This window comes from Asterias rubens, chromosome 1 (genome assembly GCF_902459465.1).
Source record: "Asterias rubens chromosome 1, eAstRub1.3, whole genome shotgun sequence".
NCBI classification, from domain to species: domain Eukaryota; kingdom Metazoa; phylum Echinodermata; class Asteroidea; order Forcipulatida; family Asteriidae; genus Asterias; species Asterias rubens.
In genome coordinates this window covers 17,879,230-17,941,935 of record NC_047062.1, presented here as the reverse complement: position 1 = coordinate 17,941,935, position 62,706 = coordinate 17,879,230, and the positions used below count along the sequence as shown (strand labels likewise).

Genomic DNA, 62,706 nt, shown 5'->3' with positions numbered 1-62,706 from the left:
TTTGACATTGGTTGACAATATCTTGGATTGGGTTTTTTGCTACACGGAGGGGGGCTATACTCTATACTCTGAATAAATTAGGAGAAATGTTCAGTTTGTTCAGTTTTGTTTGTAGGTCTATGTTTGAGCATGGATTTGAGGGACAACTTGCATCTAGTTTCGCTCCATTTGGAAAACCACCTTAGGCCTATAACCGCATATAGGCCTACTCTAATACAAAAATGTGATACATGTATACAATATACTATACAAGTCCCGAGTGAAATATGGTTAAACGATCCACCTTTGAACTTTGCACTTTGTCTACTTTTCGACTACTACTACACTGAGCTCGCGAAGGGTAAAGTTGGGTTCACCTCGCAAAAAGTCAGAACGAATTGTACGGTACACATGTACAGACAGACACCCCATTACTGAGCACACGGGTCACGCGTTGGCGCGTGGCATTGTTAGACGCTGAAACTGCCAGTGACAAATTATGTGCACGTGGCGTGGTGTGGGTGACTCTATATTTTCGGTGATTATTAAACAAGGTTGCGGGGAGAACATGATTAGAGCAGGAAAAACAAAATAACAACAACAACAACAAGACGAGACAGAAATAGTTAAAAGTCGGTTAGACACTACAGTGCTTTTAAAGTTAAATTTACGTGGGGTCGAACTTGTTTTAGAAACCAATAAGCTGCCCGCAACGAAAGTTAATGTCTGACTATTTTATGCGGCTGCTAGAGGTCAACTCGACCCTTAACAAACAGTAGTATTTTAGCCTTGATACCTGGTGAGTGTGTGACGTAGACCAGACAGGGTCAACGGGGCTACACTGTATCTCAGTGTTGTGATAAGGATATAGGTCCGTTAAGTGCAGTAGATATCCATTACATGTGGTATTATGGGTGCAGGGGTCCTCTTAAAATGTATGAATTAATTCTCCTATAGAAACTTATCAAGGGCTTGGTATCAGTTGACAAATTACATTCAGCCATCTTAGATGTCCTCCTTGTGAAAACGAGTACACATTGGATGTTGGCCATTGACGCAAAGTAAAAACAACTGACCGCTGCGCACTTTTCCTGATTAGTTATAACAAAAGACATATCTAGTATCAGTGAAAACTGGAATAGGTTTGGGTTAACCACCCTTAATTATTAATAGCCATTTCTGTGTACGTTAATTGGCCATATGATTTTAAGATAAAAGATGTACCAGGCGAGAATGGATTCATGCTGATTCAGACTCGGATGTATACAGTTGATGAAGTACGGTAACAAAGAAACATTTTAAAGTTAAACAAGCGTCATGCTTTATCTAATATATTTTTTTAAAGTTGAAAAGTTCTTAGCAACGTCACACGGGCATATCCCAATTCATATTTGAAAATTTTGACTTACTCAATATTTTTTAGAACGTGTCATCAAAATTCAATACAGTTTTTCATGTGTTTTGACCCAAACCTTGCCCCTAAAAAAAGGCTCTGTATTATGTAGGGTAGAGGGAATAAAAGCACAAGGCCACCCAGTGATGACGATTCAGTTGGGCACGCGTGCGCTTAATGCCAACGTTCAGGTAGGTGATTAGCATAACAAGCAAAAACGAGCCACTGGGTGACCGCTTCCGGGACCAGGCACGCTTAATGGAGGCGTCCCATTGGTTGACAGCAACGGTTGTTGACTGGAGGTCATTCAGAAAAAACGGGTACTGCTAATCGTGTATACAAAGATAAGGAAAAGATTGGACAATAGAAGTAAAGATACAGACAGGTGCAAGCCAGGGCTTTGGATCAGCACTGGGCTCCATGCCAAAAGCAGCAAGGAATAAAGCCACTACACTCGGCGCACGCGTCACTAACAAAGAGAATTGTTAGCAAAGTTTTCTAGTAGGGAACTAACAAAAGAAGTAGTAAAACTTGTGTATGGGCTATGGAGACTGAATGACGACCGGCCGACGCGTGCCAAGTTTTCAGACCCAATCGATCTCCGTGCGGGTATACTGTCTAGCGAGTCTAAAGGAATTTTACCAAGATAATTGATGTACCTTTATAAAAACCGTTGATAGGAAAAGACGAAAATACCAGCAAAAGAATGAATTACCAAGCATTGCAATTAAAAAAGGGAGTCTGCTTGTACAAGAAATGTAATACGAACACAATTTGTAAGCACAATCGCCAGCAGATGGTCCTGTTTGTAAAATTGGAGAGGTGTAAAAAACACAAGTCGATAGAACTGATTAACTTCTAATCCGCACAGTAAATCGACCGGCATCGGTACAGCCATCACAACGAAGCTGTTTGTTCTGTAGAGAAACCCAGGATTTAACTCGCGTGCCGGTGTAAGCTTCGGTAATCGTATGCTAATAAACTTCAGAGGGTGAAATATTTAAAACACATACACCAGCAAACCCGTCACTGCTCAGTTCAAGAAACGCCGTGCTCGAGTTTACAACGCACTACGAGGAATCTCCAGTTCAGACAACGTCGCTAGTTGAAGAAGGAGTGAAGAAAAACCGACTGTACATTCTGGAATCAGTTGGCTTAAAAGTTGCACGTGTGTTCATTTCATCTGAAGTCTGAAACTCTAGTGATTAATTTCTATACAGTTGATGTCAGTATAAGTCCACTCGTGCCTTTTTTTCTCTATTTTAGAAAGACTGCACGCTTCACGTGTTTGGCAGTGTCTTACATAGGCCTATGCTAAGCATCACTGCCCATGAAGTAGGAGCACTCCCTCATTCGGTCGGTGAGCGACAGAAGCTGTCAATCACACACGCGGAGGAGGGGCTACTCACAAAGCCTGCTAGTGGTGGAGCAGTGTGTCCATCTCTGAAACCATAATACTCTTGGCCGTAACACAGAGTACGGCAGAGCCACACATAATCATGGGTCGGTTACGGCTCTCCTGGAGATATATCACGGTTTTAACAGTTTACTTGATCACCATTTTTACCAAGGTACGTAGATTTTTCACTTTTCTAATTCCCTTTTGCCATTTTGTATTCATCGGTGAAATTTCAGTGGAGATGCTCGCCGGGAAAGTCGGGATATAAACCTGAGCAAGAGTATTGTTATGGTTGCAGGCAGCATAGCACCTCGTGGATGCACGTTGGGAGATGTCATGCCGTGGTGTGCGGTGCGCGAGTGTGTATAATATGCATACATACCGTGTGTGTACATGCAAAATAGACCTGCTTGATTATTTACAGATTACGAACTAACAAAATTATTGTGTTTTCTCTACCCGTATAGGTAACAGGAACAGAGAAATTCGAATTGGAATTATCGTCGTTTACGAACGCTCTTGCTTTGGACACGGAAGGAAATTGTTGTCGATCGGGATCCGACGGAGAGTGTACGACATGTGAAACCTTTTTCAGAATTTGTTTGCTTGAATACATGCGGGATATACCATCCGATGTGGAAAATACACAGGCTTGCACTTTTGGAGAAAAAATCACACCCGTGCTTGGAGATAACAGTTTTAATATTCCCAAGGGACTTGCCGAGGAAAATAATTTCGTCAACCCCCTGAAGGTTCCATTGAATTTCGCCTGGCCGGTAAGTGTCACATCAAGTTTTTGTTGTTTTGTTTTGTTTGCCAAATTTAAAATTTGAAACGGAATGCTCAATTGGTTCGGTAGATTGTTCTGGTCGGTAGTAAGCTAACCCTGAACCATTTTTCCTTGTTCAAACCGCTCTTGTTGTCGCTAAAAATTAACACTAAATTTCTCTTTTGATTATTGTTACTTTTAATTGGATTTCTAGTATGCGGAACACGTGCACACCAATAGCTCCAACATGGGGCTTAATTCACATTTTGTGTTGTCACGCTTGGGTGCATTTTGCATGGCGCTCTCTTTTTAGCCCTCCAAGTTGCCGTTTCAGTGAACTTACAAAGAAGGGCACTGTTGGGCTATTTGAGCGGGACATGGGCCTATCTCAGTTTCATTGTTGGGGATTTTGTTAGGGGTGTACACTTTGTAACAATGGCATCTAAAATATGTTGCTCGTTTTTGTGTCTTTTTTTTATAGGGAACGTTCACGCTAATTGTGCAAGCATTCCATGACGTTACCAGTCTTGGGCCGCAAGAAGGTAAGCATTTCGATTTTGTTTTCAACTGTTGCTACAATCATTGTCAAGTTTGTTTTGGGTGCTTTGTATCCAAAGACACACCCCTCTGTGGGGGCAATGTACTCTTTGAATGCTAACTGTTTTTGTCACGTGATCAAATGTTGATACTGAATTCATCTTGTGCATATATACAGTACCTGTAGCCAAATTTGCTTTTCAATGATGCAGCTTCATTCTCACTGAGATAATTTTTTTTAATGTATTCATTCGCCCCTTTTCACCTTTTTTCCAGTGTTTTTTTTTCTCAATGCATTCTGTCAGAAAGATGTAATTTAATGATGGCAGGAGCCTCAAGCAATGGATCGATAAAGGAGGAAAGTGTACGCCGCGCGCCTTAACGTAACATTTTATAGCAATGAGGAATGCACACATGTACTGTTTGATATTGCCATCCAATTATTCTGCACAGCCAGTTTGCTGTGTTGTTTTCGTGTGATTTTGGGAGTGCTTTGTTTTTATTTAATGAAATAATTGTTTAAATTTGCACCGCCAAGTAGAACAAATTACTGCCGCAGCATCGATTGTATCCATGGAGCTATATTTCTCTGCCAACTACACTTTATGGAAACCGGTGTTCAATAACGACGCAGTACTCGTGCTATGCTTATGCTAGATTTCTTTGAATTATCGGCTGGTTCACGTCTCTGTGCATTTTTTGTTGTATCCCCAAATCGAACCATGACAGGAACGACAGCAGTGCGGTACGTCATCAGGTCGACAACCAACATAGACAGCTGCTCGTGCTCTTTTATAATCAGTACCACCACCATCATACCATTCATTATCCGCCGTCGGTGAAAAAACAAACATGGCTGCCGGTTAGGGATGGCATGAGCGATGTTAAGATACCACCAAAACTCGCTCTGTTTTTTGTTTTGTTATGGGTGTTTAATCCCGAGCCGAAAGCCAATCCAATTTTTTGCTATATGCGGAAGTATGGTATCACATCCCAGGGGGCACATAAGTGAAACTTCGAGGGCAGAAGTCATGGGGGGAACAAGGCAAACAGCTTATCAGTTTCGCAACACCTTATAGTCAAATCGACCTTCACTTCGCTATGGTAAATGAACCTTATTTTAATTTTCCCCAAAGTATTTTCCTTGTTCTATAATAAAAATGACGGCTGCCACCCATTTTTGACATTTCCTGGTTTCAAAACGAGAATTTTCACGATAAACACCGCCAACACTTCCGGTTTCAGGGGTGGCACCGTTGGCCAACCATTCTGGACAAGTACGTACCTGTTTCCAATTATAAACATTTTTGATTATTCGGGTGTGATCGCGAAGACAAAAAAAAAACAGTAGTGGAAGTAGCCAGTCTATACCCCGCATTTTGAATTTCCTTGGGGGCCATTGATGACAATAAAGTCCTTATGCACATGGCCATTATGCACTGTTATTCAATGACCAACTGGTTGGGGCTACCACCAGGCTTGTTCAGGCATGTCTCAAGCCTCCAACAGAACCACCTCCTGTTTGGGAGTGCTCTTGGGCGAAACAAAACCAAGATCGGATTACACTAAGGTATCGTTTGAGATAAGAAAGTGTGAGAAAGTGGAATCAGTCGCGACTTCCTTTCTGCCCAGTTGGGCAATATACTTTCATGTCGTAGCTTGAAATAAAAGTTTATTGTGGGTCCATCTATAAATGTTATGTTTTTTGTTTTGAAACGATGTGTCATTGAGACTTCAGGCTGTATTTGATACCCTAAACGACGCGTTCGACCGGACAGTCAGAAAATCCGAACAGGAACGGTTCCTGTGCAATTCTCGCGAAATAATATGCAGTAGTATTGTATTCGTAAGGGGAAACAATGTGGTGGTTTAGAATGTTGTTTTAGCTTGATAGTTGACGCGAAATCAGTCCCAGCATAATGATGCAAATATTAGTCGTAATCAAGATCAGACCGTGTGACGAACTACATCTGTTATAAAGTGTTATATCATTGTATACATGTACACTCAAAGTTTCCCTGAATTTGTTACGAACCGTCATCGACTAATGGTTCTTTTTACAAAGTATTTTATTTTGGAAATAAACAAGTATTGGTACACGTTATATTGTTTATGGTTTTAGTGTACAAATGGAATAACAACACATACAAAAACAGGACACCTTGAAACTCAAACTGTAATCCATAACATGCAGTGTTAAAAAACTGTTTTGTTGCATTTCTATCGACTGGAAACCCAGCAAATACTATAATCAATACGCAATATATAAATATTTGTTCTCGGGGGTGAACCTCGGGGTCAGATGGTGGAGCGAGGCATTAGAAGCAGGTGATGGTTTGAAAGGCACGCGTACGCACGCGAATTCCGCATACACACAATGCTCATCAGGCCCCGCTGGCCTTGAGTGGGACTCGGGGGGGCTTCAACAGTTATTATCCCCACAAAACATTCTTTTATTTAAGTAAGACCTTGGATATGTTCGCCTGCAATAAATAAATACCCACATGAGCTTAGTGAATGTGCCTGAACCTTTCCTACACTAGTTGAAACATCACAGTTAAATGTTTTCAAATAGGCAAAAACAAAAACATAGCCTATAGATAATAAGTATGGACGCCATGGGTTATGAATGTATTCAAATAGAGACACTATTTATTCATATATTTTTCTTTAATTGATTCCCAATTATAGGCAGTGAAAGACAGCTTCTAACCAGGGTGGCTTTCCAACAGTTCCTCAACGTCAGCGAGAGGTGGACGAACAGAACTCATACGGAGGAGAGCCAAGAACTGGCCTTTTCCTATCGCGTCGTCTGTAACGACAACTACCATGGCCCGTCCTGTTCCGCTTACTGCAGACCCAAAGATGATCACTTGGGTCACTGGAGTTGCGACGCCAACGGCCAGAGAGTTTGTCTAGATGGCTGGGTCGGAGAATTCTGCTTCACGGGTAAGCACTTTTTATTACCTATTCCCCCCAAAAAAACTTGAGAATTTTTTTGTTTATCCAAAACTTGAAAGCGGAATATTCCCTTTGAAGCTCTGGCGGTTAAAACCGCCTGGCCATAACACTTGGACTCTGGACTGCATTAGTAAATATATCCGTTATCATAAAATTACTGTTGGCTTTTTCTGAAAGTGTGAGCACGCGCCAGGTGCACGGGCAGTCTTTAGAAGACATAATAATATATGCAGGGACCGTCTTAGAACTGCCAACAAACAAAAACTCATAAAAACCCACATTAAGTTGATTTTAAAAAAATAATCTGTGTGAAAAGCAGAGAATCGTGTATGCAAATTGCTTAACTCAGAATTATGGATACTTTACGGACGGAGAAAATGGGAGTGTGTTTTCATAGAATTTATCTTGTAATGTGTGCGCTCTCGCCTGGGGTTATTATTTGTGGACAGTTTGAGGTGAGAAAGTGAGTTTACAAGAGATTACCAGGGAGATGGCACGTTCAAAAAATTTTGCTAAGAAAACAACTGTTTTCCCGTGGGTCACTTCGTTATTTATACAGTGTTATGATGGTACATTCAAGGGTGGGGTACATCATGGAAAATACTGCAATGCCTTGAGCAACCAATACTATTCATAAAGCATTATGTTATTGACCCAACAAATTGAGTGGAAATAAATTCCAGATGATTTTTTTCCTCTCTGCAAAGTAAGAATACTACAGGTCAAATGGAATGGGTAATAATGTACCAGCATCTCTTTTAAAAGAATGCTGTAGTGTAATATTTGCTGTCAAACAGTATCATTTATTCATTTGTAAATGATGCATTTATTCCGCTATTTATATAAAAATAGACGCATGTGGAATTTTTTTTTGCTCTAATAAAAAAAAGCACGACCCCGTCGGCCCCATATAAGTCATTGGGGTTTTCTATCATGCGCTGTGTGTATTGCAGAAAGACCTGGCCGTCTCCTTTTTTCCCACGCCAGTTGGCCAATTATGCCATCCGCAGCTATTTGGCGAATGCAAGGAGCACATTTTCAACAACCGCTAGCACTGCTCCAAGCTGACAGGCAGGCCAGGTCACTACAAGGCTTCTGAAAAGCAAATAACCTCTGTCCATTTTCAACCATCACATAATCATCCTTCTTCTCATCAAGCACGTCTTGCTCGTTGGTTGGGCCCAGCGGTTCGGACTGCCAAGATTAGACTGTAGCTTTGACCGCGATGGCTGGCACACGACATTCCCGCCTTTATTTCATTACCAAAAAAAAAAAAAAAAAAAAAACACGTTGATAACGTTTAATGACCGTGGACCATCTCGGCATCTAATTAGAGAGACAGCTGCGGTAATATAACCAGCCAGGCCATGATAAAAGTGAAATTAAATTACATGCAGAAAACTTATTGGCGCTGTTTAAATTTCAAAAGATGGGTTTGATGAATCCTTGGTAGTAATATGTCATCATAAATCATTATCCATGTAAGTTACACTCTAACGAGCATTATGTTTCAAACGTGGCGGCATATTCAAATGTGACAGTATAATCCGAACTGTGCTGTTGATTTTGTTGTTTACTTCAAACAGAGCTCAGTGAAATCATTAATACCGCATGGCCCATAACATTTTCAACCATTTTTGCACTTATTTTTTAGCCAGCGCTTTTGTTGCTGTCGATTGTGTTGTTTAATAGCGGCCAGCACGATAGATTATTGTCTGGACTGTTAAAAAAAAATCGAGGACGTCGCGTGTACACACGGGTCGTGCCTGCCGCTTGGCAGCTGCCTGCATAAATTAGAAGAACTTACGATTTGTATAAAAAGCAAGGCCAGAAAACACCGTGGCTTAGCAACGCTCAGTCCTCCATGCAGAGGGATCATAATAATCATATAGTTTATGTTTCGGTGTCTGAAATAATGAACAAGCACGTGACGTCTATAATAGATGACATCACGGTGGCCGATGCCAGCTTGAAATAATGTGACCGTCTATAATTAATAAATAGTATCTCTTTATTAATAAATTATCAAATATAGTTAACAAAAAACATGTATTTTTTGTCTTTCCAGCTGTTTGTGCTGAGGGGTGTGCCCACGGCTCTTGTGACATCCCAGGAACATGCAGGTGAGTTCAATATGATTATAACAATCTAACAACACAACTACTGTCATTTTTGTTCAAATAAGAGTCACGTCTAGAAATATATATATGTTCTTCTAATAATTGTATTTTTGCATTTGTCATTTGTCCCACAGATGTTCTTATGGCTGGGAAGGGGAACTCTGTGATCAATGCATCCCCATCGAAGGATGTGTTCACGGTTTCTGCGAACAGCCCGGGGAGTGCACATGCCACCATGGCTGGGCCGACTCACTGTGCGATCAAGGTAAATACAAAAACTTACAAATTACTTGTGGTGTTAGCAGCGAAACCGTACAAAACAACACAGTAAACGAAAATCTGTGCATATTTTAACGTGTGTATATTATTATTTCCTTCCTTTGCATCACAGATATTTACTACTGCACGAACTGGGAGCCCTGCAAGAATGGAGCCACGTGCCAGAACCGTGGACCTAACGGTTACACGTGCTATTGTGCGCCTGGGTTTACTGGGGCAGACTGTAGCGAGGCAGTCGTTTGCCCATGTGAGAATGGAGGTACTTGCCAGGTAAGAATCATTAAACTTCAACCCTGCTTGAGTTTTTGTTTTGTACATACATGCATGAGTGTTTTGTTGGAGTCCCTTCACAAAAGAACACTCAACGAATGTACTGCCGTTTTAATACACATCAACAACCATGGAGTGAAACTGTTTTTTTTTTGTTATAGAGCAACGACATACTTATCGATCTGGGCTTGTATTTTGATGTATATTTTTTTATTTTGTGGTTGAATTTTCAGAGCACTGCTGAGCAAGGTTACGTGTGTGCATGTCCATCTGGCTTCACTGGTAGGCATTGCGAGCACCTTATTCCTTTGTGTACATGCAGTAATGGAGGTACATGCATCATGAATCAGGACGGGTACCACTACCAGTGCATGTGCCCTGAGGGATTCACTGGTAACCGTTGCGAGACAACAGACTACTGCAGCACTGATCCATGTGTCAACGGTGAGTACATGTGTTTAGTTTTATGTCAGAACTTTATGTCAGATGTTTGATATCTGCAATGCGGTCTTTCCTAGTGCCTTCCTCTTTATGGCGAGTTGGCACTGAATAGTGCTGCTGTGGCCTTCATTATAGACCGCCATTCGCCCTGGTTCCAAGCTGTTCTAAAGAACATGTTCACATTTTGGTTAAACAACTTTTTTTTAACTTCTAATTTCAGGTGGAACTTGTATCAACACCCTGACTGGATTCTCGTGTTCCTGTCCTGATGGATATACTGGAAACACCTGCAGCATGAACGTGTGCCCAGCTGATGTGTGCAAGAACGGTGGAACCTGCGTGGCTGACTTTGATAATATGCGATGTCTCTGCGCTAGGGGTTACACCGGTGTCCAGTGTGAGATCGAGCTCACAGAGTGCCAGCTCACCACGCCCTGTGCCCACGGTTCTACCTGCGTGGACCACGAGATCTATGGGTATGAATGCCTCTGCCATGTTGGATATACCGGCAGGAATTGCACCGTCCCCTCGGCCTGCCTCTCAAACGAGTGTCTGAACGGCGGTACCTGTTCCCCGGATCTTATTAATCCGCTGGAGTTTGTGTGTAGCTGTACTTCTGGGTGGACCGGCAAGACGTGTGGAATATCTGCGGATCTTGAGCCTTCCACGACGACGAAGATGTCATCACCAGCTACCAAAGTAGCTACTGATGCTCGCCCCTCGCCAGGAGGAGGAGGAGTCGGTGGGGGTACTATCTCACCCTTTCTCAACAACCCGCGTGACCTGTCTGACGTGACCCAAATCGCCATCTACGTGTCCTTCGGCATATTTATCATAATCCTCATCATCATTCTCATTATTGTAGTATACAGACGTCAACATGTGGACCACCACCACCACGCCCGTTCCGAACGGGACCTTGAGAAACCAGACTCAACACCTAATAACAGACACATGTACAGAGACAATTTTTCACAGGAGGAGAAAGTCCTCCCGCTGCTCAGCATCAGCAGCAAAGTTTGCAATACAGAAAGTGACAATTTTAGCAAATCTAAGTGCAAAGACTTCTCCATGAAGGAGACTTACCACGAGAGCTTACCCGTGGAAAAAATTAGTACACAGGAGTGTATGAGTTATGTGCCACAGACAAGACACTCACTGCCGAGATTGTGCGACTCGGATGATAGTTATTATTATTACGATGAGAAAGCATCTCAACTGAAAAGAACTGAATCTTTGCACTCGACGACGTGCCAGTCAACTGAAAGTACACCGAGACACAATATTAAGTGTTCCATCGTACAAATTTCGTAAGTACATCATTGTGTGTGTGTAAATTATTTTAATATTGCTGAATATGTTGCCCTGACATATGACCGTTTAATTAATAAATAACTCGGGTGTGGCTGCCCTGGACAGTAAAGTACTGGTACAAAAATCCCTACTTCCATTCTATGCGAGTGCCAAGTCGATGCATACCACTCAGTGCTGTGGCTATATACACAGTGGCATCAGTAAATAATGAGGGCCCTTATAAAATTGATGTGACAGTGGCGTATAGGTCAATGTTGAACTGTCGGTATGCTAAGTTCGGAATTTGTTAGCGAGGCTACTGTTAACTAGCGCATAATTAGGAGCGTTCAGCAGGCAGAGTCGAGCACAAAATGAATGCCATGCAAAGAACACTAACAGTATTCAAAAATGTTTTTAAAATTTTATTATGAAGACTTGCTAGAATTATGTTGTTAGCTTGCCTGCCAATGATCAAAGCCCAATTTCATAAAGCATGTGAGCATAAAACTTTGCTAAGCACAGAAAGATCTTTCTAAACAGAAACTGATTACCACCAGCCACAATTTCATTAAGTTTATATTTTTTAATCTGGTGCCTAATTCAGTTTATGCTATGCATTGAAATTTACTTAGCAGTACTTTTTGCTAAACAGCTTTATGAAATTGGCCACAGGAGGAATGATACAAGGAGGAATGATAAAAGCAGATGCTAATATTAATAGATTGTATTGGTGTATTTTACAATGGAAGGAAGAATGGATTCCACTGTAAGAAAATGCCATCTTCATCAGTTGCCTCATCCGAAACATCGTTCTAAGTGTGAACATTTTCTTTATTTTTGATCTTCCACAGAGCAGTTATCGAAGATAGCAACCCCAAAAGTGTAAATAGAAATTCACAGTGTTATTCAGTACATCTCAACGAAGAGAGGTCGACGCCTGTCAGATTACAGGCTACGGAGGTGAGTTTAATAAGGAAATACTTTGTGATCTCTCGAGTCCTTATATCCTAACCATCAGAGGAACACTGAGTTCACATCTTTAGAGGTCATCCTTTGGCAGTATTGTTCATATTTTCTAGAGGATCATAAAACGATGCTCATTTAAAGCTTTTGAAGTCCAGTCCCCACCATTGATCTAACCAAAATTTGATCTCTTACTAGACATGTCAAACAGTGTTGTGAAATACGATCAGCAAAATTGTCAGTCTCGAATTTACACTTGATGCTGGCTCTGTTACAATTTACCACAAAAGGTTTGGCTTTATGTGTTGACCTTTTTAGGGGGGGGGGTCCATCAGAAGCATTGATATTTAGAGATGATTGGATGGGCTGTTAAGGTTTTTGAACCATTATTTGAACCAGTAAACCTGGCAGAAAGCACCACAAACAACCGACAAACAACTGTTTAAATGCATCACTGGAAAAGAAGTGACTGCTTTTTAAACAATAAATTTCGATTTCATGTTGGACTAAATTCTCACAGATTCCGACAGGCTACAATACATGTAGTACTCAAGTCAGTGATAGTTTATTTTCTGTGCTTCAGATTCAAAACATGCAATGAATGACAATTTTCTTAATTGGTGTCATTTCTCTTTCTTCTCTCTTTTGTATAGGTATGAGCCTTCGGCATTGTCGTCGTGATTGTCGTCGTCGTCGTCTCTAGCCATCACTGCCATGTTGTTCATGTCCTGCTATACATCACTGCCAGTATTGCTGTCGTTATTTGATATCGCCTATTATATCTGTTCTTCTATGCAGTCGCATCCGTTATTGTGTATACGGCCGTGGCCGCCTACGTACGTACGTACGGCTGCTATGGAACCATCGTGCCTTGGACTATTAAATCAGAGTTAATTCGCAGCAATATTCCAAAGCTTGAAAAAAGAGAGAAGAAAAAAGTTTTCAAAACAAAAAAATTGTTAGAAAAGGTAAACTGTGTTTTAGTAAAAAAAAAGTGTCTGCTTTCTGGCGCGCTGTTTTCGTTTATCATTGTAAGGGCCTTATATTATATATATTAACGGCCATGCTTTGCATTGATACCACGTGGTGCATCTAGTTAAGATAAGGCAAGGATAAACCGTGACCCCTTTTTTTACCGAAGTAGTTTTCTTTTTCTATTATGGATGAGGTTTCTATTCCTATTTATTACAAATGAAAACAGATCAAAAAATAGGAACTTAAGATTGATTGTGTTGTTAAATTATTGAGATATAAATTTTCTTGAAATATTTTATATATTTTTGTGAGTTAAGAGTTTCCTTTTGATTTCCATAATTTAATTATTAAACTAACAAAGGCAACAATGATAAGAATGACTTATAATGACTTTATTGATAGCTAGATATTTCATACCATTTAGGACCATTGTCTAGCTACCAGACTTATTTACTATGCATGTGGACCAAAATGTATTTATTGTGCCAGAGATAACAATGTGCGAACTTGGTTGTTTCTCACACACACCATTGCGACAGATAGGTGTTTTTTTGCTGGCGATGTCCAATTTTGTATATGCTGTGTATATTTTATAGGGAAGGAAATGCACATCTGTATATACATAATGTGGATAAGTATTGATAACATATGAGCATTAGTCTTGGTATTTTGTGATTTTTTTTCAATCCGAAATAAACGAACCAAACAGACTGATTTTAGAGAAGAAACAAGAACTTACTAAAATATCATTTTTGTCAGTTCCTCGGCTCGAGGTTTATTCGTAAAATATGAAGGTTTGATATTTCTGACCAGAGGATGTGTATCCAGTGAAGATTTTGGGGTCGAAATTTTGTTAAATCAGCGGCGTGTACTTAAAAAAACCCCGAAAAGTTCATCTTTTTGTCAGAAACCATCAACCATCGCTGTATATCTACAAGAACTCGCCCAAGTCATAATTGTACTAGCATTTTCATTATTCAAACTTTCGCCTGTTGACCGTTAACTTTTTTAGCCATTCTAATCTTATTAGAAGGATTCTGAACAGAGATTATCCTATTCTATATCCGAACTTCCAAACTTGTTCTTCTGGGGGGAATTGTATGCTGTACATGGTGCTTCAAAAACCACCTTTTGGAAAAACTGGAGGAGGGAATTTCGCAATCTCATTTATCTTCGATTTCGAATTCATAAATAGTTCTCAATCATGATTTGTTTGAATAACATTCATAAAGAATTCGATCATTTATTGTCGTGTCTGAGATTTGCAGACTGAGCCCAGAGGCTGTTCCAGACGCTTCATTAACTTTTCTTTTTTTCTCGAGACAGTTCGAAAACATTTCAAAACAACTTCATCAAGAACTTCATAAAGACGTGAAGTACGACTACATACATGTACAATGACAAGCGAAAACAAAGCAATTTTTGGGGAGGGCTGTCATTTCATCGATACAAATTCAAGCACACAAATAGGTACAATTCAGTAAATTGTATTTTCTTTTTTAAAAAGTTGAAAAAAAAATGCCCAGGGGCCAATGGCTTGGTTTACTCGTTAATATTAATAAACCTTCGGAGAAAAAAATATGATGCATGCAGACTTTACACAAAGTACACGGCCCCAAACCAGACGAAACGCGCCCTATACACGGGATCCTAGCTTAGTTCCACATGGGTACCCTCAGTCAACCGCCTGTATCCTGCTTCATTCAACTCCCCTAAATGGGTTTTTGTAAACCAAGAGCAGGTGCAAGACTCCATTTCCATAACCTAGAAACAACTAAATAAAAGAAAGCCCACGATGCTTTTTTTGTGTGTTTGTAAAGACTCTAAAGGCCCATTGTGTGGAGTTCCATGGGGCGGTTGGCGGTGGGATAGGCTTGAGGGTTTTGGGTTGTTTTGGCCCTTGATCTATACTAACCAGCATGGTGGACACCCAGACATGCCTTTCACACCCAAAACACACACCCTTGTTTAAAAACCTAGACGGAGAAAGCTGCAAAACATGAACAGGTCAATTTCAAGAAGGGAAAACAAGAAGTATCCCAACTACAAAATATCCGAGTCCTTTTTTACTAAATGTTTGTACATTTTCAATAGAGAATTTGTCTCCTTTTCATGCCGAGGTCTTCCATTTTTCAATATACAATTTATGAAATTCAAAATGTATGCATTAATACATGCACACTTTTAGGATGGAATCCTAAATAAAGAATAATATTTCCCCGTTTGTATCAGAAAAAAAATTGCAATTGAATGAATCCAAACTATTGGAGGCCTTTTTTATAATTATGCATTTCATATGGAAAATATCTGATTTACAAAAAAAAACAGGTTTATACACCACACTATTCGGACCAATCATTTGTTGTCGACACTATGTACATTTACAGTCTATTGAATACCCTATACTTCACACAACATCTTTACTTTCACTACAATATCTGTTAATTTCTATCGATTGTTTTCCCTTTCCCTGATACCTGTACAATTGCCTTTTAAATAAGAAACAACTGCCAAGTAAGGAAATAGGCCTTTCTAATTTGTATCCAGTAATATAGTATTGAGGATATATTTAAAAACATTTTGTCAGAATGTGAGAATGTCTTTGACTCGGCCGCGTTAGATTCTCTTATTTTATCAACCGCCTTGTACAAACGATTTTGCGTATCCTTTACAGCAACCAGTGACCGTAGTTTGAAATGGTCAGCACAAATCTGTCAATAACGATGACCAAAATGGATGTATTTATAAGTGTGTAACTAAAAAAGTGTCAAGACGTTCTCACAGTCTCACATTTTGTTCGGATTCACATTATCGTGCCTCTCCTGAAAAAATGTATTCACTTAAATCTTTAAAGAATGTTTAACAACTTTTTGTACATGAATGGCCGTTTTCGCTGTTTTTATAGTTTTCCATCACCACGTTTGTTGTTCACTATTCAAGTTCCCCTTTTTAATATTTTTAAAAGTCTGAATCTAATGCCTTTTCTGTAAAAGAACAAAACATGTCAGATGTTCATAATAATAACAATCATGCTCGTTACATGAGAGAAAAAGAAAACTGGAGCGAAACTGATGGGAGTTGAATAGTCTGTCAATTGGTTCATATGTGTCAATTTTACTGACAATATTATGTTTTTACAGAAAAGACATCTTGAATTGTGCAAAATATTTTACGTATGAAAGTGCAAAGTCAAGTGCAAAAATTGCTGAATGTCGGTGTTCTATGGGAGGCTACCAACCCTCGTCATACCGGAGCGTGGAATTGCTTATAATTTATACGCCTGTGAAAGTCTATAAAAGATATAAATAAAGTCATAAAACATGCTAAAACTGTAGAGATTCTGACTAAATTTATTTTGTTTTGTAATATTTGACTGTTTGAGTGTTAGGGGTTGTTTCAATATTGGGAGGGTTTGTCATTTAGGTGTTTTGGAATAAACTGATGGATTGGATAAGAGGGGGGGGGGCCTCAGTGAAGGATGGTGCTGCACATGTCAACTATTAAAACATTATGACATAAGTACACATTCTATTTTGGGGCCATTTGGAAGAAATTGAGTAAGGAAACTTCTTGTTGAGTACAAGGGCTGATCTACATGTAAAAATATGTACATACATTTGGTAAAGGATATAATAAACTTGTCAGACTATTTTACCATAGGCCTAATAAATAGGAAGAAACCACGAATTTTGTAACCACGAATCACATCACAAAATATAGGTCCATTGATTAAGTCGAAACGGGTTATCTGGGCAACACAACCAGTCACATCTCGTTTGCGTCCAACCCCTTCATCCAACAGTACCAGACGATTCTCTGACTATAAAGTACACCGATACTTCCAAGGTATCTTTCTAAATAACAGCATTTAGACCATGTGATGTTTCAAAAACCACACCACACCATAGTTGTCATTTCCGTATATGCAATTTTTTTTTTCGACTAATGAAAATTGTCCGAGGATTCCCTTTTTTGAATCGATTTAGAAGAGAAAAAAAAAAAAACATTAAAAAGCACAAGACATATTCGACAGTGGCAATTTTTGTGTGCAGACAAAAATATGTTCCTGGGCCTATAGGTACATTGTTCCCATAGGGATCATCAACCTTGACCCAAAGAAAAGTAGAGCGGTACTTTATAGAGATCATTTGGAATATCACTACGCCTTCACACGAGTCAAAAGCTCGCCTAGGTGTGAGAGGGCATTTGAATGGTGGAAATAATAAGCTCACATCCCAGGACCAAGAGGCCAAAACAACAAGCCTACCCTCACCATGGACACCTTTGGTAATTGTCGAATACCAGTAATCTCACTTGGTGTATCCTAACATATGCTTACAATACAAAATCTGTGAACATCTTGGCTCAATTGGTCATCAACGTTGCAAGAGAATAATGAAGGAAATAAACATCATTGTTGCACAGGTTTGTGTGTTTTCATATGCATATTGAGTGAGAAATTACCCCTTTCGTAAAAACTACTCTACATCAGAGGGAGCATTTTCTCACAATGTGTTTTACTATAAACAGATCTTCATTGATTATTACCAAGTAAGTTGTTATGCTAAAAAAGAAAATTGGGGTAAATTACCAATAGTGCCAGAAACACTGGAAACAATAAGCAGCAAGATTTCACTTAAGGCTCATTCAAGCTCATTCAAAAACTTTGTTTCGAAGGACTTGGTATAAAAACCATTCATATACTAGTATCTCATGGTCAATTGTTCTTCTGGATTAAAAACCATGTTGTCACAACCCTCCTAATGGACAATGTAATGGACACTGCTACAGTCATTATGGTAATGAAGCACTTAAAAACCAGCCACTCCGGTTAATTACACATTCGCGGTGATTAAAAATACGCCGCACTCCGGAAATTAGCAAAGTCGCTGGCGAGAACGGATCGATAAATACTGGAAAATATCCGGCCATGAGTGGACAACCAGATTCCATCATAACTGGCATAAAGAAGATGTTTTAATGATGCTATCTTTATGTGAAAGTAAAACATAATTAATCTTTTCAATTTGGGAGTGAGAGTAAATCCATCCCTGTTCTTCTCAAACACAGCAGTTTTCAAGAAACTTCTCAAACAACAAAAAACTTGAAAACTCATCAACGACGGTTATTGTCGTTAAATGCACTAACACGTTTTGGCAATTTCCAAAGATCAGTATTCTCTCTTGGTGTATCCCAACATGTGCATACATTAACAAACCTGTGAAAATTTTGACTAAATTGGTCATCGGATTTGCAAGAGAATAACGAAAGACTGAAAAACACCATTGTTGCATTTCCTTGTGTGTTTTCAGATGCATAATAAAAGCAATTACCAATTACCAACGGTGCTTATTTTAATTGTTGCAATCAGTATAAGCAATGGTCATGAAGGTATTCAAATGCTATTTCCTCCTTTTTGATACAGTTCAGATGAATGCATTTTTCAATCTGGAGGATTTTGTACTGGTATGAACTTTGTAATCAGTGTCAGTCATCCTTCGGGTTGAAACATAATCAATTACAGTCGATAATTACAAATCCTGCACGTAGTGTCTTTAATACGTATATATAAAAATGAACTAATTAATTATGCAGTATATACCACCCAGCTATCTCCATATGGTCAGATAATAGACCTACATTGAACAATAATAAATAGGCATTATCGTCAAGGCCTAATACCATATACAAAAAAAAATCAACCTTATTTCTTGGTGTTTTTCAAAACAAAAAGCATGTAATTGTAACGATCCCTTTGTAAATATGGTGTTCATGAAATTACAATCCTGTAGACATGTGAGATGAAGTCAGGGTGCCCAAATCGCGTGCTCTCTTTTACGCTGTAGTTTAATACAGGGACGTTACCAGACTGAAGGGGGCTGGTCTCTAAAACTATGTTAGTCAAAACAACACTAATTAGTCGTACGAGACATGATTTTGACTATAAACTTACATCAAATCATTACTCGTACGACTAATCAGCGTTGTTTTGACTAATATTGTTTTACAGTGTTATACCTATATTAGCCGAGTTGCAGTTCTGCGTGATTATTGTACACGCCTTTCAGGGAGCGCGCATTCCCCCTGGTGTATGTATGTGTGTATACAGTTAATGGTGTACAAATTGCCTTCCAAATTTATGTTAATAGAATTAACATGTTTACCACGACGAGTCGAAGGGAAGAAAGAAGTTGGGAAGATGATTATTCAAAAAGTGTATTAATAATGAACTAATGAAGGGATGAACTGAACTTAATAAATCATTAGATATGAGAAGTGTATCATGTATAATTCATGGTTTAAAGACGAAGCTTCTCTCTATACAGTGATCGATTTGAAACCGCCAATCTGATTATTCCTTAAAGTACACAGTCACTCCGATTCAATTTTGCCCATGAACGGGTTTCAACACAGATCGAATTAAAGAGTGCAGGACCTCGACGTATTAAAGCGCCATATTGTACTTAACATATACGTAGTGTGGGCCGTATGTACATGTATATAGCACACGTGGTATACAGTGTATACATCGGTTAATTTAGTCAATTATCTATTTAATTAACACTTCATTTATTTACTGTAAGAAACAAAGGTTGTTTTCAAGGGGCCATGAGAACATGCACAGTAAAACAAAATGTATAAATACAATTAAACCGACAAATAACACTTACTAAAAACTAAAAAAGAAAAAAAAAACACATCAGAAGGCCTATGACTACGTTAGTAAAGAATAACATAACCTACTAAACATTTCAAAATTTACTTTGAACTTTCGGTTAAAATCAGCCACAAAAACCACAATAACGTTGCATTACTAAGAAACGGCGTTTGCTAATAATATTCCCATCAACAAGGCCCTTTATTACGAAAGAGTCATAATATATACACTGTGTCCTGCAACGAGAATTAAGACTTGATTTTCACTCCGGGAAATATTTGCATCACCCGGTTTTCTCAGTTTGGATATTGGACAAAGCATCGCCCGATCACCAAAGCCAAATTGGCGGTACGATCAGTCGTCTGCATTTCCTTATAAAGAAAGTATCACCTGAAAATTCGGTCGAGTCACTATCGCGGACTCTTCTTTGATCTTTCGCCGTCAATCTTCTCGTTTTTCTTTTTCTCTTTCTTTTTTAGAAAAATGAGGGGAACCCCTGATTGCCGCATTGAGCGATTGTTAGTTCAGTCGGAATAATCAAAAGAACGTTGCCATGGAAACGTTTCTGACCCTCACGCATCTCTGGGAAAAGCAAATTAGCGGAGAGTGACTTGAAAAACAAACGATGGCACAATGTTTACACTTGGGGCATCCTTGGTTGAGATCGTTCTCTCTCATCTCTAAAGTTATGCATCTTAATTGTTCCACCTTTTATAAGATGGCAATGTAGTAACTATGTGGTAAAGTTGCGGATATACCACTACGAGATAAATCTCTTTTGGGAGGAGTGTCAGCTCTGCAGTTGGTATGGTTTCGACGTTTCGAACAGTGTACTCTGCTCGTCTTAAGGAGAATGATATATAACATATGTGGTACTCTTCTTGGCTTATGAACCTCCTTTAAATGGATCGCCAAAGCCTCCCACAATAAGAACATTGTACTAAGCCTATAGTTACTTGAGGCAGGTTTATAGGCCATAACAGAGTATTTTTATGTGAGTTTGTATGCATTATCCCTAGCTTTTCCATCTCTTATAGTTTCAGCTACAGATCCATATGTTCCGGCTACAAGAGATGGTGAGGCTTGTCGACTTTGCTATAGGTTAGCTTACATAAAACAAACATCATCATCTGAAAATGCCCTATGTGTTGGCATGGCCAGCAGGGCTTTCGATTTGGTTCAAATTTTAAAGCGACAAATAATAGCTCTTTTCACTATGCTTAAAAAAAAAACATTTCCTTCCACAGAATGGGCCCAATTTCATAGAGCTGTTTAAACACAAATAGTATAGCTAAGGACAAGAAAATAATATTGCTACCAAAAATGGTTATCAGCCAAAGTACCACGTCGCGTGTAGTATAGTAACTGTATCCTGCTTATTTTGTTCATCAGATTTGTTAAGAGCAATATTGTCTGCTTCAGCAATGGAATTGGGCCCTGTGGAATTTTTGTCAGGCTCTAAATAATTGTTTTTAGTTGCTTTAAGTGCACCACCCCTCTGTTCTCAAGAAAGAAGGAAAGATCACGCTCAATAAGGTGATGTTGCCCCCTTGGTTTGTATTGCTTGTGGCTGCCTCAAAATCTTACAGAGACCGGTGTCTGTTATGGTGTTCCTTATTGGACATAAATCTCCGTGCAAGAAGGGGGCTGATTATGCAGTGAATTAATAGGCCAAGGGTAATTATCGTTGCTACATGACTGAGTGCGTCCCCATCACACTAAATGGCTTGCACTTGCCTCAATCTGAATATTTATATATATATATAATTTTTTTCTAACGTAACGAGTAATAGATTAAAAATAACTTAATGCCTGACATGACGTTTCGATCCTATTGAGTCTTTCTCAAAGGCTAAATGACAACACAACAGACATGAACTAGGCAACTAAGTATAACATAACAGCAGTGAATTGGAAATACATGCCATGAATAGAGAGAGAAAGTCAGAGTAATAGTTTTAACATTTTTACCGGAGGAAAACTTATCTTGTCCGTACACTGTGACTGAATGAAAGAGGAACCGTGGGTTAACATAAAAAAAAGGGCTGACTGGCCATTAAAACGTTGAGATAGGATGTGTGTAATGCACTTACGAGAGAGCGCAACGGACACGCAGTGTATAGTAAAGATGTCATGCATGTCATCTCCAGCAGTACCTGGATATTATTGATTAAACCGCATAGCCCCATTGCCACGTGCTACAATAAAGTGTTTGACCCGAGCGCGGGAAATAAGTTGAAACGATGCCGCCACCTCTACTGCACACAACACGCGCCCGAACGTGCCAATGAGTACTAGATATTAGGGAGAGAGTGTCAAGCCCTTAATGGGCAACAATCACACACACTGCCTTCATCAACATTTTGATCGGGTTGTTGCACCAGGGGCAGTATTGTGTGCATCTTCGGGGCATAAGATTACCATCTCCTTTTTATGATGTGCTGTGTACAACCCCAGAGGGTGACCCAGATTTATTTTTCGGGAGAGAAGTTTAGAAAGGATTAATCATAACCGATTTTTCAATTCCCCTTTTCTTCGCAGTCCGGATCGAATACCCTATAATAGCCTATATTTGTGTGTATGCATTGATTGGGGAAATGGCTGACTCGGGATAAAAAAAATGTCTAATGGACAATGACGTACAGCGGCCAAGAAGCCTTCCAGTCTTCACAAGAATTATGTGGCTCTATAATATTTCACGTATAAGTAAGGGCCCATATCGGTCAGCGATCTTGCACTACAAATCTAACAAAAAGTTCTGAAGACATGGGATTTATGGGATGGTCTGGCCGCACCCTGCTGTTTCTTTGTTGTTATTTTGTTTATTTGTAAGTTTGTATTATATTTTGAAAACTAAGGGTAATTTTCAGTTCAGTAGGTGGTAGCACTCCATAGATAGGCTAAGTACAATGACATGACTGTTGTATAGGGAGAAACCAATGGGCAGTCTTTACAAAACTCACCAAGGCCTTGAAACAGTCATGTATTTTTTAGCCACTTGAAATAATTGCAATCAGAAAGAGTGGCGACCTTTATATTAAACCCAAAACTCATTAAGCCTGCATTATTAAGCCTCTATTGTGATGCAAAAAAAATGTGTAATTTCCTTTTCGGATATGCCGTCTTAAAGTACCAGAAACCCGCATAGAGCAAGCTGAAACATTATGCGTGGTGTATAGGCTAGGCCTGTCCACGAGTAAGCACGAATACCAAAAACTAGGCTACGCCTTTAACCTGATCCTGGCATGGCTTGTAGGCCTATATAGGAATAAACTCGAGGTATAAATATGTTTTAAGCCACAGTTAGATATACAATGTTGTAACTTTATTTGTAGGCCTATGGTGTGGAGGTCCCGAGTGAAAAATACTTCTCCAAGCTAATTTCTTTTATTGAAAAATAATATATTATTGGCAAATACAATGAGATGCAGTTTAAAATGTGTTTGCCTTTTTGTGTCCATCGTATTTACACCCTAGATAATGTGGATCCAGTGGTATTTCCACACCACACGAGAACGCTTTGCTGATGGGATTCGTGTGTTGTTGAACACAAGAACGAATATACATCCACATGAACATGTTGATGTACATGTACTCTACCAGTGTCTACGTGATGTGATGCAGTACAATTACCCATGTTGGCTTGGCGCCAAAACCCTAGGTTTTCTGACCCACGTGTACGCCACGCGCCTAGCTGTCTAGGGGCCACGCGAGGTTACTACAAAAACACGCCCATCTCTAACTCTAATGCTGTGCAAGCATGGAATGGGTAAGTACCTCGCTCGCTGCCTGTAAACTGCGCTCCACATGTAGTACGGCTCGTAACAATATTTATACAGCTTTCATATCAAAACCAAACCGGGGCTGAATGGGCCTGGCACGCGGGCCAACAACGCCCCCTGTGGCCACCCCATCAGCCACTGTAGGCCATCACCAGCGCCCAATCTTTTTTTATTTTGTTGGCTATGTGTAGTGCAGGGAACGAAATACATGCTGACAATCAAAGACACTTTTACGCCCCCCCCCCCCCAAAAAAAAAAGCTAGAAAAGCAGTAACAATATATTTGTTTCCTAAACAGAAACAACGTAACATTACTGGAAGAGGGCTCTTCTTGTTTCCTCCCAAACGGAGAAACTAAAAACATGATTTCTCTCACATTCTCGGTGTGCATTCTTATTCTTAGAAATAGCCTTTGGTAAACTAACAGAGTGAGTCAATTAGTGAAGTCACTACCGGCATTTTGTGACATGTTCCCTGACTTCTAATCCGTGGCACCAATGGCTTTGCTGCGTTGACACGAAACACCACGTTTCTGACAAGATCCCCCAGTTTGAGTTTAATACTAACTGCGAATCATCAAATTCAAGATGTCCGCCACATGAACAATACAGACGTTGTACAGTTTGATCATGGATAAATTTCAACCTCCATGTGTTGATGAATAGCTAAGAAACTCGAGGTGAACATCACCAGCGTTGCCACTCGATTGTTAGAGCCTATAAACCTCACTTGGTTCTGGAATCTTCAAAATCAACTTGTGAAGAAAAAAACCCAGAAGAAAAACACCACCAATCAAATAAACAACACAAACAACAACAACCATTCGATAGCAGGCGATCATGCAATAAAGACGGTACACACACGTCAGTTTTTGGCCCAGTTTTCATAGGCAATGTACTCTAAAGTCACGTCGATAACACTAACAGGCCAGAGAACCATGCCAAACTTTGCCCATTTACATCATCCATTCTGTAGAATCCATCTGCACTGCTGATGCTTGTTCAGTCCTGCGGATTGAACAGACAAACCAATTGTGTTAAGACTATGTGCTGTGGCTGCGAAGAACGTTGTCGGGAGAAAAATGGATGTACGAACTCAAAACATGTTAACCGTATTCCAATATTCCAGGTCTAAAAAGTTACAAACTCAAAGAGAGAATACAGCCATCTCCAAACTTAAATCCCAACAATACAACATAGCCATGTTGTGGTTTAATTATTTTGCATGACTCATGCAAATGTTAGCACAACAAAGTCAGATCATTATTGCTTTATAATGAAACGTTAACCTTGAGCAGTTGAAGAAAAAAAAAAACTCGCCCACCACACATTGTACTTTAATTCGCTTGTTCCCAGCAACAAACAAAACAATATTCTACCGTACTGGCCTATTACTATTATGCAAATTAATAATGACTGCTGTGAATGTTTTCTGACGAGTTATTTATTTCAGACGTTCTAAGGTCCGAAATAATTAAACAGTTTTAAACGTTCTTAGGGCGAGTCTATTGTACTTATGAGGTGTCGCCACACCCGACTAAGCAGACCACTAGACGACAACCAGACACGGGCACTTCGACTGTGGACCTTGATTCATCATAAACAAAATAAATAATAAATGGAAAGTTCACTTTGTTACAAGAAAACTGTCTCTGCATCGGCGTTTTGTTGGAGATGACGGCGCGTGCCTGTTCTGGTGAGGACCGCTGCTGGGGCGAACGTGACCGATAGACGGCACGGAAGGTCCTTGACTCGCTGGTGATGCCCACAGACTGTGTCTTTTCAATACTTCTTGGGGTTAATGAGAAATAAACAGAAGGTAGACGAGACACCAGTATCTACTGATGCTGCCTGATGGTTTAGTGCTGATGACCTTCGACGGGTCACGTGTTGCTTTATTAAACAGTTTTGCGGTTTGGGATTCATTCGTGGAAAGAGGACTCGACCCGCCAGCAATGCTATGAGGACAGGCATCTCAGCCAACATTATGTTTGCATTTCTCAAGAAAGGATTGCGGCTTGACAAAGTACTGTACAGTGCTTATGCGTGTGTATACAGGGAAAATAATTTTCACTTACAGCTGTCGCGACGGAAACAAATAAATAAAATTGCATTGAATTGAATGTCAAAGGCCCTGCTACCCTCCTTATCATTAATTGTGAAGTATAGAATATGAATGGGCATAATGTCTCAATATGAACAATAAATTGATAAAATTATTACAAACTGAGTATTTAAAAAAATTCATTTCATAACAGATATATAGAGGATAGATATAATAGGTAGTTGGTCGGTAATAATCTGCCAAACATAGGAACAATTTTTAAGCTGATTTGTATAACTTCGGCGCTTTGTTCTTCAAAACCCGAACCGCACAAATGACGAACTAACTGTTCAAAGGTTGGTAAGGTTTAACTTTTGATAAAAATGACAAATGTATCGACTCCTATACAAATCAGTATGACATTTGAATAATCGGAAAACACACAAGTTCTAGCGACAGTTTGTCGATCATATTACGACCCCAAAACTCACTCATACCCCAAAACATGATGTTTAGTACATATATATCTAGCTATAAACCACAAGGGGAAAATTACTCACACTAAGTCAGTAGTTTTTCTTACATATTTTTATGGGTTTTATGGAAGAATATGGCATCCTACTGAAACTTTAAATTTATTACACAGGCAAAATTCCATAGGGGCCTATGCAAACCACAGAGCTGTTAAAAAAAATGTAAACAATTTTTTGGTAATCACGACAAAAGAATCAAACTATGGCCATATTGTTTCCTTCTGGGCATCAGACATGCAACGTGGCAAAAGCTGTTTAATAAAGGACAATGACCATTGTACTCTTTGGCCATCTCCACTGTCCAAATGTGTCACCTCTCGATTTCATCTCTCGTGTCTTATCGATTGGCGGTGGTTTTCATTTTCGTGATTTTGACACCACGGTCCGTTGAATATCACCCAGCATAATTGATGTATTGAGTCAATCACCTTGAAGTTGTCCGTTAATTTGGCATTTTTATCGAAGCTGGGTCATACTCCAGGGGTCAATTTCACAAAGAGTTAGGACTAGTCCTATAAAACTAGGAGAAAATAGTATATTGCAAACTTAAGGCTAGTCCTAAGTTAGTACGAGTAGGCTTATCTAGTTCCAACTCGAGGACTATAACTTAACTCTTAACTCTTTGTGAAATCCATCCTTGAGCTGCTTAAGCAGTCAATACTGCTTAAACCTTTTCTGTTAAGCAGAAATGAGCTGGATACCAGTTAAAAATTGTTCATGTGACACGGTAGTTTGGCTGGTAACCTTATGTCAGTAAGCAGACTGTATTGTGCTAAGCTACTAAGCTCTATGAAATTCTGGTCCAGGATTGGTGTACAAGTTTCTTGAAGTCTGACGAACTCTATGGTTTAAAGAGTACCGGTATTTAATCCCATAGACTGACAGGAGGTTTGCACGAAATTGGTAAGATTGGGAACATAAAATTAAGAAATTTGCACACAACTTAGGTTGGTATAAAGATGAAAATGCTGGAAAACCTTTCCTAAAAATACCTTTGCTTGAAAAAATAAAATGCTTTGCTTGCTAACATCAATTTGTGTTCAACATCAATTTGATTCAAGAAAACACATGGCAATTGTTTGGAATAGAGTCCATTTTGCAAAGAAGTGTCAAGAACATTGCTTGATATTTGATTTTCATCAATAGAGCCATTTGTCCTTTTCCCAAAGTTAAAGGCTGCATGTTATATGATTCAATAAAGAACAGTTATCAACAGCATTCGGAAAAATACAATCAAGTGTGAATTTTAGGACAACAAAAGTTATAGGATGGACACAGAGACTCTGCTTTGGTCAGCTGCAAGCAACAAAAGGGGATGATGTTTGACACTCACAACTTTGTTTAAATGTCCATCTGGCCGACGACAACAAAGTAGAATAACAATTCTCCTTTTGTCTTTCTCTCATCGACAACAAGTTGCGAAATTAACAGATGTAGCATTGTGAAACGTGCGCGTGTTAAAACTGACGATTTGCTTTTCGGTTGCCTTTATGCACTGACTAGTTAGTGAAAGCAAGCCGTCACTTCGAACACATGCCAATTTCGTATTTCATATCGACGCGGGATCGAGGGACTGTTACCCAAACACCTGGATTCAAATCGATCTTTGTCTCATTATACGAGGATTAGTAGCAAAAGATGCATCAATATGTAGTTTTTAACCACACCCCAAAGTCGCTGATTTTTTGTACAAACTGTTGATTACTTTGATACGAACAGGTAGGCCTAATATCAAAATCGATTGATGCACTTTGAGTTTTAATGGTCTGTGCTTTCTAAAAAGTATCCAATAAAAAGTATCCAATAGAAACACACGTGTCATGTTCTGGTCAACCGAATGGGCGGTGTCTATTGGCTCCCAAATGGGAGGTAACCACAAGATTGTTCACACATCATTTATAACTCTGTATTTGAAAAGATATTCTCTAACTGCATCACTTTTACAAAACGAAATCAAAAACTCACAGCAGATGTAGGCCTACACACCAGTTAGTGTAACAGCTGCTTGCTACCACTTCAGATTGCTCTACAAATATACCACACTTGACCTATATTAGTTGAAGCTCCTTTAGCCTGGGTCTGTATGCGCATTTAGCATGGTACTCCATTAGTTTGACCCAGTAATTTATCACTCTTTATGTTTTTGACAGTTTTCTTGAGGGTTTGGGTCCACTTATTCAACATTCAGAAATGTTCTCGACCCCGCCCCCTCCCCCGGACTTGAGTGATAAAGTTCAGATTGCAAGTCACTCTTTCCAAGGGAGAAATGGTAACAACATCTTATGTGTAGCTTGGTTTTGGTTGGTGAGCTGTTTGCAACAGCTAACTCTATTTTCTCAAAATAGTGTTATTGCTAATTACATTTTTCTCAAAATAATGTTATTGTATTCAAACAAAGTTAATTACAACATATTGTTTAATAATGCCTGATATGGAAACACGTCGTGACGCCATTTACAAAAAGGAGCACCATATAAGGAACACCGTATTGTGCAGAAAAACCTTCATAGTTTTAAAACTCAATGTTTTCATTTTTGGTTTTCTTAAAAATGTGCCATTTTATTAGTTACTACCTGCTTGGCACCACGTATATGCATTAACCTGCAAATAAATATTATTTAAAATCCAATGCTCTTTGAAAAAAATGATAATAATGGATTTTGTAAACGAGGTTATTTCATTAATAATAAACCAGAATAATAGAAATTGTCATTATCATAATGCATGAAGGGATGTTGGAATTACGGAATAAATAAAATGCATAACTAAACATTCAGCATTAGTACATATAGCATACAAAATCAACGGTAGAAAATCAACCTGGCATTCTAAGGCATCATACAAAGTGTAAACACGGTCCCTTGGTATATTGATTCCACATGGTGTAATTATTCTGTAGGGCATAGAGAAACAACATTGTAGAAATTGGCCATTTGGAAAAGTTTTTAATTCGCTATTGAAGACACTGGACACTATTGGTAATTGTCAAAGACAAGTCTTCTCACTTGGTATATCTCAACAAATGCATAAAATAACAAACCTGTGAAAATTTGAGCTCATTTGGTCATCATGTTGCGAGATAACAATGACAGAAAAAACACCCTTGTCACACAATATTGTGTGCTTTTAGATGCTTGATTTCGAGACCTCAAATTCTAAATTTGAGGTCTCGAAATTAAATTCGTGAAAAATTACTTCTTTCTCGAAAACTATGTCACTTCAGAGGGAGCCGTTTCTTACAATGTTTTATGCTATAAACATCACACAAACTTGTTGTAGAGAAATTCAGGTAGGGCCTGAAGCCATGAACACCCAACCCACATGCAAGGCTTGGTCCGGGAATCGAACCTGGGTTTCACAGAGGTGAAAGGCAGGGACATAAACCACTGCAAAACCCTGATTGGCTGTGACATTGTATTACACTTCTAAGCCCAAACGAACGTGACTGCCAATAGAAAATGCTGAAGGTTTTTCGAAAAGAAATACCCCAAACAAAATAAGGTACCAAGAAGGGAATAATGTTTCAGTGATCCTTTACTACAAAGGGGCCTATTGTTTGGCATGTCCTTCAGTATAGGCCTAGGGCCTACATCTTCCCTTTAATGTTGTGCAAAAGTGGGAAAGGCTATCAGACCCCTGGAACAATAATCAATCGCATAACCTCTGAGGAAGGTCAACCTTTATCGATAGAAACAAAAAAAACCGAATGATATCAGATCCAGGAAATAAATAAACATGTATGCCTATACCGGGGAACGAAAGTCATGCGCCAGGCATATTGACAAACGCAATGCAAGTTGCGATTGCATCATGATAAATATGAATATGCATGTCGCATACAACCGACCACTCACAGCTAAATAAACATGAATATGTATTAGACTCCCGGAGGCGTTGTCCCAAACGAACACCACCATTGGTTGTAATTCTGACGTCACGAGTACGACGTCATCATGCGTAATGACCCGTGGGTGGAAACGAGCACGCGCTACTGATTCACAACAAGACGTTCAATACGGTACAATCTTTCAGCAATTCTGATGTAAACAACACGATTCAGAAGATTTCTCTGTGAAAAATGGCGCCGAATGACAGTGTTTTACCCGACGTGGCCACGAAAGCGACAAGTCTACGTGTATTCGGCTACGGGTCTCTCCTATGGAAGCCGAGTTTTGAGTATTCATCGAGAGAAATCGGACATATCAAGGGTTATGTACGGAGATTTTGGCAAGGCAACACAACACATAGAGGTGTTCCTGGAAAGGTATGTAGAGAACCTCCTTGTGGGGTAGACCTTATCGATTTGTTTTTTCTAAACTGTGCTAAAAGCATCAATTATTGAATTATTGAAACAGAAATGCCAGTGTTCAGCTGCAGTTCTGTACACATGAGAAAACTGGACAGTGTGTCTTCTGGTTTTTCATTTGTTCTTTTAATTTTGAGGGGATGTATTTGATATGGCAATCTGTTTGATTCTGCAAGGAATATAATGCTACACATGAATGGAAGTTGAAGGACAAATACATATACTTATACAAAAGACTTATACTTACTTACATAGGCTAGTCAACAGTAGACGTGTAACCCTAGTGTAACCATAGTAGGGGCTCCAATCATATGTCAGTCAGAGCAATATCGTCTGGAACGGGAGAAAATTTAATACATATTAATTAACAAGCAGAAACAGCTGCTACGATGGCATGTTTCGAACACAAATACTCAAAAGTATGTATTCTTCGTATTCTCATCATTTCATTTAATTTTCATTTTTGTTGTCATGAGACATCATTAGGAAGAATATACATGTAATTGGGTTCGTTCGGATGAAACTAAAATGGCGTTCATATTACAATCATAAGGTTCAAGACAAAGCCATCAGCATTTAACCATTAAGGACCCAGTGCACCATATTGTGGTCGGAACTTCTACGTATACAGTTGTATAATATTTCTTACCGTTTGTAGTCTCATAAATTTACCATAAACTAAAACCATACATATGAAAGATAATCACAAAATTAATGATGAAAATAGAAATGAGTAAAACCAGAAGTGAGTAAAACAAAAACTAAATGACTTAATGAAATATTATTTGTTGTTTTGATGTTACAGCCCGGAAGAGTTGCAACGCTAGTGAAACACACCAAGGTGAGTAATTGTTTGTTATGAGAGACTTCCAGGAAACCCGACCATGGGTCACCTGAACCAGGCCTAAACAATGCCACGTCCTTTTATGGTGGGACTTCATGACTGGTTGTTTACATTTCGCCATGTGACCTTGTAGTGACCTGGGTTGTGTGCTGGGTCCATGGAGATAAAAGAATAGCTCTAAGGCTGTGTCCTATATAACAACAATTCCATACTTTTTAAAGGCAAGGTATAGACCATGTGAACCTTGTTTACAACAAGTGTGATGTTGTACATTCTTTAATTAAGTATTCTGGCAGCCACTGTACTACACTACTATGAGAAAGTTGACATTTTGTGGCATAATTTCCACATAAACCAAGAGTTATGAAAGTAAAAGCTGGACAAGTTTTGAGATGTGCCTCCTTTAATCATATCAAAAGTTGATAAGAATTAGACAGTGCAATCTCCATAAAATATAAGATTGTAAATTTTCTTCTTTTGTGGCTCTTTTGTAAACATGTGATGTCGCAGGTCACATCGTCTATACGTTTGGTAATATCCAACGACCGGTATACGACATAATATGCATCAAATAACGAACCTGAGAACATTTGGGTTCAATTTTGTGTAAAAACATCACCTCTCACTCTAAGGGTCTCTTTTCTAACAATGTTTTAGAGTATAAATAGCTCTCTCTGTTGTTCTCCATCAATTAAGTTTGGTCATTAATTTGTTGAGTAATTACCAAAGTTCTACCATCACTTTAAATACACAACACATATTGCAATCAGTGAGATTTTGCACAACATACAAATATTTAAAATTACGATTTAACATAATTTGGAACAAGTTTCTACAACCAGGAAGATTGTTTAAATGTGTTCATCAGAACATGGAAAGATTGGTTTAGTTTTAGGGAACTTTCTACAGAACCAGGGAGCTCTGCTAGCCACCTCTTTTATTTATAAGTGTTGTTGTGCCAAAGTGCAGAATTGATGCTGTGACTTGTGCAGCTTGACATCTGACATGGTGGGTTATTGAGTCATAGTATCTTCTTTACACGAGTCAATATATGCAGAAGAAGAAGATACATGAAGTATACTTTGGAGTGCGAGTTCGTATATTACACCTGACATTTTAGCCAGTATAGATAGGAATAGACCTATACCTTCGTACACACTCCAAAACACGAATTCTCAATGTGGAGCACATGTGCGCACAATACATACATCTCTGTACCTTACAAACAGGCAATTCATGAACTGTTAATTTGTACACTTACCAATCTGTATAGTTCCAGGAATAAGTTTGCAAGTGCTCACCATTTATAGAAGCAACCAACTCTTTCCCCTGTCACCTTTTTTTTGACTTCCTTTCTGACGGACGGGGAAGACACTTCATAATGCAGACGACTTGTGTTGCTTTGCCGTTTTAAATTCAGTGCACTAAAACAGCTGAAACTATACTAGTCTGGCCCCTTTTCATTAAACGAGTCTAACGGTCATCGGGTTCTCTGGGAACCGGACAAAGACATAGTGGCCACGCACTGGGTTACCACTACGCCGGGTACCATGAATGATGGTATTGACATCGTTGTGCAGGGTTTTCGACAATTCAATTGACACATTATCTATTGTCCATTTCAATTGAAAACTCGGCTTTGAATTCGGACATTACAATGTGTGTACTAGTTCTAACATGTCCTCGTCTCTGCAAATTAGAAAAGACTCGGTTGCCAAACAAAAACAAGTAATTAGTCCAGTTACACCTGTACGTTCATGTGTTTTTGTTAGAGCGTGGATTATCCATTTTCATCTCTCGATGTTTTATTATTAAAATCTGCAAAACAACAAGTGTTGTCTGCACCTCTGAGATTAGACAATAACCAGCAATTTATTTACACTATTTTATAAATTCGTATGTTGTAGTGTTCATTACTTACACATAATTATTTCTAATTAAACGACGAAAATGTGTTTGATGTTTTACCTCCTCGTCAGATTATCGTAGACAAAACAATGAGGGGATTGTTTGAGAAAAATGCAGTTTAGAATAGAAAACAAAAATATTGAATCTCGACCCCTATTTTCGTGCCCCCTAAGAATTCTATTTTTATGGCCTCTGAACAACTTCCCACGCACCCCGGGCATGTGTCACGCGCTAAACTCACATCTATGGCGGGTTCACAACAAAGAGCACGTGGGTTTGTTTACATGTGACGCACGATAAAGTCGAGTCCTGTCACATGACAGACCGGGGAGCTTGAGCGATGACGTCAGATCACACAGCCCACAAATAATCACGGCAAACCATTTGGGAATTTCCACGAATTACTCGCACAACTTATGTTTGTTAACAGTTTTCAGCAACTGAACTGATATGATTATTCAGTAGGTTCGTCGTGTAATCGGGAAGTTATCGATCTGTTATAAAACATTTTTATATAAGTGAAAATACATTAGAAAGTGGCACTTGAATATATTTAAATCCTGGACATGATTTTCAATTCAGATTCGTTTAGCCCATCATGACTCTTTTATCTTAAGCTTTATCATTGAAGCTGTAAACTTAATCCATTCTTTTTCAATGTTTATTTATGTAATCATTTCTCGGAACAGAATGACTTCTGTTTAATGTTCAAGGTATTTTGAATCTTAAAACCTTTAAAGCTCGGCCAATAATCATAAACGTCACTAAAGATTTTAAAAGGGTTATAGATTAGTAAATATCCCCAAATTATTGTGGCCATTCAAACTTACTTGGTGAGAAGCACTGCAGCTGTTCAAGTATGAATTTTGAGAAAGAATTCCCTTCGAAGTTATATGGTTTGGAAAAAAATTCACCGAAAACATTTCAATCTGAGAAAATGGTTAATGCACGAATCGTATCTCAGATATCTGTTGACTGAAATTTCCTTGGTGTCCGCTTGGCTTCAGCCAGGTATGCGGTTGTACCATAGAGCAAGGAACAGCTCTATGGTTAAACTGTACCCACTGTGTCAACTCGCCTAACGTGGATGGATTCGACGCTCCTGGTAAACAAAAGTGAATTTTTTTTGGTTTTTTTTGTCAACAAGTATTTGTAAATTAGCAGTTTACGTCGACAACATCAACCCTGCCAAATTACACACTAAAGGCTACAGCATTTCAAAAACTACACTTTTAGTTCTTCATAAATATTCAATTATTTGGTTTTACCCAAATGCACCGAGGTGTGTTATCACTGCACCAAGCAGTACTTTCCTACGTTTTGTGAACAAAAATCACAGCACATTCAAAAACTCTAACGACATCCAAATCTTGCTTGAATATAGGAAGTCGGTATAAAGTGACCACGGGGTAAAATGTTTACATCTAAACAGACCGTGGGAATTGGGCGCGATTCGAACAGTACCAAATCTGCTCCAAGGCCTGCTGCAGGGGGTTAGGTGTTTGTAAATGTGCTGCATGTATCGATTGGTTCGCCCATATCGTAGAGTGATCAATACGATCCAGCCTCAATACTACATTATCGGCTTCATAGGGGATACTATACCAGTTGCAATTTTCCTTCTTCTGTAGAATGGAATTGCCATTCAAGACTTTTTTTTAAGGATTCCCTTTTTGAATCGATTTAGAAGAACACAAATCCCACATCGAAAAGCGCTACGACAGTGGCAATTTTGATGTACAGGAAGAAGAAAAAAACAATCGCGTACGGGGTTATATACCAGATCCAGAAACGCGACTGAATGGGCCGGAAATACCCGTCGATATTCGGGTGATTCAACAAGATTTTTAAGGATCAAGTTTCAGTTTCGATTGAATTGTCTTAAAAGGTAAATCATGGCGTCAATACTGAATGTAAAACTTGGGATTTTCCCCCGGAGTGTTACTGGTTAATATTTCGCCATTATCGCGGACTTGGGACCGGTTATATAGATGCAGTACTAGGACACTCAATGTTCCACATTTAAATTGAACGTCAGAAATTCCAGGAAACAACAATTGCACATATTTATTAAGTCATCATTTATCTTAGTAAATCTGCAAACATGGAAAATAAGTCAATGCTCAATTAATAAACCTTTTTCTAAGGGGTGCACACACTACCGGAGTTCATCGTACAGCAGTCTGTTATCGTACATTATTCGTTTTTGTGTAAAGACTTAAATTAATTACAAGCCTCTAATACCTTTCACCAAAAATGCCGCACATTTTTTCAATAACTGTTGTGTATAAAAAATGCACATGTAAATACAAAGAGGTGCATGTTAAATGTAATTTAAAGAAAGTTAACTGAATGGCTTTAAATTCTCTACATAAATCCACGACACCTGTTTTGATATTGATAGCATTCATTGTTCATACACATTAAAAAAGAGTACTGAAGTAAACCACGAAGTGAGGGTTTGGAACACAGCACAAGAAACTGTTGTTAATAAGGCTATTCAAATGAGCTCTCAGCCGAACTGCGTGGTCCATTTTATGCACAATTTGGTTTGATATACTTCTTATCCAAATGACTAAAATAGGGAGACCGCCAACAAAGGGCTAGATAGCTCATTGGAAGAGCCCGGGTACGTTAATACGGAGGTCGTTGGCTCGAGTCCCACTCCAGTCAATTGTTTAAAAATCAGTACAAAAACATGCTAACTAGTCATTTCACACCGGGGCCTATGATTACACATGAGCAATAAAAGTAATATGTCCACTTTATTGCAACCAGATCCTTCCATCATTCCACTCTGTTACATAACATTGTTATCGACAGCGAAGTTGCTGGTCTGCGTTGACATTGTATGACATGTTATACCATTCACTATTCCTTCTCGTAAACCTTGAAAAACATTTATTCCAGGGCCCTGTTTTGTTTTTCCTTCTCTTTTTTTATTGGGTGGATTCTCATTGTGTTCGTGGTTGAGTGATTGGAATGTATTACTACGCTCATGCATAGGTGTGCAAATTAATGTGAAATTAAATAATATATCAATGGTACGGCACTGGTTAAACCATGTAATATGATTATTTTATTAAATATTTCATCATATTGGAAGATGCACTGTAAACAAAAACAATCCAGATTTATTTTGCATACTACACGTATTACTAGCTCTGAGAGAACTGAATAGAAAATTACTAGTTATCAAAAACCCTTTATATTAATGCAGCCATCTTATTTATTTATCATCATGGCGATTCAGTGTACCCAAACCGAGGTTTTATGGCATCATAGTCTGTTCACTTGTCAAACAGGCATTTAGATTATTATAGTGTTGAAAAGGTAACACGACATTTATATATCAGCATCATGTTGTGATCTTCTTTGGTGATGTTGTATGAGTGATGATGAGTTGAACTGCCTCTATAGCTAACGGGTAATCTCTTGAGTTGGTATGACACTGTAAAGGTCGTGTGTTCGAATCCCACCCGAGTAATATGCCTGTGATTTTTTTCTTCACATAATTCGGGGAAAAACTGAGTATATAGTGCTAACACACATCGTTGTACATGGATAAACCAAAATTAATATGCTTTGATGATTATAATATAATATCCAGAATTTTAATAAGATTGTGTTGGTTTTGTGTATCATCTGCAGGGTGTGACTTGGGGAATTGCCTTTCTTCTCCACGGAGAGCACCAGATCCAAGCCGCTCTTCGCCACCTGACCACCCGGGAATGTCGGCTCGGTGGATACGCCATCAACAACAACACCACGTTCTACACACGGAACGGTTGCGAACACACCGTCATGGTGTTCACTGCAACTTCAGAGTGTGAACACTACATGGGCCCGGCAGCACCCGAGACCATCGCCAGTCAGATAGTAAACTCTAGAGGAATGAGTGGCCATAACTTGGAGTATTTGTTCCGTCTTGCAGACATTGTGAGGGAGTTGATACCCGAAGATAATGATGAACACTTGTTTGATTTGGAGGAAAAGGCGAAGAGGATACTGCGAAATCTCCAGGGTAGAACAATGTCGCAGGAGATGTGTTTGGATTCTGTGGTGGAAAACGTAGATGACAATAACAATTACAATGCATGGACATCTGATAAACGGACAATAGAAGGAACAGTGAGCAAAGCGTGAAGAGACAAACAGACTCCAGTAAAACGAGGCTAAATTCCATATTTTGTGGAGTTATTTATGTTAGGACAGAACACTTCATGTGTATTACATTACATTATAACTTTAATGGTACTAACTGTTCAGTGTCAACTTTAAAAGTTCCTAAAGCTATTCCAATCATTGTGAACCAGGGCCTAATTTCATAGAGCTCCTGAAGCACAACTTTCTGCTAAGCAGAAATGAGCATGATACCAGTAACACATTTTACCTGTTACGTGGTAGTTTGGCTGGTAACCTTATTCTGGTAAGCGCAATGTTGGCATGCTTAGCTACTTTTTCTGCTTAAGCGGTTCTATGAATTTGGGGCCATGTCATTACAGTGTATTTACAGACTTGTTAATGTAATTTGAAATGCTCGTTGTTTGTTTTTATGGAGTCTTCCAATCATACGACCTTGAAATGAAGAGGCACCTCACGAGGTGGGAGGAAATGAGAAGTGGGCAAGACTTCTTCTTCTAGAAGATACTGTCATAGTTTTCGCATCAAGCTATATATACCCACCTTTGTAAATAAATGTCAATATAATGTAAAATGTGTAAATGCATGCAGATATATATCATGAATATTTATAATTTTTTTTTTTATTGTTGATCATCTTTCCAAAGACTATTTATGTATGTACTATATACAACTTGCCACAAGCTCATATGCACTTACAAGCCGTCCTTAAATGCTAACGTTTTAATTTCGCTAAATTCAAGCCTCTAAACTGAAGTATTGTTCAAGATAAGATTTTAAGAATAAATTATAAAGTGACGATTGGGAAATTCCACGGATATAAGGTTACATTCAACCACACATGATTCAGAAATCATGTTTTTTAGGATTTTCATAGCTTGATTAGCTTTTGATGACACAAATTTTCACATACCATAGTAGGGGCGGGGGGGGGGGGGCTACCAAGTCAAATGTTCAGTAAAAGAAACCAAAATTCAATAATTGTTTGAACCATGGAATAACCCATCTGATTAAACTGCCCTAGTTAGAGATCTTTTTCGATACTGTGCACTAATGTTTTGTTTGGACTGTTTTAATTCCTTCGTCGGATTCAGAATGATTGAGTTTGGGAATCAAAGTTGATGTTACCATGCTTATGACTTAAATGGGTTTCTCGCAAAAAAAAAAAAAAAAACCCGGAAGGGTTGGAATGGGCTTGCATGAAGATAACACATTTTAAGACCCAAAGATGTGCCAAATACTGCCAAAAGTGTTGCTTTAAATCGTATATATACCATTGAACATTATTGTATTATATATCAAATAAATCAGGTTTTTCCTTCTTCATTTTCAGGTCTAGTTTTTTGAACATTTTATCGGTGATAGTTTTAATTGTTTGTCAACGTATTCAATTGTCTTAAAGAGCATGTGGTTTTATCCTGTAGCTATAAATAAAATTATATTTTTCAAAGATTTGCTGTGTTTATTTTTTTACAAATTCCCCTTTTTATGCGAAAATACATATCTTGCCTCTAAACTGGAAGCATTATACAAGCATTCTTTATCCCAATAATTATTAATTGCAAATGATACCTGAAACAAACAAAAATCAAAGATACACTTCGAAATGTCTTTACAAATAGTTGGCGCGTTAAAAACAATTGAAAGTCAGATTAGTCTTCTCTGCCAAAAATGAAAGGGGTGCCATAATATGGATTACAATTAAGAGATGTTTGTTGGTAGCAAATGCGGGTCATTGTTTTTGGTATTATTATGACTAAAATGAACCTGCAGAATAACCATTCAAAAAGCCAACTTCTTTAAATAAATCCAAATTAATCTGTATATTTAAGTAGTATAACATTACTGCACACTGCATCTCCATGACTGAGCCCTCAAAAATATATGGTTAAATGGCGAAAAATATTGTAAAAAATTGCAGCATTATATCCTTTCCACATTTTAGTATTTTGGAGCCGATATCTGTCGGCATATCAGACCACTGACACTGCCATGAATTAATGACACGCAATCCAATCCCTGCAAATATTGACCAACGGACCCCTGGAAACAAGCAAACAGCCCTGGCCTGGATGCACAACACACACACGTAGTCACAACCTTTAATGAGGGGTTCGAGTGTAGACGCATTAGTAAAGACTGAAAGTGGGACTGGGTGTAATTAAGGCGGCCCAAATGGCACTCAATAAGGCGGCCCACATTACTGTGGGAGACACAAGACTCATTAATTAAACACAGTGACTCGGCACAGTGCTCGGACAATCTGAAGCCACTGTGGCAACGAGACGTGTTTTTTGTGGGCTTTCCCCATGGTCTGTTTTTGAAAAAAAATAAAACATTGCTCGACATACGTTAATGTCCTTATATGGGCATTGACCGTTGTTGTATACATGAACATGTGTTCACTTCTAAGCTAGGCTCCAATGGGATAGTCATGTTCCCTGTTTCAAATACCAGTAATGAATGCTAACATTCATTGCGCAAACATGGCACCAGACTATTATTTCGTCCAGCCTCAGTGTGATTATAATGTGTTGGAATGGATTAAAATCAAAATGGCCACACCGTGATAAAGGTCTATTATTATAGTAAATATTTTCCCGAGTTCAGTGAAAACAAAAATCACAGAACCCAAATGAGTATTCTTTATCCCCGATGCAACTGTAATATCTATTGGCAAGAAAGCCTCATCAGAAGGTATAGTTGCCACTAGCGCAGGCTTGAGCAATTCGAGTTCTGTGGAGCCACCTCTATGAGTCAATGGCAAGTGTGGATAAGTTGTTAACCGCAATTATGTCCCAACTTGTGTTATCATTTTACTTGGATTAGAAATTGATGTGCGTAGCGGAAATAGTGACATTGTCTAGCCACCATCACTCACATTCTCGAAGTCAAGTCCACCGAAACGACTCATCAATAGTTCATAACGTAGGCCTACTATGTTGCTATTGGGGGTTTGGTGAAATAAGAGGAGCACTGAAGGCTTGTGTACGTTGTGTGAGTAATCCTCACGAATACTCTTATGTGAATTTGTCATGTTCATGTGTAATTGGCTTTAACAAATTAATGATTACATCATAGGGAATGGGAGAGGGGGGTTTGGTGTTCAACAGGAAATACAGGGAAATATTGGTGTTCAATAGCTCGCAAGTTTTAACTTTTGTGATGACCGATATAGGGCAAAGAGACTTTCAGGTAGAAACTATATAATGAAGTTTTGTCTTGATGATACAACAAACGTGTATAAACACTTACAACATTCGGTGACAAAAGTCTCTCTAAAATATAAATAATTACCATTTATAGGCAGAGAGCACCACACTATAGAAAGGTGACTCTACTCATAAAAAACAATTTCATATTTAATTCCCAATCTATACGCTTATCTTTAGTGTATTCAATTGATTAATATTGATATAATCAGTGACCCCTTAACAATGGCTTAATCTAAAAGAGATCCGACAGTCAGATATCTTATGGAGAGGGAATACTAATGGAAAGTGACTTATCAAGCCGGACGTTCAGTTCTATTTAATAAGAAAAGAATTAAAGGCAGTGGACACTATTTGTATTACTCAAAATAATAATAAGCATAAAACCTTTCTTGGTAACGAGTAATGGGGAGCTGTTGATAGTACAACACATTGTGAGAAACAGCTCCCTCTGAAGTGACGTAGTTTCAGAAAGAAGTAGTTTTCCACGAATTTGATGTCGAGACCTCAGATTACGAAATTGAGGTCTCGAAATCAAGCATCTGAAAGCACAAAACTTCGAGTGACAAGGGTATTTTTTTCTTTTATTATTATCTCGCAACTTCGACCAATTGAGCTCAAATTTCACAGGTTTGTTATTTTATGCATATGTTGAGATACACCAAGTGAGAAGACTAGTCTTTGACAATTAACAACATTTTCTTTAATAAGAAAGGGATTAAGTAAGGAAGGTTGAGTAGTAATGGCTCTGAGAAGAGCCGTTTTGTACTGCTCGACGTTTCGGTCCGTCTTCTGGAGAAAAAAAAGGTTGAGATAACTGGTAGGAAGTTATAATATGAAGAGTGTTTCCACTGACAAAATCTCTCTTTAGGTTAACAGAATATTCTTCACCCCATGGACTGCAGAATCACTCTGGAGTAAGAGTGTTTCCACTGATAAACTCTCTCTTTAGGTTTACAGAATATTCTCCACCCCATGAACTGCAGAATCATTTTGGAGTAAGAGTGTCTCCACTGTCAAAATCTCTCTTTAGGTTAACAGAATATTCTCCACCACATGGGCTGCAGAATCGTTCTGGAGTGAGAGTGTTTCCATACAAACTCTCTCTTCATAGGTTTACAGAATATTCTCAAACCCATGGACTGCAGAATCTTTCTGGAGGAAGAGTGTCTCCACTGTCAAACTCCCTCTTTAGGTTTGCAGAATATTCTCTACCACATGGACGGCAGAATCAGTCTATTCTCTCTTAAGGTTTACAGAATATTCTCTACCCTATTGTGGACTGCAGAGTCAGTCCATTTGCCAATCCAATTTCATTCTGTACACTATTATTCTAACATACAAGGAAATGATGAAGAGTGTCCCCACAGTCAAATTCTCTCTTAAGGTTTACAGAATATTCTCTACCCTATATTTGGACTGAAGAGTCAGTCCATTTGCCAATCAAAAATATCAGACTGAAAGTGTAATTGATGAACCACACGCGATCTGGTTGGTTGACCGAACGGATCATTGCCATAATGGCTACAGAAACTATGCTTCATTAGCGCGGTTAACTAAGGCTATCAATAGTATTTGGTCATGTGTATTCAAGGAGTGAGGAGACAAGACTAGTTATGAGTGTTGAAAACCGTACTTGTACAACCATACAGCAAAACCTACTACAAAGGGCTAGGCCTACTACTTTTGAGAACAAACATCGTCAGCAGCAGGGCAGCAGGGTTGAACGAGCCATTCATCATAAGACAATATTTTGAAGGAATAGGGGTAATTTGTTTAATATTTTGTATTTATATTATTATTATTATTTTTTTTTGGGGGGGGGTTTGGATAAATTCAATTTTTTAATCACAAAAATGTATATCTGTAAAGCCCCTTTTCACAGTACAATTTTGTACTAATTGTATAGCACAATACATCTAACTTTGGCAACCTTTTGTTCCAACACCCTCACCCCCATTTAAGTAAATAATGAGGGCGTAACCCAGACAGCATTTGCCCCCTTGACTCTACTGTGCGCACTTCCTAGCTGAGTATATTGTATGAGCGCTAGCAGTGATCCATTGAACAAAGTGGGAGCAATGTCCTTTTCTCTTCATTCATCATATTGCTATTGTCGTGCAATTTCATTATTTCCTCTCTTAAATAATGTAACAGCGTTCAAGGCAGTTGCAACATTTGCATAACAAGTATGTAGCTATATGTTGATCCAGCATATAAAGGATGCTTGATCCTGCAGCTCAACATGAAATAATATGAACTATGAAGATAATGCCAGTCACGGTTCGGGAAATTCATTGCCATTTTGGTGATTGGGTCATCAGTCAGTCAGAACGGTTACCATGGAAACAGATGAGCAAACGGATCTCCAAACTCATCAGTCTGTCTCAGAGCATGTTATAATACAAAGAAGAAAATGACACAGAAAGGCTATTCTGCTATATAGGAAAATAAGCAAAGAACCAAGAAAACGGCTGGTAAATGTTTATCCGGAGAGCAACATTGTTTTACTGTTCAGAATTATGCCTAGTGTATGATGCGGAACGCTCCCCGCCATTTGGGGAGTCAAGTTTCTAGTGTACATTTTGACTACCAAAATGGCGGCATAGGACTCACTGGCACGTGTGAAGGCAACCAACCGCAATTCAAGAACCGTAAAAAACAAAAACATCTCATTTTCCCGCTTATTCAATCTAAACCATCCATTGATCCACATAATGTAATTAGCAAATTGCAGTTTGTGCGAGAGGCAATCTACACCTAACCCCGCCCTACATATACAGGCACGATGAGGCCCAGCAGGGAAACTTCCGAACCGGTGACGATGCTTTAGTGACACCATAGAGTAAGGATGGTGACACCAGCCCATAGTGATTTACTTCCTCTTCAAAAGGTTACCACCCTTATCTCAATCTGATCAAGTAAACACGGCAGTATCATTCACTTTTAGCTCCATGCAGCTGGTATCTCTGATCAAAGATGCCAAACTAAAAATGAAAGATGAAATAAGATGAAATCATTTCAGACGCCAGTTGTAAATGGATCTGATAACTCACGTCATTTTCTGGGAAAATAAAAAGTTAGTGACGAGTGCCAAGCACTGGAAAATGTCAGACATGACGACAGACAGGGTGAAACAGTACAACTACAGGAGTGGGAGCTCTGATTCTGAAAATGACGCCAGGTTGAAATTATCGAAAAACCAGAAGAACAAAAAAATCTCTTGAAGCGTTTGAAATTAAAGTATTGAAAGTGATCAAAGGACTGCATAAAAGGCACTGGACACTATTGATATTTACTCATATTTGTTAGCATAGAAACTGACTTGGTAACGAGCAATGTAGAGCTGTTGATAGTACAAAACATTTTGAGAAACGGCTTCATCTGAAGTAACGTAGTTATTGAGAAAGAGGTTATTTCTCACTCACCTATTAAACGACTTCAGCCCTGAAGCCTTTTTAATGAATCTGAAAGCACACACATGTGCGCAACAACGTTGTTTTTCACCTTCATTATTCTCTTGCAACTTAGATGACAACAATTTAGTCAACATTTCACAGATTTGCTACACGCCCACTTTGGTATCATATGTGTAATTTGTTCAACCAATGTCTTACGATCCCGCTACCCCCCCCCTCCTATTTGAACATTCAAATGTGAATGCCTTTCTTCATTACGAACGTTCCTGTTGGACTGTAGACATGAATACAAACAAAAAGTGAGATTCCACCCAATCAAGACATTTCTCAACCCCAAAGCATCACACCAAAACATGATTAAAATAATAAAGTCAAGAAACGGTACAAGAGGTCTCTAAGATGGCAGGTGCTGTCAACTCTTCCTCAAGAACTATAAATACAATCTGAGGCCATACGAAGAGAGCAGGTGCCAGTTATACAGCACATTCAGGTACACTAACATCAATCTCTTTCTTTAACATACCAGCCCAGCCAGACTACATGTCCTTCAATGTCTCAACAATTATTAATAATGAAACTTTTTTTAATACCACCCCTACCCATGTGGTTAATCCTTCTGAAGAAAAAATGAGCATCTCCCATCTGCTTCATCCCCCTGGCATCCTTGAGTTGGATGAGAGGTACTCAGAGCAATCCACTTGTCCTTACGTGCACCCTACCCCCGGAGCACGTCTCACCATCGGCCTTCCTACAGACTAGACCACATGGTAAGGTATGGCCATGCTTCTGATTAAACCCTATTACTGATCCACTAGTAGTAATCATTACATCCAGCTATTGTTAGAAAACCCCAGTATATCCGACTATAGAGAAGTTTATAATGTATCCGCAGTGTGGGTGGGCCCTTCTTTCCTCCTTGGGGAATTATTTTTAAGGTCATTTTCGGTACATCCAGATACTTGTTTAATTAATTGATATGTCTGTGAGGTTGAACCAAACCAGTGTCACACTGTGTGAAGGTTTAGTTTTAAATGATATGAGATGTAAACTCAACCCGCGGCAAACCATCCTAATTGTTAGAATGGAATTAGAAAATAGTTTCCTGATGACTGAAATAGTTTCCTGGCCATTCCTAAAAAATTGACAACAGTTCAAGAACAAAGAATTTAGAAAGTTTAGCACCATTACATCAGGATTACATTTTACATGTCAAAATAGTAAAGAAAAAAACGTAAAGGCTTGGAATTTTCATTCCTGTTCTCCATTCTCCTTTCCATCCAGTTATTGAGACTAGTTGTATTTTGTATCCGGCCATTTTTAATAACTTGAATGTATAATTTAAAGCCATTGGACACTTTCGGTAAACAGTATTGTCCGAGGCCCATACTTCGTGTATCACAATTTCTGTATAAAATAACAAACCTGTGAAAATTTAGGCTCAATCGGTCATCGGAGTCGGGAGAAAATAACGGGAAAACCCACCCTTGTTTCCGCACGTTTCACCGTGTCATGACATGTGTTTAAAATAAATTCGTAATTCTCGATATCGAGAATTGATATTGTTTGAATGTTTTCTCAAAAAGTAAAGCATTTCATGGAATAATATTTCTATAGAAGTCTTTCACCATTACCTTCTGTAAACCCTGTAAGTTATTTGTAAATCTGTGAACTTTTAATTTTTTTTCTGTACCGAAAGTGTCCAATGGCTTTACTATGCTGATGATTGAGAAGTAATTACCAAGTATTAGCACTGAACTTTTTCTTGAGGTTAAAAGCATTTTCTTGGAAGCGTTCACTTTGTTCTGGCTGTCAGATCTCATCAACAAACGAGAAGGGTTTAACAGCTTCCTGTCCCACATACTGCCAGCCAGTTCATGTAATGTTAATAACTAAGTGGACTACTTATAAAGACACTGGACACTTTTGGTAATTACTCAAAATAATTGTTTTCATAGAAAGTTACTTGGTAACGAGCAATGGAGAGCTGTTAATAGTATAAAACATTGTGAGAAACGGTTCTCTCTAAAGTTATGTAAAACACTTTCGGTTCAACTGCAGCAACAACTCATTCACACTTTCTAACTAGTCTACAATACATCTTAACTGATAAATTTGCCTAAACTGCTCCCATGCAGATTTCAAGTCGTTGGGAGATTACATCACTATAACTGAGTTGAAAACAATTGTACAGATTAGATCATCCGCATGACTAATTAACTTGACTCTTGAACATTCAAGAGATTTTTCAATTCAAGTGAAAAACCCACGCACAACATTGTCCACGTGCTTTCTATTGTGGTGATAGTACAACCAAAGACCGCATCGAAATTATTGAAGAAAGGATTAATGTTCTGGTGACGCCTTCCTGTGACACTCCTATAGACGGACCTTTTCGAATGCACGGCTTCTGCTTTGGATTCGGTTTCAGGCCCAGTCCTCTCGTCTGAAGCCCTGAGCGCGTACGCAAAGCACGCGCAATTGTCAAAACAACTGCGACACCAAGCTGTATAGCTTGAGCTGAGCCTGGAACCGAAGCCGTGGTTTCAAAAGGGCCTTTGGTTTAGCATTAGATGAGTGATATCCAGTTGGCGTGGTTTGTCAAGTCGAAGAGAGGTTCGTGAACTCCACACTGACGCTGCCAATTGGTAAACGTGATGGCATCTGGAGCCATTACAGTATGTTGACTTGGTTTAATTCATATGGAATTCATTAATTATAGGCAACTTCGCTACGGGTATGCCCTACACTTTGTATTTGTGTTTTGTTATAACAAGTCTATAGTTGTCACCCGGGTTGCACCACATAGATAATGTAAAACAAAAGTAACACGGTATACTTTTGCAACGAATCAAATATGTTTGACGAAATAACTTTGCCATTTTCCCTCAACTTCCAAATGAAAAGACGACGATCCATATATGCTTCAAGAAAAGCTGCAAATGAACAGCTAAAGACATTTCCAGAATTTGTTTGAAAAATAAATATGAACAAGCAATTAAGGCTTATAATGGCATACAATGAAGAACAAAGCCATAACTAAATACCAGTGTTTTAGAGTTTTGAATTCATGGTCGTCCCTTCTTTAATTAAACATTGCAACCACAACAAGCTATGAACTCTTCCTGAACTTGGCATTGGTATCGAACCTGCTGTGGTCTGGTGACAGCAACATGACAATGCAAAACATTGCATGTCAAAACGAGACAGATGCCCTAGTTCATTCCATCAAGCTACTTATATTCGTCTGTATAATACAGGCCTGATACTTCATGAAGGCAACGAAGGCGATTGCCACCGTGCCCCCTGGCCAATGCCTTGGTGCCCTTGAAATGCTACATATATTAATATTTACAATGTACTCATAAGAAGCCTTTACCAGGGAGAAAGAAGTAGACATAATAAAAGTTTATATAATTGTGCCCAACCTTGATTCATGGAGGCAACGAAAGCAATTGCCTCCATGCCCCCTGGCCATTGCCTTGGTGCCCTTGAAATGCTCCAGATATTAATACTTACAAGTTACTCATAGGTAGCCTTTACCAAGGAGAAAGAAGTAGACATAATCAAAGTTATAGTGTTAAAAAAAAGAAACAATAGACTCATAGACTTAAGTCTTAAAGGATAACTTTCATGACTTAAAAAAACCTCACCTTTAAAGGTTAACTAGGGTCAACAGAGATACACAGGCTCACTAACTAATGTTGACATCGTTGAAGGATGAAAAATTTGTCTGTGTTCGAGCACAGTGTTGAATAGGTTAGTTGGAGACCATTGGAAATATTGATGCTATGATGCCAAGATGCATGTGATCTTGCAAGAATCTTACACGACGAGGAATACACAATGCGCATGACATCAGCTACATGGCATCACTAAACTGGTAAGCTTTTCTGTTAAAGCGAGGGTGTATCATTTCACATCAAACACATATCATGCATCCATTAATTTGATGAGTTATTTAAGATAAGATTTTTTTGATTTTTGATATAAACTTTTTTATACAAGGAAAATGAATTGTACTTTTTAACATGACTAATAAAAGTATTGAATTGACTTGATTATTTTGAGCTTGAGTCTTTTCAAGGCAGGGAATAGTTAAATTACTCTACAGTGAAAATAACTACTTAAGGAGTACTGGAGAACTGTTGGTAATAATATAAAACATTGTGAGAAACGACTTAAATATGGCATATAGTAAAATACTACCATATTAAAAGTGAAGAGCTTAAGTGTTTATTGCTTTATTGCTCATTTTGTTGAACTATTTACAATGCTATTGTTCGTCTAAAGCGCTGTGGTCTAAATGAAATGGCGCTATATAACAACCGATTGTATTGTATATATTATTATATATTGTATTGTATGTTTGTTTCAACCCACACCATGGCTTCACAGTGCAAGCAGCCTAATTCACTTAGAATATCACATTTTGAAATGACCCTCGTTTCTGATAGCAGCCAGCTGTTGTACTACTCAGTTTTAGGAAGAAGCTTTCCAGCATTGAACTTAGATTTATTCACTGTTGACATATCATTGCGCTGCCAATGCAAGACAATGACCACAGAGTCTGAGGGTTCCTAGTAGAAAGGAACTTCCACACTTTGGTACAGACACAACTAGCAACTGGCTTATAGTCTTGGTTCCAAGACCTTCGCTTGGATTGTTTCCCAGCCTCGCTATGCAGCGGACTTTTAGGCTACTAGTTCATTATGTTACATTACGAGAGTATGAGATAGTGACGTCTTGGACCAAGACTAAGCGACTGCATGGCTATGTGTAGGTGGATGACACACGAGACAGTGCTGGACAAAAGTATCATTGTTTGACAACATTGTCAAACGTGTACTTTTGTCTATCATTTTGAAAGGTGTCAAATGTGGTTATCTTTTATGTTGTCTGCCAGGAATGAATGTCACAAAGTTGGCGTGGTTATGAATTAGAGTGTGTGTGGCGTTTGCCATTTTTGTAATCAACAGTTTCTTTCATAGATTCTCGAAAAAAGGAAAAGGAAAATAAAACAGTTATTATAAATTTGATACCTTTTTTCAGTTTGATACATTAGAGCAAGCATGGAGGACGGATTTCCTATGTAATTTTTGATTTGAAAGTAGTGTCACATCATTAGCTTTGGCCTGCTTTATATCTTTGAGCTACTTTTGCATAACCTGGTAGATAAATCAAGTTTTGAAGCATTAAAGAAGCTGTTGATTCTTAGCAACCCAAACCTTGGCTATGATTCACTGTCTAATCACTTCAAAGCTTTATTTGTGTATATAGGATTTGAGGCATTCCATGATTATTTATCACTGTTTGGTTTGCGGTAACACCATGTGTGTGTCTACTTTCGTTAGTTTGAGAACTGTATTGTTTTATATTCTAGTCCAGGCCGATTTGTCCGTCCATGTAGTAGTTAAAAATCAGGACAGTACTTTTCAGAACTGAGAAGTCTCCCGTATTCCGAAAATCTACCCCGCGGTAGTAGAATGGGAACCAAATCTACCTGGCATTGTACCGCAAATCATTATGTATATATTCATTTGTGTACAGTGGCCTACATTACATACATTAGTTCTACCCCCGCACTTATAGTCCCACACCCAAAGAACCCTAGTTTTGTCATTCTGATTTTTCTTTAAATGTTGACAGGAATCTCTATTCTTAATTAAAGCGCATGCATGGCCCACGTTTTTGCCGAAATAATTTTTGTACGTGTCAGAGGCTGATGTGCATTTCGATGATGCAATACTCCATGAGAGAAAAACTAAACCAAATGTAACACCATTGGAGTCATATAAATGAATATGGGATTTGAGGCATTGCATGGTGAGAATGTAAATTTGGTTTGCGGTGTTTCTACGGTATGTGTCTACTTGCCAGTTGGATTTCGTTCTTTTAATAGAAAACTGTCTTGCTATACTTGTATTCAATTACCGCCGAGTAAATTTTCGGAGTTTCTGGAGACTTCTCAGTTCTTAAATAAGCGGAAGATAGAAAATCGGATGGGACTACTACTACTTTAGCTTTGAATCGCTGTTAACTGCACTACCACGGAGTGAGTTCTTAATGTGTCTCAACGTTTCGACTAGCTCTAGCCATCGTCAGGATTCTTCCATATAAATGAAGAAACCAAATTAGTACATATCATTTAAATGGGCCAGAATGCCTTATTTTATAGATACAACAGACCATCAACTGGTTCCATAAGGCCACACTGGTGCACAGCTGTTTCCCATCATACAATAGCACTGGGTTGGGTTGATGGGCAGGTCAAGGGCAGACATGACACGTGTAATTAATGTGGTAATTAAAGTCATTGAAATAATACTCAACATTTTAGGGGAGAAATACACGATCTTTTCCAACTGTGATGGGATAGATTTTTGTTGGCTTCCATGTTTGTTAAGCGTACCCTAGGGTAGGAGGGAAAGTTTTTTAAATCCAATTTGAATTAATTTTGTTGACATAGCATAACACATCATTTTCCAACAGCTTGCCGTTGCTTGTTACCAAGTTAGGTTTGGTTTGCTAACGATTATTTTGAGTAATTACCAATAGTGTCCAGTGCCTTAATAAGCAGAACATATTGCTAATTAGTTCCAATTAACAAACAGTTGCAGGATACCAGCCACAGATGGTACATGGGACCATAGAGTATTTAATGATGTGACGTGGTATTTTGGTGGGTAACCTTTATACTGCAAACACAATGTTTGAGCGCCTTTCTGTGCTGAAGCAACGTTTATTCAATTGGGCAATGGTCCTAAAAACTACTAAAGGTAAATTATATTCATAGGCCTACATCTTCATGCACAGTGAGTGGGGATTCATGTCACAATTGATCTATACAAAAGGTAACAACACCCCGACAGTGGACACTATTGGTAATTGTCAAAGACCATTCTTCTCACTTGGTGTGTCTCATCATATACATAAAATAACAAACCTGTAAAACTTTGAGCTCAATCGGTCATCGAAGTTGCGAGATAATAATAAAAGAAGAAAAAAAAACACCCTTGTCACACAAAGTTGTGTGCGTTGAAATGGTTGATTTCGAGACCTCAAGTTCTAAATCTGAGGTCTCGAAATCAAATTTGTGGAAAATTACTTCTTTCTCGAAAACTATGGCAGTTCAGAGGGAGCCGTTTCTCACAATGTTTTTTATTATCAACCTCTCCCCATTACTCGTTACCAAGTGAGGTTTTATGCTGATAATTATTTTGAGTAATTACCAATAGTGTCCACTGCCTTTAAGTGATAAAAGTAAGCAGGAAATCCATCTTGTGTTATATACAAACTGGAAGGAAACTAAAATCGCAGTAAGTCACAAACTTTCAGAGCAGCAAGCTTCCATTCACGTTTATTTCCCCCTATATTGTTGTTCTGACATGTATTCTTGCGTAAACAGGTCAAAGTAACAAGAAGTGTACTTTTGAATGATCGTAACCAGTTATCTCCACAGACCTATGCATGTATCCCATTACAGTGTGTTGGTTCCTCAGTGATTATCATTTCATAATAAAGGTGTTAATCTCTTATGACCTTGAATATTTCACAGAATCGACACTGCTAAATATCTGTTCAACAAACTTCATTATCTTCAACCATCATTATTATTACAGACATGTAGGGCACATATATTCATTATTTTTATGCGATTGATTTTTTAATTTTTCCTGCCAATAGTAAAGCTGTGTTCATGCCTTACTCTCTGTGCGAGCATTACAGATGGATCAATATATAACATATGGTGACATAGAGTATAAAATGAACAGATACAAATCACAGTTGTGTACCCGGTGTAATTGTTCCCGCCCTTTTCACGTTTGCTTCTTTTGGTGGCAGTGTCTAACAATATAACGTTGAAATGGTTTTTCCATCAGAGGGATGCGGAAGATGTTTTGTTATTGCTGTTGTTGTTGTTGTTGTTGTTGACGTCTCTTGGTAATGTCGTTTAAGTTCTTGTTTGAAATTTGTCTGTTACCCATAACAATATTTCACGATTCTTATAAGATATCTAATAAACATACCACCTATGATCTGCTGTATTATTCTAAATAGTTCACATAATAAAGGCTTCAGGCGTGAAGCCTTTCTCATGAATCTGAAAGCATACAGTTCTATACAACAGGGTGTTTTTTCTCTTTCGTTGGTTTCTAGCAACTTCAATGACCAGTTTGAGCCTAACCCTTCTCAGGTTGGTTACTTTTTGCATATGTTGGGATACACTAAGTACAGATACTGGTCTTTGACAATCCCAAAAGTATACCCTGCCTTTCGAACGTATTGATGTTGCTCTACACAAACTGCCGTCATGGGATGGCGCACCGTAACAGGGTCAGTCTAGCCTCTTTTCAAGGTACATGTATAGACCATGTAGGCAGGAATCCATGGTATAACCTAAATACTCAAATTAATCTAGCATGTTGGGAAGGCTAATCACATCAATGGTATACCTTGTCTTCATTTTCAAATTCCAAATTGTTTCTGCACAGCATAAACAAAAAACATGAACATTACATGGGACTGCTTAATACAACCCAATTATTACCTGCAATGTGCATCCCTTACTTTGGCCTACTTTTTCTAATCATTTTTTACGAGAGCCCGTTCTTTATTTAGAGGACTTGGCCTGGTCCCAGACCCTCCCTGGAGAGCGTGCATGGTGCGCGTGGTGCGCTGGTAGCGTGTGCCTGACACACTCCTAAGAAATAGTGGATCAAATTGCATATCTTCTGATGATTGAATGTCATATTTTTACAGGGCCACTTGAAAATAAACTTACGTTTGTGCGAGGTCAAACACGCCATAATCTGCAGCTAGGAGTTATTTGTTTTGCAGAAACACGGCATTTTGTAGAAACGGAAAACAACTTGGAAAGTAAGTTGTGAATGGGAGAGGGGACATTGGGGATCTTCAAAACTGTATAGCTCACGTCTACACAAAATTTTAAGGTTTTGAGCTTTCACAAACTTTACCAACTTTACAGAGGTTTTCGATCGTGTTTGTTCAAAGTAAAGTTTACTGTATTCGGTAAGACAAATTGGTGATGAAAAGTAGACCTACGCAATGAACTAAGCAATGCTTTTCAGATGCTGGCGTTAAAACAGGAAACCAGTGACAAAGTAGACCATCACAACCAATCAAATCAGACTTCATTGACTCTCGGACTTCAATAAATGCCACACCTAAGAAAACATGTAGCCTATATGGCACAGAAATAACCTAGTTTTAAAATTATTGAATAGGCCTACGGTTGAAAATATCTAAGTACACCCCAAAAGTGATGAGATATCTTCTTCCAAGAAAATGATTCTAAATGAAACCAGTTTTGTGGCAAAGCAACTTTTGTAAGGATCCTTTTGACCACCACAGACAACTTATGGGCTTGAGCTTCCACTGAAATCATTTCCATGCTAGTATTTTGGATACTTCCTGGAAACCGGGTCAAGACAGTTCTTTCTTCTGCAATGAAGGTTGACAATCGATCTCAGGTCTGCACATCGGCCTTAATGCTTCGTTTTTGAAACGGCAAGGGCACCGAGGCATTGTCTCCTTGGTAAAAGGCACCCTCAGGAAATTGTAAATTTCTACTGTTAGCATTTCAAGGGCACCAAGGCAATAATGAACAGGGGCACGGAGGCAATCGCAACCGTTGTCTCCGTGAAAATAGCAGGCCTGCACATCAATGGTTGCTCCCTTGGTAAAACCGTGGATGTAGGATACAGTCCTCCATGCATTACTCTATGAGTCCTCCGTGTAGTGTTTTTCAGGAACTGGGAACACGTGCAGAGAACCAGTAACAACCAGATCGGAGTAAACATATCGCTCTCACCCGATTGACCCCCGCATTAGAGCTATACGTGTTAACTACACATGTCATCAGCTATAGATGAGCCCGAGTCATCATGTAGCACATTACTGCATTGCTTGGTAATTAGTCCACGAGACCGCACTTTGCAGAAGGTTTAGCGCAGTTTGATGCTCCACTGATTGGCTGTGTGTGCACCTGGGATCTATATTGCGTACATCAGGCCAGGTTTACTGCCTTCAAGCATTATCATCATGTATAGTGAGGGCCTAATTAATGATGGTCACCTGGCCTGGGCTTTACTAGTTGGTGTTACTATATTCAGAGAAATCAAAACTTTTGTTTTTGTTCGAATTTCTTTTGACCAGTCTATTTATCTCAAATTTAGATTTTTAAATATTGACAGAGTATTTTTTTTAATACACCCAAAATAGGCCTAATTAGCCTATATACTGAAGAACAACGGGATGGCTAAAAATGACGCATATAGTTCAGATCAATGTTCTCCAAGCTCAGGGAAATATCAATGGTTTTTCCTGGCTTCCCAACATGCAAGAATGCCGTTGAGGAATATTTAGCCATTTCGAATCATTCACGGAGGAGTGTTATCGAAATTCGAAACAAGTTGAACAATAGACATACCAGCCAAGACGATCTGTGAAATTAATTTGGTGGGCCTAAACGTTTAATATTTTATTAAGAAACTACCTTTCTCAAAAACTACGTTACGGGAGCCGTGCGTTATACTATCAACAGCTCCCCATTGCTCGTTACCAAGTAAGTTTCGATGCTAACAAAATCCTTTAAACCATAGAGCAAGGGTTAAACAAGCGGAGCAATTAAATAGTCGAGTCTATCCAACACTACATCAACGGTCCATTAAGTTCAGCAAAGTGGTTCCAGAAAGCTTCGGACCATACTTGGACCTCCAACACTTCCAACTTATTCCAACCACACCACGTAACTTTCAAACAGGAAGGATACTTAATGGTAATTGGGCAATTCATTTCCGGAAATACTCCATATATTACAAGTGCGTTTCTCCTTAAACCAGAGAGTCTGGTCTGGTCATAATAATTAACAGCTTTGATGAATGGCAGGAGAGAATGCACTTCCTGTCTTTAGGAAATAGTATCCGCTCATTAAAGGCACTGTACACGATTGGTAATTACTCAAAATAATTGTTAGCATAAAGAAATTACTTGGTAACGAGCAATGGAGAGCAGTTGATAGTGTAAAACATTGTGAGAAACGGCTCCCTGTGAACATCCTGTGAAGTAACGTAGTTTTCGAGAAAGAGGTAACTTCTCACTCAAATATAAAAAACTTCAGCCGAAGCCTTTTGTTATGCATCTGAGGCACAAAAAGTAATGCAGCAAGGGTGTTTTTTTTCTCTCATTATTCTCTTGCAAACTCGGTGACCAATTGAGCCCAAGTTTTCACAGGTCTGTTACTTATGCATATGGTGACACCATGCAGACACCAGGTGAGACTAGGGCCTACCTTACAGATCTATAACAATTACCAAAGGTGACCAGTGCCTTTAACGCACAACAGTCGGTAACTAAGAACAGCGGTTTGTGAGAATGCGAGGTGATCTTCACAGAGGAAATTGGAACGATTTACAAAACAGCACATGATGATCCAGTTGTGTCAACTGACATCTAAAATCACAATGTATTACGACAACAGACCAGAGCCCAACCTCGACGCAATTGCATCATCATAGAGCAAGGGTTACACACTCAGGGTTGGGCTATGTTACACACTTTCTCATTATTGAAACATCTTGAAAAAAATACTTTAGAAAAGAAGCTATAAAACGGCGGCAATCTTCCATGTCCTTCGAAGTAATAGGCATACATCTTGACACTTGTTAAAGTAGGCCTCTCCAATAACCTTGGAACCACCATTCTTCCTCCATGATGTTTCTGAACAAAGACATGAAACGTCGCAATTGGAAGTGTAACAATTATCCATTCATGTAACAAATGTCTATGTAGGCCTACATGTATAAAACATCTCCAAACAAGATTTGTTGGATAATTACCAAAGAGTGCTTTGGATACCTTTTATGGGCTTTGCACTTTCTGGGTCATTGAGCGATCCATCAAAGGATGTTGTCAATTTATCACAAACATATTTCAATCAGAAAAGAAAAAGGTATCAGGGCCTATCACATCGACAGCACTGCTGTTCTGGAGTGTGTCCTGTAAGCCATTAAGGAGCAAAATAAACCATTAACTAAGAACATCATTGCACGGCACTGGGGTGATTCAATCCCCAACAGGAAATTAACAACATCTTTCAGAACTTGGGGTGACATCTTGGCGCTCATTATGCCCTGGGTCCAATTTCATAGAGCTGCTTCCAAGCACAAAAAGTAGCTAAGCACAACCAAATTATGCTTACACAAATATGGTTACCAGCTAAAATACTCATGTGACACATAAAACAATCCATGACTGGTGTCCTGCATATTATTTGCTTGGCCGAACAAAAAAATAAAGTTACCATACCAATTTGCTGCTCAAGAAAAATTTTCCATTAATATTCACATATTCGTATAGTACGTTAAAAAATAACACCAGAAAAACAACGTGTTTGTTTCTTCCTTTTTGTTTATTTATTACAAAGCGAGACTGATCCGTCAGTTGAAGTCAAGTTCATCTTATATAATTACTGCCACATCTTCAAATATACATTATGGGCGAGTCGGGTACAGCTTTGAGGAGATTGAGATGGTTAAAAGCTGCCCTACCCCCCCCCCCCAACCAATCCTTACCCCTCCGAAAAAAATACACTAAAAAAGATGCAAAAATAAAACCAGTACAAAACACCCAAACACCACCTCCAAAGAAAAACCGTGTCCATCCCGAGGCCTGTATTTGTTTTTGAAAGGGCAAGGGCACAACGAGGCATTTCCTCTTTGGTTAAGGACACCCTATAATGAGGAAAGTGTAAATGTCTACAAGAATACACCAAGGGCACCAAGGCAACCACTAGGGGGCATGAAGGCAATATCGCCTTTGTGCGCCTGTGTGAAGTACCAGACCTGTATCCCTAAAAATGGGCTTAAAATATTTGCTCCCACCAATGTTCAAAACGTCAGTATCCTATCCAAATCAGCACACGCTCCTTTACAACAAAAACAAATTGTTGTGTCAAATGTGTGATACTAACAAAAACATCAAATACTGTTGAGTCAAAAAGCACAGATAATAATTTAGAAAAAAACGCAAAAATAAATGATTCAAGTAATAGTACCAATATATCGTGGTCACACAGGACAAATGAATATCATTTCTTTCCATGAGTGAGATAAGTAAATCAAATCCACATTGTTTGTAATAAATTCATTCGTAACATCATGCATATTTACTTGATACAGAAAAATGCATCAAATAAACAGTAATCAAAGTAAACCTTATAAAAAATAATCCATTCCGATTTACAGCAAATGATACAGATTCTTTTTAATACAATGTTTCTCTGTGGTGCCGAACAAATGGATACTACAAAAACTGCCTTTCGAAAAAAGGCCCGTTATAAAAAAAAATTAAAAATAACCCCGAAACAAGAAAAACAAAACTTTTACACTCGTCGTCTTTAAAAAATCTACTTTTCTCATGCCATCTGTATTATCCTAGTGTGAAATACCATCCCTCGTTAAAGCGCACAATGAAACATCTTGTTAAACTTCTGCTGAACTCCAAACCAAAAACATTACATCAGCATTTCAGGGGAAGGCATCGCTGCCAGGGATGATGACGTACTTATCTCTCAAGAATAAATACTCCGAGTGGTGACTTAAACTTAAAGGCACATGACACCTTTGGTAATTGTCAAATACCAGTATTCTCACTTGGTGTAGGTCTATCCCCCAACATATGCATACATACATACATATTTCAGATGCATTATAAATAATTTAATAAAGGGCTTCAGTTGAAGTACTTCAGAGGGAGCCATTTCTCACAATGTTTCATACCATCAACAGCTCTCCAATTGCTCGTTACCAAGTAAGTTTTTATGCTAACAATAATTTTGGGTTAATACCAATACAGTGTCTTTAAAGCCTCAACCTCTTCTACAGCTATTTCTCAGCTTTCCAAAGAAGCTAAAACTGATTTTCTTGTTTGTGAATCTTAAATGATGTACCAATAAGAACCATGTTTACTTTGTGCTTGTTGAGCTTCGATGGGGGAAAATCTGAAACAACTCGGGTGGGACTCGAACCTATGACCACGAGCATTCTACAGCTGTCTTAATAGTCTTGATTCAAGACGTTTTTTGTACCTTTATAAGTCACCTCAACGGCTGTTGTTACGATAGATTCGAAAAGATATCAAATAAATAGCACCCTCTGTTGACAGCTCGTATGAGAGATATGCGGCTAAAACACAACGAGAGCCTTGAGGAGCAGGCTAATGCCTTAAACATTGGCTCAACAAGCTTGCCCGAGATGAGGCCAGCAAATCCCCATACAGGGGCATTCATGTACCCCAACCCCCGAAGTATAAAGTAGATTCAAATAAACGTCTACCCATTCATGATCTGAAAATGATATCAAACATGCCGAGTCACTTTTCCAATCTTCATGCAAGACTAATTTCAACCTCAAAGGTACTAAAAAGTAGATGTGGACATGTTTTTTTCTGAATTGATAAATTTCTAAGATAAAAAAAATATTAGCAATTACAAGAAACTTAAAACCATTCTGTTTTTATTGAAGGCATTTTCTTATAAATAATTACCGTTTCAGTGACATTGTCAAATAACGGATTTATGCAAGCATAAATATATCGGATTGGCATATTACTTTGTATGCCGTCCTGTCATGAAGTAATATCTTGAATCGAAAGAAAACAGTTCCTTTGTAGCTTATAGACCTATATTCAAGTGTTCTTAAAACAATGTGCACAGGAAATACGTACACAGCACAAAGCTTTCCATTCGTGTCAAATTTTACTCTTAATAAATAGCTACATTAAACAAATCTCATAAACAAAGGTTAACAAAAAAGATCGATGGTGTATGCATTACCATGCGCTACCAATGGCTAGCTCATAGACTAACCCATAATTATGTTGTTTACACTTTGACAATTTGTTCCTTTTTCCCGAAGCCAAGTTCATAATTCTGGATGTCATCTTTATTGAAATCATGGATGTAGTAAAACCACACAACGAATCTGACATCTGGTCATCTCGTCTTGTATCATGAAAAAAAGTATCAGTTCGAGCCAGACGTCTGGGCTAGGAGTCCATCTGGGTTCGGCCTTTATGTCTGTGCTCATTCCACAGCTAGTTCATCTACTGCACCGGCTGTTTAGTTACTAGTCTTGGCTCCAGGACCAATGGATGCATTGGGAGCAGTTGTCGGCTCATCAGACCAACTTCAAAGCTAGCCGGCCATAGGGGTCACGCAGAGAGCACTGGGTTATTCAACTTGGTGATCTTTTACGCCAGTTCATCTACAAATCAAAACGTCTTCAAGCCGGTGCTTTACTTCTCAAAGACATCCAAGTCATGTTAATATAGACTTAATTCTGAACCCAAAGTGATAGTCGAACCGACATTTGCAAATTAATCTGCAAAACGGTCTTGTATTGTGAAATGCCCAAAAGGAATTGGACCCGAGCTACGTCAAGACAAATTGTCCCTCATTGAGTCAGTGTGATGGGATTCCATCTTGAGCACTAAAACAAGGTAAGAGTGGATCAAGTTCCTCCATGGTAAAAAAAATCCTCCCGGAGTGACCTTAAAACATCTGGGTTATGAGCCCGGTTTAGAGAAACAAATTGTCCCACATCTTAATTCGGCAGATCACTAGCGCATGTTGTGCACACAAAGACATCGAGAGCAGCTTAAGACACAAACAGCGTGTCAATCAACCTAGTTTCAAACTCCCGCTGAGTAATATGAAGGGAGGGAAAAAATGTCCTTTAGTGTGCAAGATTTGTCATCAAATGATAAGACTGTCAGTGGGATTTATAAATCCGAGAGTCAGTTGACGGGAGGGGGGTGGGGCAGGTGATGGTTGAGGGAAGGTTCATTTTTAAGTTGGGGGAGAAACCAATAAAGTGAAGAGTTGTCAGGAAGACTTCTGTGAAGTCATTTAATTGTACAACATAGGATAAGAACTAATAAAGGAAGCGTGTTGAAACTGCCACAAAGAAAACTGACACACTCAGCTGGAAATAAATATTAACATGTGTAATTCATTGGGGTGTACAAGCACTACTTCAAGTAGTTAATTATACTAATGGAACTTGGTCAAGCAATCTGAAGATAAAATGTAATAGATACAATTCCTAAGATAACATGGGCATGTATAATATGTGGATCACTGACATGTTACACCACCTCCAATCCATTATACAATTACAATTGATACTGCAAGCTTTGATTTAAGTTCTCTCATGATATCTTGAACAGTGTTTCTGATGGGAAAAGCTATAACACTTTCGAGGGGTGGATTTCACAAAGAGTTAAGACTAAGTTATCTCGAACTAGGACGAGTTTTACTCGTTCTATCTAAGGCCTAGCCTTGAGTTTTTAATATCTCCTAGGGTCCTAAGTTAGGACTAGTCCTAACTCTTTGTAAAATGGAACCCTGATCTCATCTTTAGTCTCGAATTTTAAAGAAAATGTAAAACTTCTCAAAAGGTTAGGAGGGAAAGGGTTTTTTATTCTGAAAAAGATTCAATGTTATGTTTTTCAAGACGAGAACACAACCTTTTAGAGCTATTTTTTCGCAGAGTAATATAAGTAAAGTAATAAATGAGAATGATATAAAGGTTATCAAACATTGCACAAATCAAAGAATTTGATGTCCCTAAAGAAAGAAAACACTGCTTTAACATAAACACAATGTTTACACTCTCCACATGAGTTGCAGAAAACACTGTAAACAGAGAAGCACAATTTAGAGAATGCAATGTCTCTGCCGTCCTACAAAGTGATATTGCTTTCCATCACACTGAAAGAGGATCTGGGACAGTTTCCACAACCATTTAATGGAAGAATTCCTTTGTACTGGGTCGAGACATATCAAGCTACACTGGTTACACTGCCGTGTAGTGGAGGGAAGGAACCCACAACAGAGTGGGGGCACAGTGCCAAGGTCTTGGGTTTCCTTCGGACTTTCAAGAACTTGAAATTCCAATCGCAGTTTTGGTTCTTGAGAGCTACGATAGCCCAATTTTGACAACAGGAGAGTACTGGACTTTCTTCAGTTCATTACAGCATACTATTTTATGAACCAGAAATAGAATCTGATTGGGGCATATCGCATAGACTACCTACAAGGGTGTTACAACTATGGTGGCCAAAAAGGTACATTCCCCAAAACAAATTGAAGGAGGGGGGGGGGGGGGGTGCTTCCTTATGCTCCGCCTTGAGAAACCAAAGAAATAAACCTTCATGCATTAGATGTTACTCGCCTATAATAATTTTGACAAATCAATGACTTGCATGTTTTATAAAAATTATACTTAATCCAATATTTTACTTTTATGCAGCAGCTCAACAAATCATCACAAGGCAAATTCATTTGATAATTGTCAGTTGACCAGTTTTTTGTTGAGAGAATGAAAGTTCGGGATTGTTTGGCGTCTCTTTTGTTGGTGATCGTTCCGTCCTCTTCCCGAGTACCATCTTAGATTTTCCAAACACCATCTTAGATTTCCCGAGCACCATCTTAAATTCGTACGTAAAAGAGTTACAGGAGGCAGGGTCAGTCTGGACTCATCAATAACAGAAAGTCCTGTTTTCTCGGAGTGGTGATCATTCCATCATCTTCTGAGTATCTTAATATCGTACTTAGAGAGAAACAGTTTTACTCATCGGTAACAGAAGGTCCTGCTTTTTATACGAGTAAGTTGTGGAATTGATGATCTGGAAGTCAGGAGGTCCGAGATCTGAGATGATCCCAGCATCTTAAGGAGGCGGGGGGGATCTGTTGTCTTGGGAGATCCTGAGGAGAAGCAGCCCAGAGTGCCACATTCTGATGATGTTAACGATGATGATGATGACGATGATGATGATAATTAGGCTGTCGATGATAGTGAGGATGTATGATGGTGAGTAATGATGGAAGAAGGATGCAGTTCAAGTATGCGGACCCCTTCCCTTCCCCTGCGAGAAGTCCTGGTTGGTCTGGACCAGCACTGATGGGTCACAACCTCTCTCTGGGTACAGGCAAATAAATACCGTCAGTCATCATCGTCCTTGACAGCATACCTCTGCAAAAAGTCAAATCAACCAAAACATCCCATTAAAATACAATTTATAATAACAAAAAAGAAGAAATGTTGCTATGGCAACCTCCAGAATGAGTTATTTAGGGCATGCATGCTCCAAAATGGATGGGCGAGGGTCGAGGGTGTGAGGCTTGGAGCAAGGAAAAACATCAAAAGTCACCCTATAAAAATGCGGAGGCCACAACCCCAAGGCGAAGAAAGATGATCAGGGGGGAAAGGCTAAATGGCACGCTCTCTCTCTCTCGTTCGAAAAACTCTTCTCAAGACAAAAGGTTGCTGGCGTACAACGTGATCAGTCAATGCCAGAAATCAAACTTCAACCAACATTTTCTGACTGTGGATTGATTACACAACATTAAGACAGACCGTTAAACTCTTCAAGAGTAAAACCTGGCACTCTCAGTCT

General features: G+C 38.8%; 2 protein-coding genes and 1 long non-coding RNA gene across 3 annotated transcripts; 2 read left to right on the top strand and 1 right to left on the bottom strand.

The window, feature by feature from the left end:
• The first annotated feature begins 2,026 nt into the window (after positions 1-2,026).
• On the top strand, positions 2,027-16,726 carry LOC117290512 (delta-like protein 1). The gene is made up of 11 exons (XM_033771936.1): positions 2,027-2,943; positions 3,239-3,547; positions 4,022-4,082; positions 6,769-7,026; positions 9,107-9,161; positions 9,293-9,423; positions 9,550-9,707; positions 9,941-10,151; positions 10,369-11,458; positions 12,293-12,401; positions 13,058-16,726. The coding sequence occupies exons 1-11, from the start codon at positions 2,872-2,874 to the stop codon at positions 13,061-13,063; spliced, it is 2,460 nt and encodes an 819-aa protein (XP_033627827.1). The 5' UTR covers positions 2,027-2,871; the 3' UTR covers positions 13,064-16,726.
• A 7,883-nt stretch (positions 16,727-24,609) lies between these two features.
• LOC117298763 lies at positions 24,610-32,935 on the bottom strand. Its single transcript, XR_004519986.1, has 3 exons — positions 32,806-32,935; positions 30,948-31,033; positions 24,610-24,825 (listed from the first exon to the last, which is right to left on the bottom strand). It is a non-coding gene; the product is annotated as an uncharacterized LOC117298763 (long non-coding RNA).
• On the top strand, positions 30,406-39,077 carry LOC117298753 (putative glutathione-specific gamma-glutamylcyclotransferase 2). Its single transcript, XM_033782074.1, has 3 exons — positions 30,406-30,658; positions 31,506-31,541; positions 37,104-39,077. The coding sequence occupies exons 1-3, from the start codon at positions 30,473-30,475 to the stop codon at positions 37,596-37,598; spliced, it is 717 nt and encodes a 238-aa protein (XP_033637965.1). The 5' UTR covers positions 30,406-30,472; the 3' UTR covers positions 37,599-39,077.
• The last annotated feature ends 23,629 nt before the right edge of the window (positions 39,078-62,706 follow it).

What these genes read in the sequence shown, in the direction of transcription:
- LOC117290512 (XM_033771936.1), top strand. Translation starts at nt 2,872, where the DNA reads ATGGGTCGGTTACGGCTCTCCTGGAGATATATCACGGTTTTAACAGTT. An exon ending in TGATCACCATTTTTACCAAG is followed by an intron (nt 2,944 to 3,238) that starts GTACGTAGATTT and finishes CTACCCGTATAG; the next exon opens with GTAACAGGAACAGAGAAATT. An exon ending in CAGTCTTGGGCCGCAAGAAG is followed by an intron (nt 4,083 to 6,768) that starts GTAAGCATTTCG and finishes TCCCAATTATAG; the next exon opens with GCAGTGAAAGACAGCTTCTA.
- LOC117298753 (XM_033782074.1), top strand. Translation starts at nt 30,473, where the DNA reads ATGGCGCCGAATGACAGTGTTTTACCCGACGTGGCCACGAAAGCGACA. An exon ending in ATAGAGGTGTTCCTGGAAAG is followed by an intron (nt 30,659 to 31,505) that starts GTATGTAGAGAA and finishes TTGATGTTACAG; the next exon opens with CCCGGAAGAGTTGCAACGCT. An exon ending in CGCTAGTGAAACACACCAAG is followed by an intron (nt 31,542 to 37,103) that starts GTGAGTAATTGT and finishes TATCATCTGCAG; the next exon opens with GGTGTGACTTGGGGAATTGC.